Source organism: Hibiscus syriacus, unplaced genomic scaffold, assembly GCF_006381635.1.
Source record: "Hibiscus syriacus cultivar Baekdansim isolate YM2019G1 unplaced genomic scaffold, ASM638163v2 tig00110511_pilon, whole genome shotgun sequence".
In the NCBI taxonomy this organism is placed as follows: Eukaryota; Viridiplantae; Streptophyta; class Magnoliopsida; order Malvales; family Malvaceae; genus Hibiscus; species Hibiscus syriacus.
The window spans coordinates 1,420,943-1,493,031 of NW_024062767.1; the positions used below are offsets into that span (position 1 = coordinate 1,420,943).

General features: G+C 33.5%; 1 protein-coding gene and 3 pseudogenes across 1 annotated transcript; all 4 read left to right on the plus strand.

Annotated features, from left to right (window-relative positions):
• The first annotated feature begins 5,841 nt into the window (after positions 1–5,841).
• On the plus strand, positions 5,842–8,041 carry LOC120130099 (annotated as a pseudogene).
• A 31,423-nt stretch (positions 8,042–39,464) lies between these two features.
• Positions 39,465–42,520, plus strand: LOC120130107 (annotated as a pseudogene).
• Positions 42,521–43,066: 546 nt separating this feature from the next.
• Positions 43,067–45,370, plus strand: LOC120130108. Its single transcript, XM_039147440.1, has 7 exons — positions 43,067–43,111; positions 43,230–43,303; positions 43,626–43,874; positions 44,197–44,282; positions 44,385–44,455; positions 45,089–45,161; positions 45,237–45,370. The coding sequence occupies exons 1-7, from the start codon at positions 43,067–43,069 to the stop codon at positions 45,368–45,370; spliced, it is 732 nt and encodes a 243-aa protein (XP_039003371.1).
• A 550-nt stretch (positions 45,371–45,920) lies between these two features.
• On the plus strand, positions 45,921–50,553 carry LOC120130109 (annotated as a pseudogene).
• The last annotated feature ends 21,536 nt before the right edge of the window (positions 50,554–72,089 follow it).

Here is a 72,089-nt window from a genome sequence, read left to right on the forward strand (position 1 = left end):
GCAATCAACTAATAATTAATATATATACTGAATTATATTAATAAATATAAAAAAATTCAAACATAATAATAACAAAAAATAAAATATGTGAAGTAAATTTATAATAAAAGATACAAGAAGAGGAAATAAATGGGACAAAATAATACAAAGACCTATTATTAGCTTCTTTTCGACTTCAAAATTGGGAGATTTTACTTCTCTAAAAAAAACAATTTACTGCATGATAATTTAGGAATGGAACAATTAACTATAATATTAATATTCATATTCATATTTTTTTATTAAATTTGCATAATAATGTTAGCAATTGGGTTGTCTTCAACGACCCATTAAAAGATTAGGTGGCGTCGTATCCTAATTTTGTCTAGGTAATCGAAAATGAATTTCGGGACGATCAAAATTAATGGGTTGGATGAAAATGATTCACAGAGCTTTGCATTTGGTAGTAAGAGCGTTGAGAAATTTTGGTGGCATGGGCGGAAATAGTTCGAGTGCTTGCAAAAATACTTTTATTTGAGCTTGATATGTTAGAACCAAATAATAAATATATATGAAAATCAAATTAGGACCGAATCATGTCAAACCATCAATAACAAAATAAATACTAGATTTTCGGAAGCATGCCTGAATCCATTGTTAGAGGAGATCTTGAAGATTGTCATTTGGTTGTGATCTTCCAAGAAGATAGAATTTCCTTTAGTATTAACTCTCTCATGGAGATAAAAGAAAATACGAGATATCTATTTATTAGAGACCATAACCCTTTTATATAATTGATTGAATCAGTTATTGTCTGTACTTATAAATCTGCCCATCGTAAAATTATAAATACAACTTTAATAATATCTACACTTTTATTTCTATGATACTTCTAATACATGATGATTTTATAACATAATTGGTCACTTAATTTATTCATATTTTGTGATAACAATATACATTATAAATATGTGCCCATAATTATGAATTTTAATCCAACAATCTCCCACTTGGGCTACATATTTTTCCTAACAAATTTATAAACTTATGAGCTCAAAATTTGTTATCATGTAATAGGTATTCTATAACAATCTCATTCATCAATTATATTCATATATGATCAAAGCGGCATTTGTCGTGTCTATCATGACTAGACCCGTTAATGATAACATATACAAAAACAATCAAATGCAATAGATCAATCATGGAGTGTAGCATGGAAATTACATGCAATGTGAATAGCACATGTCTATTTCCAACTAGTGCTCTTTAAACATAAGTAAGGTCAATTTCTAAACAATAAACAAGAGTGAATAAATTGAATACTTTATTTCTGACCAGAAAATAACCAACTACATAAATGTCTAAAAAGTAACATAAGTAAACAAAACTCCCACTCAAACAATGATATCATCAAGTGATATAACACTCATATGAGCAGTATGCTCATGAAAGACCTTAGGTACTAAACCTTTTGTGAGCAGATATGCTATCATGGAGTTTGTTCCAATGTGTTCAATGGATATTTGTCCATTTTGCACTCTCTTTCACAACTAGGAACTTTATCTCAATATGTTTTAACTTAGATGAGCTCTTATTGTTGTTGGAATATAGAATTGTTGACTTATCGTCACAATATAGTTTTAGTGGTTTTTCAACATTCTCCAAAAATATGCAGCCTAGTGACAAAGTTCCACAATCATATTCCATTTTTTGATGCCTCATAGCATGCTACAGACTCTGATTCTGTAATAGAAGAAGCTACAAGTGTTTTTTATGGCACTTTTCCAGGATAAAGCTCCTCCAGCTAGCATGTAAATATAGCCTGAAGTGAATTTTATACTATCTTGGCATCCAGCGAAATCATAATTAGAATATCCGATGACCTCCAAATGATTTGACCTCCTATATGTGAGCATGTAACATTTTGTTCTCCGAATATACCTCATAACCCTCTTGGCTACTATCCAATGGCTCATACCAGGGTTGCTTGAGTATATGCCTAACATCCCAACAATGTACGCAATATCTAGACGTATATATACTTAAGTATATATCAGACTCCCAACAACTGAAGTGTAAGGAATCTTTTACATTTCCTGAATTTCAAGGTTGATTTTAAGACATTGAGCATGACTAAAATTTTCTTCTTTAGTGACAAGGGTGTCAGCTGGTTTACTATTTTGCATGCCAAATATTTTTAAGTACTTTAATCAATGTAATTCTTTTTTGAATTTCCAAGAATACCTTGAGATCGATCTCGATACACCTACAAGAGACATTTATTTGGATTTTGGTATCCAATTTGCTTTGGATACTTGAACATTAGTTTCAATGTCTTCAGTTCCCTTAGGAACGCATACTTGTCTAATCTTAAAAGATTTTCTTTTCTTTATAGGACAAGTATATACATTGTGATCATGATAATAACAATGTGCGCATTTTGTCATTATGAAATTAGATGAATTATTTAAAATGATTTCCTTTTATTTTTTAAGCATTTAAGCTTAACATTTAAATCAAAACTTTCTTTTTAAATTGTTCAATTTTCATTTTTGACATCTCTAAATCCTTTTTCAAAATTTCATTTTGTTTTTCAAAATCAACTTTTGCTTTCGAAAGAAAAACGTTTTCAACTTTAAGTTTTAAAATCATTTTCTTGTATTTGGATTTCATGGTCTCAAACTCCAAAAATAATTCATCGTATGCATCTTGTAACTCATTAAAAGAATATGAATTAGATTCACTAGAGTTAGAAGATACCTTGGGCTCTTCACAAGCCATTAAGCACACCACCTTTGTTAGTTCTTCCTTTCTTGTTTCCATGGATCTCCTTGAGCTTATTCCAAAGCTCCTTAGTATTTGAACAATAAGAAACTCCTTCATAAATATCAGGACCAAATGTATAAAACAACATGTGCATGGCCTTAGCATTCAATTGAGCTTTCTTCCGTTCTTGGGCACTCCACTCCTTAATATTCTTCTTTGGAGAAGAGTAGTCATTCTCGGTCATCTCCCATACATCAAGATCATTGGATTGGATGAATAGCTTCATTAATTTCTTCCAATGAGGTACTTGACTCCATTGAAGTATAGAGGCTTATAGATCGATTGAGAGTTTTCCATGTGGAACGAGCCGGAGGTGGAAGCCATCTTCTCGGTTGCTTTGAAAATTAATAAAGCTTCTTCAAGGATCGTCTCAAGGTTGTTAGACCTTCTAATGAGTCAAGCTCTTATACCAATTGTTAGGATATTCAATGAAGCTCAATTTGACAAACGAATGATTTGCCAAGAGGGGTTGAAGTGGATTTGAGAAAAATTTAGGGATTAAGAAGAATTAAAAATAATTTGATACACAAGGATTTATAATGGTTCGACTTCTCAATCAAGTCTACATCTACAACCTAAGCTCCTCACTTATGATTTTCTAATAAATTCACTAATTTGTTCTTTCTTTTTATAGGATAAAGAGATAACCTTTACAAATCCCTATCTTTTCACTTGGCTAAGATAGAACTACTCCCCTTTTACAAATGTATAAGAAATGTAAACAAGAGAACCTCACAAGGTAGGTATTTACAAGAAAAAGAAAAATTAGAATAAGAAACTCTTCTCTTCTGTTTGATTGCTTGGATAGGTGTTCTAACCCTTCTTTAAGTGTTCTCAACTTGTTTTTATATGTTGGAATGAGTTTGTGGTCATTTCTAGCCGTTGGGAATGTTTTGGAGCCATTGGGGATTAATTTTCTACAAAATAAAACTGCCCAGGACAAGGAGTATCGGTACTCCTTTAATGAGTGCCGGTACTTCCTTTATAATATTTAAATAAACTAGTCGTTAATAACCGTTGGGCTTGACCAGTATCGATACAATGCTTCATACTATCGATACTACTTTGAGTATCGATACCTATTTTTGCATTATGGAATTTGAGCTATTTAAAAAATGGTAGTATCGATACTTCTCTTACCTTTGGTATCGATACCACACCAACAGTATATGTACTGTTCATGTAGTATTGATATTGTAAGAACAGTATCAGTACCATGTATCCAGAAAAGCAGTTTTGTGCAAAAATTCTATTTTAATGGACTTTGAATTATTTTTGAAAACTTTGAACAAATTCAATTAAGTCCAAAAACATTTTACCTTAATTTGTTATATAAAAATATTATAAAGCATAATTCAACATAATTAATTAATGAATTTTCAACTCATCACTAGAATATGTATAAACCTATATTACTATAAAAATTTTATGCTTTATCACATATCTACATGTCTTTTAGCATCATTCGGTAGTTATGTATTACTAAGCTTTCCCAAAGCACCTTCTATTACTTGCAATTTCAAGTTAAAGAATTTGATCCTATTCTATTATCGAAATCAATGATAGGAGTTCTTTCGGCGTCACTTGCATATTATGGTATAGACATAATTAGAGACATGTTGGTCATATTTGTTTTTATATTGAGTCAGAAACTTGTATAATTGAATTCTATTTTCAATATATAAAGGATTTCTGAACTTGTACAATTTATTTATAAATTACAGTTTAAATGAAAAAAAATAATTTTTTCATTTTACTATGGGTCGCTCCGGTGGTACTAATGTGACACATCGAATCAGTTTGGGTTACCTGTATCGATTTGTGGGTGTTCCAAATTTATTGTTTAATAATTTATTTATTTTAATTATTTAAAAAGTAAATAAAATATATTATTTATATAATAAAATATTAATAGTGAGTCATTATAAAATATATTTTTATTTTTATTTTTATTATAGTTTAAATTGATATATTTCATATATAATAATAATTTCTTTTAAATTTATTTATAATAAATATATTTCTATTTTTTTATTTTTGAATGGTTAAAAATAATAAATCATTTAAATTATTTTACTTAAATTTTAAAAGAGTGGTTGTGGTTAAATCAAAATAATTAAAATACTATTTTAAAATTTAAATGTTAAAAAATATTGATAATATATTTTTCTTTATAAAATATTTCATATATATAAAAATATTATTAATGAATTATCTTAAAGTATTTTTATATTTTTATTATAGTTTAAGTTGATATATTTTATATACCAAAGTATTAATAAGTGTAAACATAATTCAGATACTATATTTTTTATTTACAACATAATCTAAAATGAATATTTTATATTTTCAAAATCACTTTTTTACAATAATCTCAAACAATTAAATTTTAAAATGCACTTTTAAAAAGACACTTTTAAAAGTCATTTTTCCAAAACAATATCAATATGGCCTTAACGATTAACATTAGTTGATTAATCTATTCGACTATTCGGACCATTTTTAATTAATTTAATCTTGAATATTTAATATTATGTCAATTTGATCGTACTTCTAAAAAAATTAACACATTTAACCTTCAACATCTTGCAAAATATGTAAATTATATATTTAATTTTTTAAAACTAATATCAAACTAATTTAATGTGTAAAAGTTAAAACTAAATTGATTATTATATTAGTTAAAGTTATATAAAATAAAAATTTATTTATTTTTAATTATTCACTTTTAAAATTAACAAAAACTCCATTGATTTTTAGAGTAACCAATTTAGGCAACTTCAAAATTTGAGAGGATGTATGAGTTTTTTTCTTTTTACGTACAAAAATGAAAATGGGGAACTCATTTAAATTTTGTTGGATAATAGTTATCTGATCCATGAAACGGTAATGCTGGGCTTTCACGCCGACAAGTTTCGTACCAAAAACCAAGCGCGCTCTTCTTTTGTTTTTTTTTATTATTTAATTTGCCCACTGGAACGCACCAAGGGCCAGATAAAACTTGCCCAACTCGGCATCCAAATCAGCCCTTATCAGGATCGACTCAGTTCAATGGTCAATCACGCTAGAAGAGCAAGCGATTAAAGAAGGATCAATCATCGCCGTTATCATCTTCTATAAGCATCGCCAAAGTCAAGCGAAGCGCTCAAAAATCATGCCTGGAAACTTAGGATGCGTCGTCGTATCCGTCGATGGCAGCGAAGGGAGCATGGACGCCTTACGATGGGCGCTCGATAATATCAAGCTTCGATCATCTACTCCCGGTTCTACCCAACTGCCCGGTCACTTCCTTATTCTCCACGTTCAATCTCCGCCGTCCATTGCTACTGGCCTCAATCCCGGCGCCATCCCCTTCGGCGGACCCAGTTGAGGCTCTTTTTTTAATCCCTTTTAGATTCAATTAACTGATATCTGAGAGGCACCAATTGATTTTCTTTTTGAAATTCAGCCAATCTAGAAGTTCCTGCTTTCACGGCGGCTATCGAGGCGCACCAGAAGAGAATCACTGAAGCGATTCTGAACCATGCTCTGCAGATTTGCTCTGAAAAAAATGTTAGTTATTTATTTAGTCGTTCATTTTCTTTAAATTATTGGTAATCTATGTATGTATGCAAAAGATTCTTTTAAGATTAGACCTTAAGTTATTATTTAATTTGATTATATTTTAGTTTTTAAACATACTGATGAAAAAGATTACGAGTTCAGAATATTTCTAACTCAGGCAAACGTGAAAACTCAAGTTGTGGGTCGGAGATCCAAAGGAAAAAATCTGTGAAGTAATTGAAACGTGCATGCTGATTTACTTGTGATGGGCTCCCGAGCTTTTGGCCCCATTAAAAGGTATTTCCTCTTACAACGTACTTTTTCTTCATACTGAATTGATCGAATTTGTTGAATGGACGTTTATATTATAGTTTTATACATGTTGATCGATTTGTGTTTATGGACATTGGTTATTGTCCAGTTCACGAATGCGTACCTATATCATTTAGAATTTCACATTTTCATTAAGTTGTTTACCTTTTGAATGATGATCATTGATCATGCATGAGAATAATGGACTAAATGAAGCCTTGGCGATCAAGCTAGCATATAGGCTAAAATTGTAAAGGCTTATCAATTGTAATAACTTCTAACTTGTTTGTGAATTGAAATTTATATTACCGTATTGCGTAATTTGTTGGATATAGTTAAGCACTCTAATATAAGTCTTTTGAATCATTGTTGCATGCGTTCTGAGAAGTTTTTAACCTGAGTAAATATTCATTGCCATCCCCTATGAGTTTCATCTATCTCCTAGCTATGAATTTTTTTAAAAAAAAATTCACGTTTATGATGATGACCCATAAAGTAATATTAATGTGGCTTGAAAGAAAAGTCTTTCCCCTGAGATATCTCTAATATGCTGCAAGGAGCAGCAAAATACTAAAATACGAGGATCATAGCTGAATAGTGTGCCATCCTATTTGTGTTCAAGAGATGTTTCTTTTGTAATCACTATTATTTGATGATGCCATTTCCATAAAGCAATGTTGTTGGCGTGGCTAGAAGGAAAAGCAAGTTTCTCCCCTAAGATGTCTCTAATCTACTAGGAGCAGTAAAATACTAATATATTTAATTCATGGTGGCACCAAATGTCTTACTATAATGTTCATGAGACGTTTCTATTATATATATATATATATATATATATATATATATATATATATATATATATATATATATCTAAAATCTCGTCTTTCTGTTATTTACTATCATGGGAATCAAAGTTATCGCACTATCATGATGCTAATCGGGATGAACCCATTATGTTGTATGTTAACAGAATGTTTTTGGGAAGTGTAAGCACCTATTGTGCCAACCACGCACAATGCGTGTTATGATTGTAAAGAACAAGGACTTGTCCACCAAAGCTTAATTAGGTATATTTTAAACCACTGTTTATCATAAGTGTCTTTTAGCCAAAGTCTACCAGTTGTGCTATTGCAAAACGATGGTTTCATTCTTATGGAATTTGGGATATACCGATATTGCTGTTTTGTTTTCACTACAGGGGTTTGTTATAGACTTGTCACCGAGTCAACTTTGTTAGGAGCTATGTTCTGCTGTGCAGTCAATAAATCAATCCCCTGCGGGGAGGATTTCGCCAGAAAGTTTCACAATACCATTCATGTATGTGACATTACTTATTTCATTGGTTTGCTTATATCTGTATTATTGTGTACCTTAAAAAGCCATAATAAACTTTTGGTTTTTAAAAGTTGTAGGGTGCTTCTGGTTTAAGTTTGCCTTTCCCTATGTTTAATAGAGAAGATGATCGTGTATAATCTAAATTGTATAGAATTTTAAGATCCTTTGAAATTAATTCAAATCTAATATTATGGTGAGTGGATTATTATATAGTATATGGTCAGTGAAAAAAAAAATTCTATACGGTGAAAACATACTAAGCTAAAATGCACCGAAAGTTTATACTTCATTTAGAGAAACATAATTATTTGTTGCTATCAGTAATAATAATTAATTGTGGGGATTATTTCACCAAACATCCCTAAAACTATAGATTAAATTTTAAATTGGTTCACGAACCAGCGATCTTGGTGGTAAAAGAGCTATATTCCTTGACGTTTGGGTTCTAGCATTTGGAATGTCAGGAGTATGAGTGTTCAATGTCATACGGTTAAGAGTCATCTTTAAATAGATACTATTTTGTGCTTTCCTCGGATTAATTATTATTATTTTTAATTAGTGCATGAACTAAGCAACTTATGTAGGTCTATAAACGAACCAAAAGTTTAGTGACCCGTTTATGAACCATTCAATGAGAATTTTGTTTATTTATTAAACAAGCGAAATGAACAAGATTTATGTTCGTTGAATTAAATGAATGAACACGAACAAAATGTTTAGTTGTTCATTTATGTTCGTGAACGTTCAATATTTCGTTCTTTTATATTTGTTTTTTATGTCCGATTATGTTTGTTAATTTATATTTGTCTATGTTCGTTCTTTCACATACAGTTAACCCTCAAACCCGTTTAAAGTATGAACTAATAAATTTTAACCTTAAACATATTAATATTTTAAAATCTAATTAATTTTAAACACAAATAAAAATACTCAAATCAATTAAAGAAAATGCAAACCTTACAATTATTGAAAAGTAAAATCTCTTCTCAAATATAAATTAATTAATGTTACTTTCGTTTGTGTTTGTTTATTTTATTCATTTACCATTTTAATGAAAGAACATGAACAAATACTAGCAAGCTACATTCCTTAGTGAACGAACACGAGCAAGAAATTTTGTTCGTTTGTTCGGTTAAAGTTAAACGAACATGAACACTCATTTGTGTTTGTTTGGTTCGTTTGGTTCATTTATAGGCCGAAATTTATGTGGTTAAAGGATTATTGTTATCCCTTGTTGTGGGTTTGAGCAAGACATTTAGGGATGTATGAGCATTCATTGATAAATGATTGAGAGCATTCCGAACATACATTACTTTATATTAATCTAGATTAATAAAAAAATTAATTGGTCTTTAAATTTCAAAACTCGTGGACTAAATTGTAAGTAATTTGTACAGATTGAATTTGACGTGACGTTTAGTATCTAAGTTAGTGGATCAATGACAGAATATATATCAATGGAGAGAAGTGAAATGAAGGGTTAATTTGTTTGTATTAAAAATAAATTTTGGAAAATGATTTTCCAGATAAATTATAACTTTTTTGGAAATTATTTACAATATTTGAATGATGTTGTGTGAATAACTTCTAATGATTGCAAAATATTTTATAAATTATTTATTATAAAAAATATTTTTAAAATATTAAAATAATTTATTTAATATTAATTAAATCATTATTATTATTAAAATATTATTTTATAATTATATATATAAAAATATTAGGACTCAATATTTATTAAAATAAAAATATAAACTCTATTAATTATTTATTAAAAATTATATTATATTATTATAATAATAATTATTATTATAAAAATAAAGTAAAATATTATATAATATTTTGAAAATTATTAATAAATATATTTCAAATATTTAATAAATTAATAAAATCATTTTTATGAAATCAATGAATATAAATAATTTTATTAATAATTTATTATATATTATTATAATATAACCAAATATATTATTATATTATTAAAATTAATAAATATACTTTAATAATTAATATTTTTGTTAAAATCATTCGAAAATATTATATTAATATTAAATATATAAAATAATATTATTTTGAGTATTTATGATTTGAAGTAAAATGTTTGAAATATAACTTACAAAAAATCATACTATAAATACATGACATATATCATTTAGCATTATATCATTTTTAATAGACTAAGATAATTATAAAATAATATATGTTCAAAAAATTTCTATTATAAAATAATATCTGTTCAAAAAATTTCTAAAGAATTAATAACGCACACATCCTGCAGATGCAATTGTTCAAACCGAGGACCTCTAGGGAGAGCAACACTCTCTTTAACCATTGAGACCACTTGATGGATTCACATAGTATCACATTTTAGACATACTAAATACACATTAAATTCTATTATGAATAAAAACACATACAGGGGTAGATATGGTGGATAGATTGCCAGCTCAATTCAATTCGAACATAAAATATTATATTAATTATGCACAAATGGCCATAATGTACGCTCCAAATCTGTCCTAAATTAAAAACGTCAGAATTTGGGAATTTAGACTTAATCCCTAAAATTGATTCAGTGATATTTTTGTAAAGAAGTAAAGTTTTGGGTTTTTTTTTAAAACCTAGAAAAATGGGGACTTATCATGTGATTTCCCTTTTGTTTTTATAAAACAAACCCTATGCCTTTTATTTTCTTTCAACCACACGAGTGTCCCTTTTTCTTGTTCATCGTGCGTCGTTTTTCTCTCTCTCCATCCCTGCCGTCATTTTTTTACAAACAAGGTCGTTGGATAAAACACCTTACCTTGCGTTCTCCTTGTTTTTGTGCCGTTATTAGCCATTTGGTAAGGAAAAAATTGAGACCTTTCACCGTCGTTGTTAACTTTAATTGTTCTATGGATTTCCAGTCGTTAAGGTACCGTTTGAGTATGAGAATGTGGTCGGATTGGACCCCTGACCTCATTAGCTCTTTAACAGCCGTTGGGTAGCACATTTGGCAGTAGTGAGGGCTGGGCAGCCCCAATATGCCTTTATCTCCCGTGGGGTGCCCCTTAGCCCACTGTTGTGCCCTTGTCGCCCCTCTAGTACCGACTAGACTGTCATCGTTTTAAAATCAAAACTCATTACCCATTTAATTTCGAACAGGAAAATTATTTCAAGTCATTATACCAAAAAAATATTCAAAATTAATGAATTGAGGATATTAATTAGATGTATTTTTGTAAAGGACATCGAATCAATTCCGAATATTTTTCTGATGAATTGTGGAATTATTGCTTCCTCTGTCGTTACCAGCTCACTTTGAACCTAATTGGATTGCGAGAACCGACTGTGAGTATTAGATTATATTTTAGATTCAGTCTGACCCATTGTTCGAGATGACCGTGGGAATCATCACATTTCGCCGTTAAAGTTTTGGCTGAGGTTTGTCTCTATCGGGTGCTATATTTGTGTGTAAATTTTCTGATTGTCTGACATATTCTTTGTTGATTTTGAACATGATTGTGATGTGACTTTTATTGTCTAGCATGCACTTCAGATACTGTTTTGTGAAATCTGTTATTATGCAAATTTTAAAAAAATGTTATGTGATGCATATTGAAATGTCATATAAGAATTTATGTGATGCAATCAGATTATTATATGTTGTAACACCCTGATTTCTAGGTTAGTAGTTTCGAGTTAATTCGAGCAATCATAGGTACGCCCAAGTGTCCACTAAGAAGCTTTGGGTCTTTGTTGAGAATGATTGAGCTTAATTGAGCCCAAAAGAGTATAAAAAGTGTTTCTTTCAATGAAGTTTAATTGAGGAAGGATTAAAGTTCTAATCACCCCCTAATAAAAGCTAAAACCATTAAGAATGAGTGATGTAAACGGTCAGAGTATATTTTTTTCTTCACCATTTCTCTGTCTTCTTACTCATCTTTCTTTCCTTTTTCTTTCATCTCTTCTTCCTCTGTAAAGATATTCAAGGAGAAATCTTTATTATCCAACAACCTTAGTCCGAGTTGTGAAGGTGAGTAAAGAATCTCTATTCTTAGCATCTTTTTAAGCTCCCATCTTAGATTTGGCCATGATGGTCATAATGGGTTTTAGAATGGTTTTGTGTTTCTAGTGCTTGGATGGCTCTAAATCGTTTCTAAACCTTAGAAATTATGTCGTTGCCTCTTTAAGCCTTTAGATAAGTTGACAACTCATTTCTTTGATTGTTGTTAGTGATAGAAGTGGGAGAAAGCTCTAGGTCAAGGACAAGGAAAAATTAGTGCTTGGGTGATCTTTGGGAACGTTTTCCAGCAATTAGTAGTAAGGTAACACACTCCTAACACTTATATAATGCCTATAGATTAGTATGTGTAGCGTGGTTGCTTGTATGCATTCATGGAGCATTTTTGTACATTTGGATTCATGGTATGAAAAGGCGTAATTGATGTTTTTCATGTATAAAAATGACTTTTTATGATTCTTTGAACTTACATAAGCTTTAAACAAAGTTTGGGGACTAAGGGAAGATCTTAGGAGTGATTTGGAGAGTTTCACTCATGAAAATAGGGCATTATGAGTTGGGGTATCAATATTGTTCATAAGGTATCGATACTCGGGGATTAGTATTAATACTAGAAATATTTACAAATTCTAGTAAGCTAAATTGGTATCGTACTAATTGGTACTGATACTAAGGCATTATCGATACAAGAGGATATTATCATACTCTAGGTAAAGGTATCGTTATCAGGGTATTTTATAAACATTGAATACAATTGTATCGATACCCTAAGTAAGAGTATCGATACTAAAAGTGGTCTCAACATTCAAGTGTGCCAAAATGTTCCGATACTTAGAGTAGTATCAACCATACGAGGAAATAGTACGATGCTATATGACTTAGTATTGGTACCATCATGAAAGCAAAGGCTATAAACCTTTCTTTAACCAGGGACTCGAGATAGAGCTTGGATCAATCGAAAACTTTTAATAAAAGCTTACAAGTGACAACATCATAATTGTGTGATAACATAGATCATTACGATGTAAGATTTCATAAGACTTATGCAATATTTGATACTCGAGAAATAATGAGGACACCCGAGTCACTTATGTACGATGATCATCATGTAAAGTAAAGGATTATCCAAATATATCTAATCTAGTGCCCCCTTGCAGCCCTAGTTGAACGTTGTACTAATGCTTTATGACCCAAACAAGTTTTGAGTACTCTAGAGGAGTAGACTAACCGAACAAGTTGACGATAATATGCGACCCAGACCTCGCCCAAGGTACTAGGCGATGATGACTTTAGAGTAAGATGATGATGCTATGTGACCCAGGCCTTACCTAAGGTACCTTTAGTAAGCAAATAAGGGTGTGATTTTGATGATTCTATTGTGACCTTGATCTATACCATGATGTTTGCTATGCTGTGTGGTTAATATCATTGTACTTATGACTAACTTGTAGCATGCTCATTTATTGAATACATGTAGTATAGTAGCATTATTTTATGGAACTGAGCTTGTGAGCTCAACGTTCAATGTGCTACCATGTGTAGGTTCTTATGTGCTTGTCGAGGAGCTCATCGCCAGCTTGCAGATTATAGACTAGGTAAAGTACCAGAGTACGTCTCGAGTATTTTTAGCATGCATATACTATTATGACCTTGTGTCTTTTGATTTGTAAAGTTATATATTTTTTGATTATTATGCTTTAAATTAGGGTTTAAATTTATGAACGAGGTGAACGTTTTCAAAAAATGGTAAGCCACTTTTAGGGTTTAAATTTATGAACGAGGTGAACGTTTTCAGAAAAAATGGTAAGCCACTTTGGTGGTTTCATGTGACATTCTAATCATTCAATTTTAGGTTGGATCGGATTATAGTGTTATTTAGTAGTATCAAAGTATCAGGTTCAGTCTTTATTAGAACTCGTGGTTAAAGTTGATAAGTGTAAATCATGTACATGCTTTTAGAGTGCAAATCATATTTAAATATCTGAAAATGACGATATCGACTCTTTTTTCTTTTTCAAAATCCATAGGTTATGGATGATGATTCCACCCATAGTTAGGAGGGTCATGAAGAGATTCATGCCTCTTTAGTAGAGGACACCGGGGATGAGTTTCTCTCGGACTCTGAGGATGGGTGTCTTGGAGGATGCGAATATAGATGAGGTGATGTTCTTTAGAGACCTTTTACTGACACTGAGGCATATTATTAGGGTCATTCCTAGGGCACCCACTGCACCTTCCTCACTAGTTCCACCCCTAATCGCCCTTTAGGACTCATTAGTCGAGACACTCTGTAGTTATAAGACTATTGACTTTTTTGATTTAGGAGACAACGACCCCGTGGCTACCGACTAGTGGCTTTGTAAGACCCTTTACACCCTCAATCCCTAAGGGGAAGTTAATGTGCATTATTGCTGCTAAAGGGTGATGCAATAGATTGGTGGGAGATCGTTGAGATGACATTGGAGCCAAAGCGACCAACTTACAAGCGGTTCTTATTAGAATTTAGGTAGAAGTATATCAGTGAAGCTCACACTAATGATCTGAGGGATTAGTTCTTACATTTAGTTCAAGGTGATTGCTTTGTATATGGGTATGAACGAGAGTTTCTTTGCTTGATCCAGTATGTAACAGAGTTAGTGGAAACCAAGTACCCTTTGTAGAAGGTTCAAATAGAGCTTTCATCTAGATATCATCATCGATTTGGCGATCTACCCACCTAGGGTCTCTTCTAAGCTGATCTGCCAGGCCAAGACGATTGAGAGGGTTCAAAATATGAGGATAGAACTATCAAATAGCTCTATAGGACAAAGTCAAGCTTTAGATATCGTTGGACCTTCTTAGACTTCGGCCAAAAGGGTCATAGACACCCGAGGATGTGAGGGTCTTCACCATTATAGTTCTAGAGATTATGACAAGGTTCACACCGATAGGGATACGAGAGTGGTAAGAGGTTGTTAGCTTCAGCCTCTATGGTGAGCACCAGTGGATCGGTCAAGACTATACAACCCTCGATATGTAGCATTGTGGTAGGAGACACTCAGGGAGTGTTATCAGATTTCTCAAGCATGTTAAGGTTGTGGGTCACTCGAGAACCTTTTAGAGACTATCATAAAGTAGGGAGTATGCACCATCGAATACATAGAGGTCAACTCATTCTACTCAGAAGAGTCAGGGATTCTTCTAGATGGGTAATGGTACGACTTTCGAATAGTAAAGTAAGGTACTGTCATATCTGTGGTTGGACTTGAGACTAAGGTTGAATAGAGGTAGCACACAGTTAGAGCCTATAAGATTGTTAGGCAACTGACGTCTTCTCAATTATATTTATAATATTTGATACTTATATTACTTCTTTGATAGATCTGGGGTCTACTCATTCTTATATGTTGTGAACTGATCCAAGAGAGAGATATCGTAACCAAGAACTTAGAGGTTAAGGTCCAAGTCTCAAGTCTCTTAGGACTATACATGATGGTAGATAAGGTCCATCATAGGTGCTCGATAGAGATCCGAGGGTAAACCTCTTTGACCAACTTGATAAAGTTACCATTTCGAGAGTTCGATATGATTTTAGGGATATATTGGCTATTCAAATGATGTGAGTCTGAGATGTAGGATTAAACAATCAAGCTTTGTAAAGTAGATGAAACCAAGATTGTAATGGCTAACAAAGAAATCCCTTGTATCATAAGAATAGTCTCGGCCTTGGAGGCCCATAAGTTGATAAGTTAGGGTTGTGAGGTGTTCTTAATTCATATGATAGACACTTGTGCTCCAAGTCCTCTTCTAGTAGATATCCTTACAATCAATATTATCCCAATGTATTTTAGAGGAATTATTAAGGTTGTCACCCAATACAGAACTAGAGTTTGGTATCGAGGTCATGCTAAGATCAACTACGGTGTCTATCGCTCCCTATCACATGGCATTGACAGAGCTAAAGAAATTGAAAGCTCAAATTCAAAAACAGTTAGAGTGAGGATTTATTCGATTGAGCATCTCATTGTGATGAGTGTTGATATTATTTGTAAAGAATGATGAATCAATGTGTTTGTGCATTGACTACCATCAGTTGAATAACTTGACTGTGAAAAACTATTTACTTCCAAGGATTGATGACATGTTTGACCAACTCAAAAGAGCTAAAGTATTTTCTAAGAATGACTTAAGGTTAGCGTACTATCAACAAAAGGTTAAACAGGCCAATATAACAAAAACAACATTTAGGACTCAATATGGTCATTACAAGTTCTTAGTAATGTCATTCAGTCTTACAAATACGCCAACCACATTCATAGAATTAATTAATAGTATCTTTCATCAGTACTTAGACTCATGTGTAGTGGTCTTCATCAAAGATATCTTAGTGTACTCGTAGTTTGAGGAGGATCACGATTCACTTTTGCATCGTACTCTATACCTTGAGGGAGTGCCAATTGTTTGCTAAATTTAGTAAGTGTGAGTTTGGCTTTCACATGTATCATTCTTAAGTCATGTGGTAGTTTTTTAGGATATTCGAGTTGACCTTCGAAAGAATCAAACTATGGTGAGTGGGAACCGCTGCGAAATGTATCTAAGTTATACATTTTTCTAGGACTTGTCAGATATTATCATCGTTTTGTAAAAGGGTTTTCTATGATTGCCGCTCTAAAGACTAAGTTTCTTTAGAAATGAGTTTTTTTTTGTTTGGGAAGAGAAAGACAACAGAGTTTTGAGAAACTATAGGAAATTTTAATACAAGCCCTTGTGTCGAGTTAGCCGGAGTTGGTAAAGATTATACCTTTTTCAGTGACACTTAGCTAAATGGTTTGGGTTATGTATTAATGTAAGAGCTCGAGTGGTTGCGTATGCATCCACACAACTTAAATCACATGAACATAACTGTTGAAAACATTTTGATGTTTCGATATAACAAATTAAATGTTATTGAATTTTAAGATTTTATAATCATTTTTAAAGTATATTCGATTAAATTATCGATCAAAATATTACTCAAGTTTTTTAAAGATCAATTTCAATCCTTACTAAAGTGTAAAATTGTGTTTTAAACTTAAAATATTTTGAAATAATTTTGAAAAGTATTTTGAACTAAAATGAGCCAAAATCAATTTTATATAGGGATGTACTGATGCACTCTTTGATGTATCGATGCACACCCTAATCCGAATGCATTTTGTGTACCGATGCACAACCATACATCGATGTACTCCTGATTTTCTTGAAACATCGAATGCATTTTATGTAACGATGCAAAGACCATGCATCGCTGTACTCTTGGATTTTTTGAAACATCGAATGTAATTAGTGTAACGATGCACCCCAAGTGTACCAATGCACTAGGTCTTATAACGGTCAAAATATTTAAATTTTACATATAGTGTACCGATGCACCCACGCTCCCACCAGAGTTTTTAATGATAATTACACACTAACGGCTCTATTGACTTCACCAATGATCTCCAACATTCAGAAGTGATCCAAGGTATATTTAAACAAGCTTAGGAGTCATTGATCAATAACAATGTGAGAGAAACAAAGAGAAATCCTTAAACATCAAGTTTGAGCAAATTCAAGCCTATTTTCCATTCAATATTCATTTTGCTTTCAAGAACACCCTTTGTACTCAATTGTATATTTTTAGTGTTCTTTATTTTTCTAGAATTGTGCAAACATATTTCCTTGTGAGATTTTTTGATAAGTTTGCAAAATTTGTAATCTTCTTTTTGGGAGAGTATTCTCAAGAAATTGGTGTATAATTCTTAAGGGAGTTGTAAGGTTACTCTTTGTCCTCCAAAGAAAGAACAAATTAGTGAATTTATTGAAAATCCTTAGTGTGGATAGCTAAGGTAGTGGACGTAGACTTTGGTTGAGAAAGTCAAACCACTCTAAATCGTTGTGCAAATTTTCAATTTTCTGCAAAGGCTTCCACCAAAATTTTTATTGCCAATTCACCCCCTCTAGGCCGATTCGTCGATCAATTAACTCAACAATTGGTATCAGAGTCTCACTCATTTGAATGTTTAATTACCTCTTGAGTTGATTTGGAAGAGTTATATCGATATTCAAGTCATAAATGGCCTCCACTTCGAACATCTACTTTGGTCTTGATTCAATGTCTGTCAACAACCTCATTTCTTCAATAGAGCTAATTATGCTTATTGGAAGAATAGAATGAGGTACTTCATTCAAGCAAGTGACATGAGAGCATGAAATATCATAGAAGACGATACATCATACTTCCACGCATTCAAGATTGTGGAGTGAAGGAGAGACAAGAATGTTTCAGCTCAACTCAAAGACTCCATATATTTTTTGTGCTCTTGGACCAGATGAATACGGGAGATTCATCTTGTACAACCGCCAAGGAGATATGAGATAAACTACAAGTCACTCATGAAGGCACAAACGAGGTAAAAGAATCTAAAATTAGTCTTCTAACTCATAGCTATGAAAATTTCAGGATGAAACCGAATGAAGATATCAAAGCTACGACAGATAGATTTTCCACGATTGTCAATGGTCTCAAATCATATGGAGAGATCATTCCAAATGAGAAGCTTGTGAGGAAGTTAGTTTACTCTCTTCCGAAATCTTGGCAATCAAAGAAGACGGTGATCATCGAGGTTAAAAACTTAAAATCTTTGACCCTCGATGAGCTAATTGGCTCTCTCCTCACGCATGAAATGATGCTTCAAGATGAGGTAGACCTCGAAAAGATGGACGAGACAAAGAAGGAGACTGAAAAGAGGAAGAACGTTGAAGTTTCTCTCAAATCTACAAAAGATTAGAGTGATTCGGATGAAGATGACGATGACGAGGAAATGACATTATTTGCCAAGCGGTTCAAAAAATTAATGAAGCCGAACAGAGGAAGAAAATTCAAATGAAATGAAGGCTTCAAAAATGAACCAAAGGAAAAAGACCCTATCATTTTCTACGAATACAAAAAGCCAGATCATGTCAAGTATGATTGCCCACAATTGAAGAAAAAGGGTCAATCGAAGAAAATGACAAGGCACACGTGGCTACATGGAGCGATGAAGAAGCTTCCGATGAAGGAACAAGAAGTAACAAACTTGTGCTTGATGGCTTTCGGGGAGATTCTCAGGTAACCTCTAGCTCATTTAATTTCGAAGATTTTTCTTTTGATGAGTTGTTAGACGAATATACTGGGTTGGCTTCAGATTATGAGAAATTATTTTTAAAATACAAAAATGATATTTCAAAATTAAAAAACGAAAACAATCTCATATCAATACCAACGTTGATCTTGAAAGTAAAATTAAAGATTTGCAATCAAACTAGATGAGTTTGAAATGAAAAATACTGATTTCAATAATTTACTTTCAAGAGTAAATGATGATCATCAAAAGAAAATTGATGATCTTAAAGCTTCTTTTGATAAAGTTGGAATAAAACGTTTTGAAAATGGAGAAAAAGTTTTAAAAACTACAATCATAGAGGTCCCCAAGAACCTCTAATGGAAAAAACGTTAGAAGTATATGGGTTCCTAAAGAATCATTACTACTAAAGATAAGGATATCTTACACAATGGATACCCAGGGACTAGAATTTTAGACACTAATGAATATGGACCCAAAGAAATTGGGTACCAAATAAAAATTAATCTATGTGTTTAGGAAATGAGCATTGCTACAAGACGCAACATACAAGTTCAAACTCATGGTACCTTAATAGTGGATGCTCAAGACACATGACGAAGACAAGAGTAGAGATTAACGACAAAAATGGAGGAGATGTGACTTTTGGTGATAATTTAAAAGGTCACATTGAAAGTATAGGTACTATAAGTAATACCTCTTCCATACAAATTAAAATGTTTTATATGTGAATGGATTAAAGCATAATCTATGAGTATTAGTCAATTATGTGATAAGGGATACAATGTCATGTTAAAACTAATGGTTGTAAGTCATTGACATTGCATCTAATCGGATTATGCTTGTTGTTCATAGAATAGGAATATTTATATGGTGCATTTAGATTCAATAAATAGACTAATTTATGCATAGTTGCTAAGGATGAGCATGATAGTTGGTTATGACACAGGAGACTAGGATATACTAGCATGAGTGTTTTACAACGACTAATTCAAGGAGATTTAGTAAGAGGATTGTCAAAGCTAAAATTTGATAATGATAAAATCTATGATGCATGTGCTAAAGGAAAACATAGAAGAGCTTCTTTAAGTCCATAATGATGTATCAACTAGTAGAGTATTACAATTGATCCATATAGATCTTTTTAGGCCAATTAGGACTGTTAGCTTGGGTGGAAAACAATATTGCTTTGTATTAGTATGACTATTATATATATACTGGGTTCTATTCTTAAGTACTAAAGATAAAGTATTAGAAAAATTCTTCACGTTTTCAAAAGTAATCCAAAATGAAAAATGTTACTCCATAACTAGTGTTAGGAGTGATCATGGTACTAAATTGAAAAATCTTGGATTTACTGAGTTTTGTAATTCTAATGGTATTAGCCATAATTTTTCAGCACCTATAACCCCTCAACAAAATGAAGTTGTTGAGAGGAAAATCGAATTTTAGAAGAATGGTTAGAACCATGCTTTGTGAAAACAATTTGCCAAAATATTTTTGGGCGGAAGCCACAAATACTGCTTGTTATGTTATTAATCGAGTAATGATTAGGCCTATTTTAAAGAAAAACTCCATATGAACTTTTCAAAAATAAAAAGTCTAACATTAGTTATTTTATCCTTTTGGATGTAAATGTTTGTTTTAAACTACGGTAAAGAAAATCTTGGCAAATTGATGCTAAAAGCGATGAAGGAATTTTTCTGGGTTATTCATTAATTCTAAAGCTTATCGAGTATTTAATAAAAGAACTTTAATAGTAGAAGAGTCTATACATTGTTTTCGATGATAATCCCCTTCCGAGGAAGGATTCTTGTGTTGATGATGATGTAGGTATTGTAAAAACAAATGATGTTAGACATGACGTTGGAGAACCATAATCAAAGAAGAACGAAATGAGGAAACTCACGATGTTCTCGAGAATCCACCATGAAGAAAGGAAAGTCTCTTACCCAATAAATACACTATGTCAAGGATGGTAAGATAATAGTGTCCATCCAAAGGGGTAACAACTCGATCTTCTCTTAGAAATATATGTAATTATGTTGCATAGAGCCTAAGAATATTAAATAAGCATTAATGATGAACATTGGATTATAGCTATACAAGAAGAGCTAAATCAATTTGAGAAAGTAAAGTATGGACATTAGTTGAAAAGCCTAGTAATAAAACTGTAGGTACTAGGTACTAGGGTATTTAGGAATAAGCTTGATGAAAATGGTAATAGTGAGGAACAAGGCTAGACTTGTTGCTTAAAGCTATACTCAAGAAGAAGGCATAGATTATGATGAAACATACGCTTTCGTAGCTAGGATGGAAGCAATAAGAATGCTATTAGCATTTGCATGTTTCAATGAATTTAAATATATCAAATGGATATTAAAAGTGCATTTTTAAATGGTTTTAAAAAGAAGTGTATGTGGAACAACCTCTGGTTTTGAAGATTCAAAAATTTCCAGATCATGTTTTTTAAATTGACAAAAGCGCTTTATGGTTTAAAACAAGCTCCTAGAGCTTGGTATGAAGATTACCAAATTTTTTAATTGAAAACGTTTTCAAAAGGAAGGTTGACACTACATTTTTTTAAAGCATAAAGGTAAAGATTTATTAGTAGTTCAAATTTATGTTGATATAATATTTAGTTCTACTAATGATGTTCTTTGCCAAGAATTTTCTAAGCTAATGCAGAGTGAATTCGAGATGAGCATGATGGGGAGCTCTCATTTTTTTGGGACTCCAAATCAAGCAAAGAGAAATGACATCTTCATCAATCAAGCAAAACGTCAATGATAAGCTCAAGAAATTTGGATTGGAAAATGGGAAACCCCATGATACTCCAATGAGCTCATCTACAAAGCTTGACAAAGATGAAGGAGGTAAATATGGAATGTTGCATCAATTAGCATATATTTTTACAAAACCTTTAGACAAGGAAAGATTTTGGACACTTAGGAGAGAATTATGTTTGACCAACCTACCTTGACTTAGTGTTAGAATAATTTTAGCACTTTTAAATTAGAATTGAAAAATGCTTATAAAATAATATTTTTGATTGCATTCTTTGCTAATAGTTAGGGGGAGTTTATGATTCTTAGTGAAAATTAATTTTATGTTCAAATAAAATTTAAGGATAGATTTGATTGATTGAACATTGTTAATTTTCGATCCATGAGTTGTCAATACCACTAGAGCTGATTAATTTAGCATTTAAGTGCTTAAAACAGATTTTAACATTTTTGTGCATTGTGCATCGATACACTATGAAGTGTACCGATGCATCCTTTGAATATGCATCGATACACTATGAAGATGCACTGATGCAATCCTTGAATGTGCATCGATACCTATGCAGTGCATCGATACACTCGTCGTGTTTTTGGGTTTAAATGTCTAATTTCTTCATTCTTTCAAAACACTCTCGCTGTATACCCTAAAATTTGCCCAAATCTCCAATCTGCTCAAATCAACGATTACAAGTCGAAATCCAACTGTTTTGCAATGTAGAATCCTGCTAACTTCACTAAAATCGTGCAAACAACATCACATTCCTCTCAAATCCAAAATATTCAAGGTATTTTTCTAAAAAATACTATTTTATTAATTTTGAACTTAGGACTAGTTTTAATTAATTCTAGGATTAATTAGATATCAAGTATTTGTTAGATTGTAGTTTAGAACTATAATCTACAACTAATTTCATCAAAAACACTCAATTTTTCAATTTTTTTAAATTCGAAATAAAAAAAATTGTTTTGTTTTTAAATTTGATGTTTTGATTTAATTATGTTGTTTTTGAAAACTATATATTGATTTTCAAACATTTTTTCAAAATAGTTTTCAAATTTTTCCCTCTAGGACATTATTTAGAGAACCTTGAAATATTGAAGACTCATTTGAGTTTGGGATTGATATTGTTGCATACATATGTTTTAAAATTGCAGGTATCTATCCTATTCCGATTTCTTGAACATGTCTATCCTAAACGCCCTAGGCCGTCATCGAATCGTTCAACTCAAAAACGACCTCATATTCCTCCACTCAATCCAAATCCAAACCCGAATGATCCAAATAGACCATTCTCAATTCATATTTTAACCAACCCAGTCGTAGAGAAAACCTCTACCATAGATACATGAATTCTTCCAATTTTATAAAATCCAGAAGAGCATCACTTCAAGCTGGTTGATATGAATTTGCAATATCTTCCTATCCTTAAATCATGTAAATTTGATAAACTTTTCACCTTAAACTGATGGTCTATCATCAAACTAGTCCGCATTTTCTACTCCAATGTGGTATGTGTCCAAAAGAGTGTTAAACTGAAACTATAGGGATTCTAATACTTGACCCTTTTCCATTCTGAACATAGAGAAAGGAAAATCAAGTTTTCATAATTGATGTGAAAAAAGGAGCTAAATAGGCGATTGTAGGAAAACCATAACAAGCAATGTCTGGTAGTGCACGTCAATGAAAATCATGCATTGTACATTACTAGGAAATTTAAGGTAGTTTTTCAGGGAAATTCAGGGCATGCATGCCTAAATGCATCAACGGAACAATTTCATGATTTGTTGTGCAATATGCCAATTTTGGCATTTAAAATCTAGTCCACTGATATAATGGGTTTTATAATAGATTATAAAATTACAAGCTAATTATTTTTTTATTTGGACAAATACTTCCATGGAAGACAAAAAAAATGTGTTTGTAATCGTAACTAAATCTTCATTTTATAGGATAGATTGAAGCAAAATCTCCATGATCCACCCCCTTTGATTGCATGTCCCATAAATTTATATGTATTTGTTTTCTATTTCTTTTTCTTGATTTGAGTCATAGCCATGTCATTTATGCTTGGTTTGCCTTTCCAAAATAAATATGTTTTAGAATTGAAAAAATTAGAATCGATCTTTCTTTTAGGTCAATTCGTTATATTGACTCCGACACAATCACTTCCAACTTTGGGTTAGATAACGCGGGTCTAGATAATGAAAGAGAGATTGTGGCTACACCTATAAAGCTAAGGATAGTGTAAGTACCTTAAGAATCATCACGAGCGATTCCTTCACTTGATGATCTCTTGGTGGTTTAGACCATCCGGAGGTAGGCACTCCTCTCTTAGAGTCTTAGATTTATGGTGGATACTTGTATCCAACATAACAAGAAAATAAATTTGCACATATCATTTCGGTGAATTAGTAGATAAATTAAGTGTTATTGAATTTTAGATTTTATAATCATTTTTAAAGTTATTCGATTAAATATTCGAATATCAAAATATTAATCCAAGTTTTTCAAAGATTAAGTTAATCCTTACTAAAGTGTAAAATTGTGTTTTAAACTTAAATATTTTTGAAACAATTTTGAAAAAGTATTTCGAACCAAAATCAAGCCAAAAAATCAATTTTATATAGGATGTACCGATGCATTCTTTGATGTATCAATGCCACCCTAATTCGAATGCATTTTGGGTACCGATGCAAAACCATGCATCGATGCACTCCTGATTTTATTTAAAAATTGAATGTATTTATGTACCAATGCACATACTATGCATCGATGCACTCCTGGCTCTTTTGAAACATCGAATGTAATTAGTGTACCGATGCACCCCAAGTGTACCGATGCACTAGGTCTAATAACGGTCGAAATATTGAATTTTACACATAGTGTACCGATGGACCATTGAGAGTGTACCGATGCACCCACGCTCCCACCAGATTTTTAAATGATAATTACACAATAAAGGCTTTATTGACTTCACCAATGATCTCCAACGTTCAGAAGTGATCCAAGGTATTTCAATTCATTCAATATTCATCAACTTTGAACAAGCCCTTCAATGCCTTTGCACTCAATTGTATTATTTTTTAGTGTTCTTTCTTTGTTCTAGAATTGTGTAAACATATTGCCTTGTTAGCTTTTTCTATAAGTTTGCGAAATTTGTAATCTTCTCTTTGGGAGAGAGTGTTCTCAAGAATTAGGGTATAATTCTTGAGGGAGTTGTAAGGTTACTCTTTGTCCTCAAAAGAAGAACAAAATAGTGAATTTGTTGGAAAATTTTTAGTGTGAAAGCTAAGGTAGTGACGTAGACTTTGGTTGAGAAGTTGAACCACTCTAAATCGCTATGCAAATATTTTCAATTTTCTGCAAAACTTCCACCAAAATTTTTATTGCCAATTCAGCCCCCTCTTGGCCGATTCGTCGATCGATTACCTCAACAATAACTATCTCGCCTATGACTTGAATCTTGTCGTTGTGGTCTTTGCCTTAAAGATTTGGAGGCATTACCTCTTCGGATAGAAGTATTTCATATTCACTGACCATAAGAGCTTGAAGTACTTGTTTACTCAAAAGAAGTTGAACTTGAGACAATGACGCTGGGCAAAATTGTTAAAGGATTACGAGTGTTTCATATATTACCACCCAGGTAAAACAACCTAGTCGCAAATGCCTTGAGTCGTAATTTGATGTATAACCTTAGAGCATTTCTTGCATGTTTGAGTTTGACCAATGACGGTGGGTTGTTAGTTGAGCTATGGGTCGAGCCTAAGTTGGTTAGGGAAGTGAAAGAGCTACAAAAGAGTGATGATTATTTTTTGAATAGAGTAGAACGAACTTACTAAGGTGAGGAATTTAGTTTTGAGCTAAATAAGGGTAACATATTATACTTCCAATGTCGATTGTGTGTCCTATTGAATGAATAGTTAAGGATAAAACTCCTTTGTGAGGTACATCCTGGAGGTAATAAGATGTACCAAAATCTTCATCAGTTGTACTGGTCGTAGGGTATAAAAAATAAGATATATGAGTTTGTGTATATATGTTTAGCCTGCCAACAAGTCAAAGTAGAGCATCAGGTTTCCTCTGGATTGCTTCAACCTATTCATATTCCACAATGGAAATGAGATAGAGTGACCATGGATTTTTTGACATGGTTGCCAATGACATTACAAAGACACGATGTAATTTGGGTAGTGATCGATCATTTAACCAAATCTGCTCATTTTTTACCCGTGCATATGGATTTCACCTTAGAGAGGTTGGCTATACTATACATTCAAGAAATAGTGAGGTTTCATGGTTTACCAACTTTGATCATTTCTAAACGAGACTTGCGTTTCAGTTCTAGATTCTAAAAAGCGCTACATGAAGCCTTAGGGGCCCTACAACATTTCAGTATTATTTTCCACCAGTAGACGGATGATCAGGCTAAATGCGTGATATAGATTTTGGAAGACATGATTAATTGTTACGTTATACACCTCGAGGGTAGTTTAGAAGAGAATATTCCGTTGGTAGAGTTCGTCTTCAACAATAGTTACCAGTTGAGTATTCAGATGGCTCCCTAAGAGGCTTTGTATGGGAGAAAGTGAACAACTCTATTGTGTTAGATAAAGCTTAGCGAAAGGAAATTGGTCGGTCTTGAGTTGATCGGAGAGGCAGAAGAGAAGGCTTGATAAATTCAGAGTTGTTTAAATGAATCTTTTGATCAACGAATGTCGTATGTAAACTTGAAACGTAAGGACATTGAGTTTAAATGGGCAAAAAAGTATTCATCATGGTGTCACCTTGGAAGAGAGTGCTTGGCTTTGGGAGTAAAGGAAAGCTAACTTCGCACTTCATTGGACCTTATGAGATAATTGAGAGAGTGAGACCAATGGTTTATCGTTTAACCTTGTCGCCCGAGTTGGAGCGCATCCACAATATGTTCCATGTATTGATGCTTATGAGATATTGTTTTGATCCTTCACATCATTCCATTAGAGAAATTGAGAAAATACAAGACATGTCCTACAAAGAGAAACCAATAAAATTATGGACCAAGAAGTCAATGAGATGAGAATAAGCGAATTCTGTTGGTAAAGGTCCTATGGAGGAACCATGGTATCGAGGAGGCAACTTGGGAGATTGCGGAAGATATGCACTCATTATCTGTGGTTGTTTCATTCAGGTAAATTTTGATGATAAATTTCTTTTAGGATGGGAGAGTGGTAACACCTCAATTTATGGGTTAGTATTTTCTGGTTAATCTGAGTGAGTTATAGGTAAGCCCAAGTGTCAACCAAGACGTTTTAGGTCTTTATTGAGAATGATTGGGTTTAGATGAGACAAAAGAGTATAATAAGGTTTCTTTGAGTGGAGTTAATTGAGAAAGGACTAAAGCTAAATTATACCCTAAGGTATTTTAAAAGTTGAAAAATATTAAGAATGGGTGATGTAAATGGCAAAGTATCTCTTTTTCTTCAATATTTCCTTGTCTTCTTCCTTATCTTTCTCTTCCTCTTCTTTCATCTCTTCCTCCTGTAAATCTAGCCAAGGTGAAAGTTTTTTGTCTAGCAACCTTAGTCTGGGATTGTGAAAATAATTGAAGAATCTTTATTAATAGAGCTTCATTTACGCTCTCAATCTTAGAGTTTGGTCAAGGTGGCAATAATGAGTTTTAGAAGGTTTTTTGTTCTAGAACTTGGAAGTGGCTCTAAATCGTTTTTAAACCTTAAAAATTATGTTCTTGCATCTCCTAAGCCTTTACATGGGTTGATAACTAATTTCATTGATTGTTGTTAGTGAGAGAAGTGGGAGAAAGCTTTAAGCTCAATGACAAGGAAAAGTTGGTGCTTGGGCGATCTTGGGGGACGTTTCCCAACAATTAGTAGTAAGGTAACACACCTAACACTTTTATAATGCCTATAGATAAGTATGTGTAGTATGGTTTCTTGTATACATTCATAGAGCATTTTTGGTGCATTTGGATTCATTGTATGAAAAGGGGCAATTGATTTTGTTCATACATAATGAAATTACCTTTTATGATCTTATGAACTTACATGAGCTTTAAACAACGTTTGTGCACCAAAGAAGGGTCTTAGGAGTAATTTGGAGAGTTTCACTAATGAAAAACAAGACATTCTAGGTTTAGAGTATCGTTATTGTAATATCGATACCAGAAGACATTTACAAATTCCAATAACCTAATTTTGTATTGGTACTAAGGAATTATTGATACTCAAGTGGGTGGTGTTGATACTCTAGGTAAGGGTATCGATACTAGAGTATTTTATAAATATCTAATACAATTAAGTATTGATACCCTAAATAAAGGTATAGATATAGAGAGTGATCTCAAGAATTACAGTGTGCCCAAATGGTATATATACTCGGTGCAATATCAATATCATAGGAGGAATAGTATCGATGTCATATGGATGAGTACCATCATGAAAGCAAGGGCTATAAGTCCTACGTTGACCAAGGGACCCAAGATAGAGTCAGGATCGATGTGAATCTCTTAATAAAAGCTTGGAAATGAGAACATTAATTATTGTGTGATAACATAAGATCATTATGAGGTAAGATTCCATAAGACTTATGCCTTGTATGATGCTCGGGAAATAATAAGGACATCCAAGTCATTTATGTATGACGATCATCTAGTATAGTAAAGGATCATCCAGATATATTCAGTCTAGTGCAAGGGAACTTAAAGCGTTAGCTAAACTTTATACTAATGCTTAGTGACCTAGACACATTCTGAGTACTCTAAAAGAGTAGACTAGTTGGGCATGATCTCGATGTTGCGTGACTCAGACCTCACCCAAGTTACTAAGTGAGGAATGCCTTTATAGTAAGATGCTGATGCTACGTAACTCAAGTCTTACCCAAGGTACATTTAGTAAGTAAATATGGGTGTGAGTTCTGTATTACTATTGTGACCCCAAACTACATCATAATGTTTGCTTATGTTATGTGGTTAAGATATCTTCATGTTCATGGTTATACTTATAGTGTGCTCATTTGCTAAAAGCATGTAGTATAATAGTGTTATTTTTGTGGCACTGAGCTTGTGAGCTTAGCGTTCAAATGTATTTATGTATGTAGGTTCTTTGGTGCCAGTTCGAGGAGCTCATCGCCAGCTTACATGTTCCAAACTAGGTTGAGTACAAGAGTTTTTAGTGTCCATGTACTATTATAGAACCTTGTGTAAATTCTATTTTATAGCTTATACATTTTGGGCATATTATTGGGAGCTCCCTACTTATACAAACATATATATTTTGGATTATACAATGCTTTAAATTATGGTTTAAATTTATGAACGAGATGAATGCTTTAAAAAAAGAGGTTATTTGGAGGTTCTGTATGATATTTTAATCATTCGGATTTCGGGTTGGATCAAATTAGGGTGTTACATATGTAATATTTTTACATTCGGATCAGATTTAAATTCGGATAAACTATGTCATCATGTCATACTGGGTTGGGATTGATAGGAGAAGTTTAGTGTATTCACCTGATGGGGTGATTTTCAGTTCATATTATCAGTGGCTCCTCCGTTTGGGGCGGACTTCCACTTCAAATGGTGTGTAGTAGAGAGTGGATCTGTGGAACCTACTCTTCAGGCAATGTAAGGTGTATGACTGCATTTATATTTGCATATTTATTTGTACCATGAAAATAATGACTCGAAATATGATTATTTTGTGATTTGAACTTGTTTGTCTGATTTCACTTTAGAAACACAATAAACTTAATAACTTATACCCTTTTAGTACTTTTTCAAATAGTTAGATTTAGGCGACCCGATACTTGAAGAGTTACATCACTTTTCAGATTAAATTATTACATACAATATTAAGTTTTATTCATATTTTCTATTTTAGATTTTATTCTTATTTATATTTAGGAATTATTATTTTTATTATTTATGTAATTTTTGGACTTTGGGTTTTACAATTATTTTGGATTGTTTTACATGGCTTTGTGAACACTTGTTATTTATGACGGATTATCTTCAAATGATTATTTTCAATAAGATATTTGAATTTTGAACTAGTGGAATGTTCTCTAAATTTTAAAGCAAATTTTTTAGTTTTAAATCAAACACGGATTTCTTGAGGGATAATTTACGAGGTAAACTCTCTAGATCCGACTTATTCCTTCTAGGTCAGGTAAATAGGGTTACATTTAGTGGTATCAAAGCTCAATTCAACCCTCAAACTATGGAGCTCATCATAAATGTTTTTAACCAAAAATGATTTTTGCATGTATACAAATATTTTTGGGTAAAATTTAGATTTACAAAATAAATTTATTTCTTTTTCTTTTATTATTGTTAATAAGTAAATAAATGTTTTAATCCGGAACTCCAAGTACCAATTTTGACCTTAAGATTCTATTATTTATAGATAGTTCATTATGTTACCCCGTAAGTGTTTTCGATTATTGATCAACCAAGGTTAGTTTAGACATCGGTCAGAGGTAAAGAACAATATAGACCTATTGGATTTGGTTCAGCTAGTAAAGGTAGACCAGCCTAGAGTAAAGTTTAAGCTAGATAAGTAGTGAGACATCCAAATTTGGTATATTCTACTAAGATACATGATGATTGAGATGGGTCAACAATTATTAAGGGTAAATTATTAATTCATTTTATTTTCAATTCGATAAATTTTAATGTCAAAATTTTCTTTAAGGAAGGGAGAATTGTAACACCCCAAATTTTTCTAAATTATAAACCCTAGAATTTGAGAAATTAACCTTATATCCCTAAACTTGATTTAGTGACCTTTTTGTAAAGAAGCAAAGTTTTGGTCTAGTTTTAGAAAATCTAGGAAAAGTGGGGACTTATGTTGCAATTTTCCTTTTTGTTCTATGCCGTTTTATTTTCCTTCAACGCACAAATCTCCCTTTTCTCTTTCCTTTTTTGCTTGTACATCGTGTCATTTTTTCTCATATCCTTCACCTTGTTGCCGTCAGTTTTTCGACGAACAAGATCGCCGGAATACAACCACCTTGCCTCGCATTCTCCCTGTTGTTGTGCCATTGTCGTTAGCCATTTGGTAAGGAAAATAAATTGATACCTTTCGTCGCCTTTGTTAACCTCGACTGTTTTAGGGCGTTCTCATCGTCGGGATATCGTTTGGGAGTGGTCATGATACCGGACTGGACCCCTGACCTAATTAACGCTCTTCGACAATTGTTGGGCAGCCCCTGGTATGCCTCTGCCGCCCGTGAGGTGCCATATACGGCCTCTGGTGTGCCTCTTCCCCCATGGTGTGACCTCTGCCTCCCCTCTGGTGCCTGACCGGCCTGTCATCATTCGAATCAAAACTCTGTTGTTCGATTATTATTTCGAACTAGAAAATTATTTCAACGTCGTTTACCGCAAAATATTCAGGATTGATGAATTGGGGATATTAATTGGATGTCGTATTTTTATAGAGGACATCGAATCGGAAATGGATTTACTTCCTCCATCGTTATCGACTCATTTTAAAACGATTTGGATTGCGAGAACCAATCGTGAGTATTATATTATATTTATATTTAGATTTGGTTTGGTTGATAAAATAGGTTAACAAATTAGTATTAAATTATTCTATATGAGTTGATTCGATTCGACTCACTGTTCGAGTTAATCGTGAGAATTGTCACATTCTTTGTTAGAGTTATTTTGCCGAGGTGTCTCCATCGGATACTATATTTTGTTTGTACTTTTTTTTCTATTGTGTAACATTCTCTGTTGGTTGTGATGTGACTTTTGTTGTTTAGCATGCGTTTCGGATATTGTTTTGTGAAATTTGTTATTAAGCTAAATTTTAGAAAATGTTATGCGATGCATGTTGAACTATCAGACTCATTTATGCGATGCATTCGGATTATTTATATATGTAATATTTTTACACTCAAATCATATTTAAATTTAGATAAACTATGTCATCATGTCATATTAGATTGAGATTGATTGGGGAAATTTTCTGTATTTAAGTGACATGATGAATTTCACTTCTAATTATCAGTGGCTCCTTTTATCTGGGGAGGACTTCCACTTCAATGGTATGTAGTAGTGAGTGATTTTGAGGAACATAGTAGAGAGTGGTTTTGAGGAACATACTATCCAGATTGTGTAAGGTGCATGAGTTCATTTACATTTGCTTATTTATATGTATCATAAAAATTATGACTCAGACTGTGATTATGTTTGTGATTTGAAATTGTTTGTCTAATTGTACTTTATAGAAACACTATATTTAATAGCTTGCACCCTAGTCCTCTAGTTATCTTTCAAATACACAATTTTAGGCGACTTGGTATTTGGAGAGTTACATCATTTTTCAGATTAAATTATTACATATAGTATGAAGTTTTATTCGAATTTTGTATTTTAGATTTTATTCATATTTTTATTTGGGAATTATTATTTTTTATTTATGCAATTTTGGGAATTTGGACGTTACAATTATTTTTGGACTGTTTTTGCATGACTTTGTGAACACTTGTTATATGTGTCCGATTATCTTCGAATGATTAATTTTAATAAAATATTTGAAGTTTTAATTTATGGAATGTTTTTCAAAATATTTAAAGCAAATTTCTAAGTTTTAAATCAAACACAGATTTTTTGAAGGACAAATTGCAACGTAAATTCTCTGGATACGATCTATTCCTTCTAGGTTAAGTAAAGGGTTACACATAAATACCTACATATGCACATTCACAACAAAGCAATATATCGACGCACAATTACACGCCTAAATCTGGATACTTTTAGATTAAGTTTCGATGACCAATTTCTCTTTCCCTTTCTTTGAAGTTCTAACACAATCGGGAAGTTCACAATCAGTATAATCACAGTCAAAACAATAAAAACCATAATTAATCAATTTCAATTAATCAAAATCATGCATACACAAGGTAAAGGGGCTGCAAATTCTAGTGAAACCCAACCCAATTAATAGGCATAACCTTGTTGCAATCGCCCCATTGATAAGGAAGACCATATCACAAATAATGCACTTGTGTAATGAAATAGTAGATTTTACTCTTTATCCTTCCAATGGCAAACAATCAAAAGGTGGAAGTTTAGTTATTATTTCTAACTCCACAGCATTGGTGAAGTTATTTAGTTGGACAAAAAGAAGGATCTTAAAATTCATGCTCTCAAGCATATAATTGATCGGCGTTGCATTCCCCAAGAAAAACCTTTAAGTTGTGCGGTGAACCTCCGCAATTACTGTTCGCTTATTGGCAGCCTTGTGCTCAAGTATTTTTCAACTCTTAATTTTATTATGCATACAGACATCTTCTGGAGCATGGCAACGGTTGGCCACTTCTTCCAGTGTCTATTATGATTCAACAGGCTCTTTACAGCTGCTCAGAATGAATCAAAAACCCTAATCAGCAGCAAAAAAACCAAAATCATCTGAACTAAAGATGACAATAAGCTTGGCAAACTGTTTTAAGTATGAGGCCTCAACCCTGAAGCTAAAATATCTAAGGTAAACTACGTATTTAGTCACCTAAGTATCAGTTTAGTTCCGTTTTCTTCATCTAACTATTTTTGTTTTTCAAAATCACTTAAATTTATGTTTTGATCACCTGCCGTTAAAATATTAATGTAATCATGGAGTGTCATTATAAGGTAATATCACATTATCATTGAAAAGAAAAAATATCATGTCAACAGTTATGTTTAATTTTTAACGGCATATGACAAACGAAACAAAATCAGAACCAAAGTGATAATTGGGTCATTAAATACGTAGTTAACCCTAATATCTAACGTATATAATGGCACCAGGTACCCTACCAAGTAAGTTGCGTCGTGCCTGGCCTCATTCTGTACTGCTAAAACCCGCTTTTGTAGAGCTAATACTTCACTTGCAGCTTTTTTCCCGGCTTCCACACCTAAGATGAAAATAAAGAAAAAATATACCATTTGAATAAATAAATTTGGCACACAATATTTAAATCAAAAAGCTAGAAAATATTCTCTCTTTTTATTTTCAGGAGCTAAATTTCTTAAATGGAAGATCGGGTATGCACTTACCATTGATGGTAAGCATTAATGTTGACAAGGGAGGCATAAATTCCATCTGCTCGCTCATAAAGTGCAATGAGTGCCCCAACAGATCTAGGTATTACCTCTTGGACAGTGACAGTGATGGACTCTCGGTCGTTTGCATACAGAGCTGATCTTGTTCCCTGCACAAGCAACGTTATAAAATGCAAATATTACCGACCAGCAGTCATCATATTCCGAAAATCCTTCGTTTCAGAAAACGGCCACTAACTGAACCTGTAGCATTCCGAAGAGGTAGTCACCAGTCACCACATGTAACGCCTGGTTGAAACTCCCAATCATGACCAGGGGGTCTATCACGTAGCACTTCAATAAAGGTCACAAAGAAATTATGCACACCCTCCCTTTGTTGTTGAATATAGCTATAATACGTGAAATATTGCTTAGGTCTGACCATTAATCGTATCAATTGAGATCAGGTCTAAGGAATACTTACGCATGCTGATCTGTGCTTCCTTCATTCCCATATACAGAAATTCCTTGATTTACCTGATGAATTACATAGTGTTGTTACCAAATCCGTAATGTAAGAAAGCAACTCATACTTGTTTATCAATGAGTAAATGTTCTACAGAAAACATGAAAAACAGATAAAAATTCTCCCGCATAACTAGTTGCCACTCACTTAATTACTGATATTTAGCCTCACTATAACCACCACGTACAAAATCTAAGGTACACTACATGCTCAATATCCAACTATCACTTTTGTTCCGTTTTGGTCACCTCAACTATCACTACTATTAACATAGCATTACCTTATGGTGACACGTCAACATCACTGTAAATTTTTTAATCGTTGGTGACCAAAATGAAACCAAAACGTAACATAAGATATGCTTTTGAAACAAAAAAACTTGGGTGACTGAAATAGAACAAAAGTGATAGAGTACTAAACGTGTAGTTTACCCTAAAATCTATGATTATGTCAAAAGCTTAAATGGCAAGATGTCACAAAAATTAAACAATTAAAATGGTTCCGGGTAAATAAGACAGAATATGATACCAAATGAATACCCAACCTAAGAATCAATCACACAAAACCATTGCTCATTCTTCCTCAACACATCATATCAGCTCATGTGATATATCCAGTAATATGACAACCATGGGGAGTGTTGAGAGAGACCAACCGGAAAGTGGTACAAGTAATCATAAAGTGTCACATACCCGGTTTCCATCCAAATCAAACTCCTTGCCAAGAGATTCCATAACTAACTGTTGTAGATACCTCGTAAATAGTAATAAACTGTCCTTGTAAGGAATGACAACCATATCCTGAAGAAATTAAACAAGAGAAGATATTATTATGGGTTCCCCACATTTCGACAACATAATATCTGCAATATAATTAAGAATTATTGAATACCTTAGATCCGATCCCATCAGTTGCTCAATACCAACGTAAAGCAAGCAATGCTGCAGGATTTTTCCTATGCTAAATGAAAGGAGGAAAAATATGTATGTCAATATGGATATCTTTAGTTGCAATTACAGGTTGAATAGAGGCAAGATAAAAGTCCAAAGCAAACTAAAATATGGTACAAGATGAGGATCAAATTTTTCCACGATCGGAATTAAACTCTTAGTTTCTACTAAGGCCATAAATGAGATATGACAGATCGCGAGCTACTCGAGCTCGACTCGGTGAATACTCAATTCGAATGGACTCGACTCAAGCTCCAACTTAAATTTTTAACGAGCCGGAACGAGCTATTTGATACTCGACTCGAAAAGCTCTCAAGCTACTCAAAAATTAGTATATTAAAATTTTATATTTTTTAAAATTAAATTTGGGTAAACTATGCATTTAATACCTAAACAATCAATCTTAGTCCGTTTTAATACCTAAACTTTCAATTTTTTTCAAAATCATTCCTGACATTTACTTTTTGTTTCATTTAGTACCCCACTATTAAAAACTTAATGGACAAGTTGATGTGGCATAACTATAATAGACGAACAATCAATTTGATTGGTGGTCCACAAGAGAATGATGAGTCGACCAACATAGTCCAATTTCAAGTCCATCAAACAATGGACCATGGAGATCGAATGATGAAGAAATCGAAGAGTCCATCATCGATTTGTGGAAATTGAGGCATTTCTCAATGAAAACAAAAGTCAAAATCGCGTTCAGAGGGTCGAAAAGCTGTGGGTTGAAAAGTTTGGGCTTCATTGGCCGACAAATGCGACGACCGATGACTGTAGACACAAAAACTAACGAGCCTTCCATTAAGTTTTTAACGGTGGGGTACTAAAATGAAACAAAAATTAAACATTATGTAACATCCCAAACATCGGATTAGTGACCTAATTGTAAAATTTTAAGATTTAGTGACCAAATTAGATCAATTGAAAAGTTCAAGGACTTATCTAGAAAATTATTTATGTAGAATGGAATAGCAAAGAAAGGAAAGATGGAAGGGCAAAAAGGCCTTTTAACAAGGTAAATGAATTAAAAATTCATGTTGGTGTTTTTATAACACGTGGAAAAGGATTTTTAAGGGAAACATATCGAGAGACTTCTCTTATTTTTCATCATTCTCTCCTTCTTCGTCACATGTTATAAATTTACCCTTGAATTTTAAATTAATTTAATTTAATTCCCATTTATATTTCTTATATTTTGCAAATTGACCCCCTAACTTTTATTTTTTCCTTGCAGCTTTCAATTAACATCAATTTGACCCCCAATTTTAAATTCATTCCAATTTAATCCTTCTTTAATATTGGTTTTCTTTTAATTTAATACCTTTTATTTTGTTTTGTTTTGTTTTATTTTTATTTAACATCAATTTGACTTTTTAGGGCAATTTCAATTTGATCAAAGGTAAATAATTCAGATTAAAGCTTTAAATTTTAACTTTAACTTTTAATTTTCGCACTTAAGACAATCGGGAAATCAAATTGGTACCAAAAGGGCAATATAGGGGTGCTAATCATTCCCTGATTGTAATTGACTCACAGATCTAACAAATTTCTGGTAAGTTGTAGATCAGATAACAATAAGTTATGGTATACTCGTCCAAATTAAAATGATCGGTGACGACTCTAAAATATCAAAATTAAGTCAGAAACCGATTTCGGGCCCACCAGAAGGACGGTTACGACAGAATCAAATGTAAAACATTTTCTGGTTGATAGCTTAAAGCAATGTGGCTCTCTACTATTTAGGAATGATGTTAGTGTAGATCGCTGTTTATTTGCTATCGATGAAGATTGTAGATCAACAGTTTGGACGTACCAAAATGGAGTGGATGGGATGCTAGATCCATTCACAACTCGAGAAGAAGAAGAAATTTTCGTATGTTAAAAGACATAGAGATGCATATAAGGCTCTTGGACCTAGAAGAGAAGCTGAATCAGCCACTTTTCTAGCATTCAGAAGCCTTTTCACTTCTCCATATAAAGGTTCCGAAAAGGAACTAGGAGATCCGAGAGATTTAATGAATTTTAAGCTATATTCTCTAGAATAATATCTTTTGGGGAAGAATATGTCACAGAAACTAGTACTAGTCAAATGTGCTCTTAGATTTGAGTATGTTCCTAGCAGTTTGGATGCGATGGCGCTAAGGTCAAGCATTTCTCTCTTGATATATTACCTGATGTACTCCTGTAATAGAGGAAATAGATTGCAGTTGTGCTTCACTTGGTTTTGTGTCTTCACCAATTTGTTACTTTTGAAACTTTAATAGAAAGGAAACAAAAACTTACTCAAATATAAATGATCATTTGTGTATTTTACCCCTTTTAATTTTATATATCCATTGTGCCACATCAATACTCCGTCAAAAGCCTAACGACAATTAATCCTTAATAACCACGTCTTAATTAAATAAAAACAAAAGTGACCAAATATTATGTTTTTATTTAATTCAGTGAGAAAGTGTACAAAACTTAAATGAAAGTGTCAATCATGTAATTTACCTTAAAGGAATTTAAAGGAATTAGAATACATGAGGTATGATATACTTGTATCCTATATAGTTTCTACGTTTATAGTAGACTATTATTATTCTTATCCATAGAGATAGAAGAGACCGAACCACATCAAATCTCTCGCACTATAATCAAGATATTTGCTTACTTGATTACCACGCAAGGCAAAGACTTATTATGTGAAACGCACCTTTAAGAAGGCGTAAATGACAATAAACACTATTATCTTAAGTAGGTTGGTAAATGAACTAAACGTTCAACAAACTGTTAGTGAACCGTTCGACGGGAAGTTCATTTATGTTTGTTTATTTATTAAATGAACGAACATGAATAAAATCTTAAGTTCGTTTAATTAAATGAAGACGGAAAAAAGACTCATTCATTTATTTACTTTCGTGAACATTCAATAATCTGTTTGTTTATGTTCATTCATTTATATTTGTTTATGTTCGTTCACTTATATTCAACCTAATCTCTAGACCCATTTGAAATATTGAGACAAAATTAATTTTAACCTTAAACTCATTAATATTTTAAAACCCAATTAATTTTAAACCGAAATAAAAAATACTCAAATCAATTAAAGAAATTATAAATCCTAAAATTATTTGGAAAGAAAAAAAAACTTCTCAAATATAAACCCAATTAATTTTATGTTCATTTATTTATGTTTATTTACGTTGGTTTATATATGTTCGTTCGTTTGTATTCGTTTATCATTTTAACGAACGAACATGAACAACCTAAATTTCTTAATGAACGAACATGAACAAGAAATTTTGTTTGTTTAGTTGTTCGTGTTCGTTTGTTTGTTTGTTTGGTTAAAGTTAAACGACCTAACATGAACATACTCTCGTTTATATTCGTTCGGATCATTTATAGGCCTAATCTTAAGTAACAAAATTGAGTGTCATTTTCGCTAAATTTATTTTGAATGATGTTATATTTAAAAATATTTATAAAAATGGTAATTTCTAATAATAAAGCATTAAAATAGAAACTACATCACTCGGTACTAAGCAGTTTGCAACATGAAATTGTTAAAATAAAAAGGAAAACATATTTTTTTGGATCAAAGAGGCATGAGGCCAATACAACGAACTAGTTTCTAAAGTAGGGAGGACCACATCGGTCCCTGTGCAAGAAATTAGAAATGTTCAACTGGGGGAATGGAGCATGTGTATAGAGTCATTGAGACTAGAGGTTCTTTTGGCTAAGACGTCGACAACGAAGTTGGCTTCGCGACGGATAAGGACAAAGTCAACCATTCAAGCTTTAGAAATCATGCAGGAAATCTCTCGAACAAGATCCAACGGACTGTTGTGGGAGTCGGGAGAGAGATGAGTTTTTGAGCCTCTGAGCAGTTTGTTTGACATTAGAGCTTTTCATAACCAACGTTCCAAGAAATGTGAAGGCCTTCGAGAATGCTCCAAAGCTTGGCATGGAGGGGTTGGGTTACTCCTAGGTATTTGTGAAAGCCTAAAATCCAATCTCCATCAGCATCTCGGAGGAGCCCACTAATCGTGTCAATGGAGTTATGAGGGTTGACTACTCCATCAGTGTTGATCGTAAGCCAATCATCTGGAACAGGCTTCCAACGAACTTCCATGGTGTAATCCAGCATCACCTATCTCATCGGAATGGCGGAGGAGTTGAGGTAGTGAATGGCCGACGTTTCATTAGGGCGAAAGAGCACAGTGTTGGGAAGGGCAGTGTTAGAAAAGATGGTTGAATTGCATCGTTTCCAAACCTGCCAAAGAAGAAAAGAGAACATGAGTTTCCAGGGAATTGGAATTCTTGTAAAGAGGACGTTGGTGTCGAGATTTGTGAGAATCCAATCTTGAAAGAGGCGTTGAAGAAGATCGGGGAGTTGTTACAGCGGGGAAAGGAGCGCAAGAGGTCATTGGTTATCTTATGTTGAATGATGAAGTTGTTAGCTGATGTGTATAGTCAGTTGTGTAGTTAGGGAAGCTGTTAGGGACGGTTGTTAAATGTTAGTTGTTAGCTGTTGAGTAGATACACTACAAGAAACTATACCTTTAATGACACACGAACGATGACACACGTTAATTTATGACTTACAAAAAATGTGTGTCATAAAAAAAATGTCATATTTCTTAAAATCTGAACGATTTATGACACACGCTAATTTATGACATATTTAATAGTCATAATCTAAAAAATTTAGCAAAAACACCGAGTACACTTTTCATTGTGTGTCATCTATAAAAGTCATCTTTTAATTTCCCCCATAATTTAACTTACGCATGCTTTCCCGCTTTCTCAACGCCCCCTCCCCTCTTCCCCAAAAACACCTTAATCCCCAAAACAAGCAACAGGGGATAAACAATGGGAATCAAAGGTCTGCTTAAATTCATGAAACCTTTCATTGAACCAATTCACATCAAGAAATATGCTGGCAAGCGGGTATTTCCTCGAATCCTTTTTTCTTCTCTTTTATTTCCATTTTTTCCTGCCCAACATATATGCTATTCTGCAAGTTTTGCAGGTGGGTATTGATGCTTATTCATGGTTACATAAAGAAGGTATTTTTGTTTCAGTTGTATGTGTATCTTCTCTCCTGAAGGTCGACTTTTCCAAGTCGGTATGTATATTTTAACTTTATTATTTTGGAATCTGGAAGAACTTTATTATTGTTATTATTTGTTTTTAAATTTTGATTTTGGAATAAACTGAGCAGAGTATGCGTTTAAGGCAGTGAAAGCATCTGGGATGGCATCCATTGGTGTTCGAGGAAAAGATTTCGTCTATGTTGTTACCCAGAAGAAAGTTCTCGTCTGTACTCTCCCTTTTACATTTCCTTTACTTCTTTATTTTTAGGATTAAAGTGATTTTAAGGTTTTCTTCAATTTGGGTATTTAATTTTGAATAATGCTATGCAGGACAAGTTAATGGATCAGACTAGTGTCACTCATCTTTTCCCTATTACCAAGTTCCTTGGATTATTGGCTACTGGCATGACAGGTTTATTTTTTTTTGCTAAATACCATTTTTTTATTTTGGTAAATATTTTTCTTAGATATTATTTGTTCGAATTGCCAAGATCTTTGTTTTTGTTGACTAGTGAATCAGGGTTTTGGGAATGTAAGGGATTCTGGGCTATAATGTTATATCTCTTTTCACACTGATGATAATTGGTATTTCCACTCTTCAGCTGATGCAAGGACCTTGGTCCAACAAGCAAGGAATGAAGCAGCTGAGTTTCAGTTTAGATATGGATATGAGATGCCTGTGGATGTATTGTCCAAATGGTATAGTTACTTGTATTATATTCTCTTGAACTTGACAATATTTAGTTATTTTGGAAAATTTGGATTTTGTATTTTCTGTATATCTCATATGGATAATGTTTGATCAAGCTTAATGACTTGAAGAGATCAATCATTTGGATACACACTGGATATAAATTTATGCGCTTTTACTTCTGTTAGTAGATATTTGAAAAATATTAAGATCTTGATCGTTTTAACATGAAAGTTGAAGCAGCTTTATCATCCTTATTTACTAGTTCATGGGTATAGTCTTGGTTCCAAAATTAATACGCACGACCAACCACATTTTAAATGTTATTTTGAATTCCTTATTGAAAATTGATCTATCTTTGATGTTTATGGTTCTCGTCCATTTTGATGTTCATACATTTAATTTAGCCTCTCATGCTTTATTGGTATATGATTGCAGACAAATCATAGGTTTATACTCAACATGTTTATATGAGGCCTCTTGGAGTTGGTAAACCTATGATTTCTTCAACATCCTACAATTTTGTTTTAAAAGTTTTTCTATCTTTATTTTTTCCATGGGAGATTTGCAACTTTTGAGTTGTTAATACACATGTAAGCAGATATATGCTTATGTGTAATTGTGTATTCTAGATAACTTACTCTGCTATTTTCTGTTTCCTTTTATGTGAAGTTGCCATGGTTTTGGGTATTGACGAAGAAAAGGGACCCCAACTCTACAAGTGTAATCCAACAGGCCATTTTTTATAGTCACGAGGTAGTTTGAAAGTTGATTTTATCGCTCATTATGTTTGGATTCTTGATTTTAGTTCTAAATGCCTGGTTCCAGAAGCCATATATTATTACTATAGTTATGATTCATAACTGTTTCTCTCAACTAGGTCTCTTTGACTATATTCTATATGGAAGTTTTGTTTTTGTTGAGAGTGTAGTACAAGATGCGACCACAATAATTTGGTTAAATTTTAGTTGGTTTAGGGTTTGCATTATGCATCTAGATTGAATTTTGGACTGATGTTCTGCAGGCAACCAGTGATGGATCGAAAGAACAAGAGGCAATTAATTTATTGGTAAAGAATATGAAGAATGACTCTGCTTTTACTTATGAGGAAACAATGCAGGTATATATATATATATATATATATATATATATATATATATATATCCTTTATGTATGTTAAAGGAAGTTATTAAATGTCACAAGTTTAACATTTGCTAACACTGTCGCATTTGTCTAATGTTTTATTTTCCTACTATTGTACAGACTGCTATTTCGGCTCTGCAATCTGTTCTTCAAGAGGATTTCAAGGCTACCAAGATAGAGGTATAACACGTCTGCCTATCATCTTTGTTTGTAGTGATTTTATTGCTATGTTGAGTCTGCAACCATATAAATGTATGAATGGATTATATCTTTCGTGTATTCTCACTCTAATCCAAATGTTGTTGTTTCTCTAATATAATTACATACGTAATTACGTATAACCACAGTCATTGTGCAAACTGAAATTATTCTTGTTTACCCTCTTTTTGAACTGTGGCTGATAAACATCTCAAGTATCAAATCCGATGTTCTTTTCTTGAGGTAGAGTTAATTGAATTATTTTGATTCTTATTTTTGACATAATTGGACTGCTTAGCGTTGTACTATTCTTGTTCCTTATCACTTCATTTTCAATTTTCTTTTGCAGATATACAATGAGCAAATAACAGATTTATTGGATCCAAATCAAAGAAACCTGTAGGTAGAAAGGATTATTATTTAATTTTTCAGTTTCCATTTTTTACTGGATGAAAAAATTGGGTTTTCTTATACTGTTCTATCATTTTTCATCTAGATAAGAAAAGATGTAAAAATAACTTTTCAGGTGAGAAGATGTCTTCTGAAACTACTAATTCCAATGCTGCAAGCAGCCAGGAGGTACCAGTTATAGCCCTAAAATGCTTTCTGTATAATTAAGTTGTCAGCCTTTCCATTGTTACTTGATGCTTTGGTTAAGCTTGTACTTCAGATTTGCATCCCCTTTTACTTGTTTCAGGATGGGGTTAATGATCTTCATGATTTGGATAGTTCACTTGCTTCATTTCCTATTAAGCCACTTCAGGCAGTCAAGTATGGCTTTTTTATGCTTGCATGATCTTACTATTTAAACAATTCACTATTATAACATAATTAAGATGACATTTTTATTAGCATTTGTCTCATTCAAAGGACCTCCAAGTCGTAATTATCTCCAATAGAAAGCAGTTTCTTGTCACAAGTGTCATTTAATTTTAAAATTATATGCTTTTTGCCATATCCTTCTCATATAGTTTAAGAACATATGTGTTATCTATTAGACAAAAAACTATTTTTTTCTGAAAAAGGGAAGGTTGTCAGTGTAATTGTTTTTGGGTAATTAGTTTCTTTTTTTGCAACTTTTTAATTGGTGCAGAGGCTCTTTTGACATTGGTGAAGGTGAGGGCGCCAATGGTCCAAATTGGAAAGGTGTTATGCCATTGGAAAGTAATACAAAGTCATCAAGACCCATGTACCAAGATACTGGAAGACATGAAGGTGAGAATTTTGGGCAAAGTGGCTCTTTCACATGTCAGATTATTCTAGAGCTTAAAAGGTACTTGAGCAGTACACTAATACCTGATAGTGCCTTTTCTACTAACAAGGTTACTGGAGATGGGGACATGTAAGCTTTCTTCTAAGTGAAGTTACCCTAAACCCTAAACTATTATCACCAAACATACATTGCTTAAAATAACTTTTTATGAAATATAGGATGTTCTTTCCCCATTATCATGCTCTAGATATGATGAGTTTCTGGATTATGTGGATTGCAAGTCTAGAGGAATCCTAGATGTATAATGTGGTACGCTGGGACTTTTCTACTTGGTTATTGTTCCTATATTTTGTAGTTAAAAGGAACAATTGTCTCCCACCATTACCACTAATTTTAATGGAAAAGGTTTGTATGCCAATTTATATTCAATTTTATCAACTTTGTTTTGCAGGGACTTCCCACAGCCTAAATTTCCATCTGAATGCAACTACAGTGGTCCATTGTACCACCAGAGGAGAGAAGCAAATAACACATCTGGTATAGCCTGGTTTTATTACCTTTCATTTCTGCTTAGAAGGGATGCTACTTATTTGTACGCAAATGAACTCTGTTTTGTTATCTTTGCTTCTTGCATATCAGAGGATGCTTCAGAAGGAGCAGTTGTTCAGCGAGGACGATTTAAGGTGACTTCAGCCGATCTTAGTCCCAAGGTACATTTGCTATGTATTGAAACTTTTACCTCTTTTATGTAAAGAAATTTGCAGCAGATTGGTTACAATCTTCTACTATTATTATGCTAATAGCCAATAACATGCAAATTTGTACTAATAAACTATTTGTACTTGAAATATACTTCACTTTAAATAAGTATAAATTATATTCTTATTTCATATTTTTTACTTAGGTTGGCGATGGGAAAGAAGAATACACGGATGGTGACATTGATGATATTTGCAAAGAATGGGTATCTTATGTGGAAAACTTTATATGCCGTGATATTTTGTCTCGATATATGATTACAATATTTTTGATAACTTAATGTTAATATATTATATGCAAATGGATTGCTTATATATAATATGATATATATATTTAGTATTATGAGGCATTAAATGTGATTTAGTTTGATTATTTGTCAATCTACAATATATATATATATATATATATATATATATTTATTGACGTGTGCTTCAATGACACGCAATGTAAGTCATAAATGCGTGTCATAAATTTATGATACACAAATGTTTGTCGTCTTCATTTATGACGGGCGCTTTAATGACGCGCAATGTGCGCCATAGATTTATGACACACAATTGCGTGTCATCTGATATTTATGTCAGTGGCTTCAACGACGCGTATTTGTGTTATCTGCACCCATAGGGGTTTTTTCTAGTAGTGATATAAGGGCTGCCTGTAAACACTTGTATATAAGTAGTGTTATAGTTCAATAAACAATATGTATTCTGTTTTTACACTTTGATGTTGTAGTTACTTCCTCACATGGTATCAATTGCCATAAGTTCCTGGAGCCTCGTGTTTCTTGCTGCGTAACTCAGAGCGTTCTTGTTAAGCGTGGAAGGTGGTTGTTCAATAAGTTAGGTATGGTGTTCTTGGTTGATTAACGGATCTCTATGTGTTTCTTGCTTCTTTTTCTACTGAATGTTGTGATTCGATGTTCACTAACAAGAAAATCAATGTGTTATTAAATGAAATAAATTTCTTGTTGTGCACTACAAGAAAATATACCTTTAATGACACACGAACGATGACACACGCTGATTTATGACTTGCAAAAAATGTGTGTCATAAAAAAATGTCATGTTTCTTAAAATCTGAACGATTTATGACTTACAATAATGTGTGTCATATTTAATAGTCATAATCCAAAAATTTTAGCAAACACACGGAGTACACTTTTCATTGTGTGTCATCTCTAAAAGTTGTCTTTTAATTCCCCCCCATAATTTTCATCACGTACGCATGCTTTCCCGGTTCTAGTCCATTTTGTCGTTTCAAAAAGAAAATTTTCATTCAGGGATATTGGGACAAAATGGAAAACAACTTCGTTCTCCCATGTCCCATTATCTTATTCACTATCCTCTCCTATCCCAGTATCTTACTAACTATCCTCTCCTATCTCAGTATCTTCAACTCCATTTTTTCGTTTCAAAAATGGTGGCACTCGTTGCAGGGACGCCATGGATGAGAATCAGAGTAATCCCTGAATTCGCTCATCCGCTTATTTTTTAACGCCATTTTCGTAGAAATTTCTCCGTTCGCGCTTTAGTTAATAGCAATACACCGGGAGTCCAGTTTGCTCCTTCTCCGACCGACAATATCCACGTCGGCGGTGCTCGAACTGCTCTCTTCAACTACTTATTCGCTAGGTTTTTTTCCTCTCTTTTTTTTACATCTTGTGCGTTGTTATTTTGTTTCTAACTTCGTAGAATTTTGATGATTTTCTCTTTTCTGTTCTTTATTTTTTTCTCTTAAGATCTAAGGGAGGAAAATTTATGCTGAGAATCGAGGATACTGATTTGGAGAGGTCGTCGTGAGAATCGGAGGAGGCTGTTCTTCGAGATTTAGCTTGGCTTGGACTTGACTAGGATGAAAGTACTATTTATATGTTGTTTCCATTGTCTTTCCGCTTTAATTAAATTGGTTTGAAATTTATTGCTTCAAATCTTCAATTTTACATGTATGGTTCGATTGTGTTTGTCACTTTTAGCATTAAGTTTATATTGATTCTATCACTTTCCATGTAGGCCCTGGCATTGGTGGGGATTATGGTCCTTATCGAAAATCTGAAAGAAATTCTATGTATAAACAATATGCTGAGAAGCTCTTAGAATCTGCTCAGGTTTATCGTTGCTTTTGTTCCAATGAGGTAATTGATTTTAAGACATTGCAAATGTGGGATATTTGTACCTTGAATTACAATTTTTGTCCTTCATTTCATCGGAATGCCTCTAGGAATTAGAATAACACTATTCCTTTGGAGACAAAAGTTTGAATTTTGTGTCTCACATAACATAACCTTTAATTCAAATGAACTATGATTATGTGTTTCGAAGCATGCTCAAATTTTAACATTTGACTAATAAGATTTTTTGTCTCTTGATTTGAGGAATTTTGGCTTTAAGCATCATTATCTATAAGTTTCAGTGGTCCATCAACAACAGAATGTAGATATATCCGTAATTTACTTTTACAGGCACTAATTTGTTTGATAGTATTATGAAGGTTAGCTGGAAATTGGACACACTTGGGGATTTTGTTATAATGAGGAGCAATGGTCAACTTGTTTACAACTTTTGTGTTACTGTTGATGATGCTACCATGTTTATTTCATATGTTAAATGGTAATTGAGAGAATAATTGATTATCTTTTTGCTACATCTAATATATGTTCTGTTAGAACATTTTTAGTCCTTTATTCTAACACTCTCTATACTAGCATTTCAGAGTAGAAGAGCATTTACCTAAGACTCTAAGACAATCCTTAATATACAAGGTAATGTTAAAGGGCTTCATTTATTTATTTATTTTTGTTAATATTTAGTGGCTTTCGGAGTTTTTGGTTTCATTTCACCAATTTAAGGAAGCTAATCTTTAATCTGGAAAAAAAATTACTACAGGCTCTGGGATTCCCCATGCCTTCCTTTGCCCATGTTTCTTTGATTCTTGCACCTGATAGGAGCAAATTGTCAAAACGTCATGGTGCAACTTCAGTTGGTCAAGTAGTTATATTCATTCTAATTTGTTTCATGGAAAATGTTGTAAAATAATTGTATCATCTCCTTGGTTTCCATAGGGTCTACAATATCTTTTTCAATTGAGGATTAAAAGTTTCCACGTTTAACAATTATGTTGTTCCAGTTCAGAGATATGGGGTATCTGCCTCAGGCAATGATGAATTACTTGGCACTTCTAAGTTGGGGTGATGGAACTGAAAATGAATTTTTCACCATTGATCAATTTGGTTAGTTTTCCCTTTCACTTGTATTGATCCGTGTGCCTCTCTATTTCTAAGTCCTAACGAGCTTACTATTCCTCGTCTCCTCTCTGTGAAAAAGAGTGTAAGAAATAGAACGAGGAAAGTGAAATTATGATCCAACTTTGACAGAATATTTGGATGATTTCAATTTTACTAATTGTCAATTCAATCTTGTTTTCATGCAATTCAAAGTTGAAAATTTCTCAATTGGTTGTGTAAACAAAAGTGGTGTTGTTTTTTACTCTACCAACTTCTCTATGCTTTTATACTATAGCCATTATGGTTATATTTTTCATGTACCACTGATATGCCTTGGTCTTGTTATTTGAGGAACGGGCGTTGGCACTTATTATTAGGTTTGTTGGTTTTTAGTAGGGGCGAGCAAAGAAACTAAGCAAACCAAAAACCGACCTAGTGCCATATAATCCCGGGTTTATTTTTTCATTTGATTATCAATATATTTTAGTAACTTAATTTGGTTTTTGGTTTTTATAGAAGACATTGGGTGTTGGCGGTGATAGATATGAAAGCAACAAGTTGTTATTATATTGATTCCTTGGGGCCCAACAATGTCCATCAACAATTGAAGCAGATTATTGATGCGTAAGTAACATAAATTATCGAAACATTATAGTAAATTCTTTGATATATTTCATCAATTTTTATAGGGAAATGATATTGTACACTACTCAAAGTGGATCTAACAAAAGGGTTAGCCTCAATTGGATCAATGTTTTGGTGAGGACTTCGATCATTCCTTATTTAAATTGCAGCTTTCATTTTGACTAATCGTTTATTGTAAACTGTTTGTAGTGTCCCCGTCAGTCGGGAGGTACCGAGTGTGGATATTATATTTGTAAGTTCATGAAATAGATAGTCGAGAACGGACTTGAAGTAATGGTCAATAAGAATGTAAGCAAACTTTTCTGATACACATTTGTCATATCATACATACACATTAGTCATACAACTATCATATGGCCTTGAAGTAGGATGCTATTCTAAACAAATTAATGCAACTACTTGTTAGCAAGACTGAAAACTGTGAATTAGTTCCGTGATAATGTATATAATTTATATGGGAAGTTTTACTAATTAAATGTGTACAATTTATTTTTACATATGCTTCAAAGAATGCATATGTAAAATTGGTCATTTTAGTACTCTTTTATAGTTATATACTTCACTTTAAATAAGTATAAATTATCTACTTATTTCATATTTTTTTACTTAGGTTGGCAATAGGAAGGAAGAATACACGGATGATGACATTGATGATATTCGCAAAGAATGGGTATCTTATGTGGCAAACTTTATCATGGCGAGATATTTTGTATCGACATATGATTACAATATTTTTGATAACTTAATGTTAATATATTGTATGCAAAAGGATTGCTTATATATAATTTGATATATATATTTAGTATTATGAGGCATTAAATGTGATTTAGTTTGATTATTTGTCAATTTACAATATATATATATATATATATATATATAAAATTTACGACATACAATCACGACACATGAATGTGTTATCTTTTTTAATGATGTGTGCTTCAATGACACACAATGTAAGTAAAAAATGCGTGTCATAAATTTATGACACACAAATGTGTCTCATCTTCATTTATGATGGGGGCTTCAATGACGCGCAATGCGCGTCATAGATTTATGACACACAATTGTGTGTCATCTGAGATTTATGACGGTGGCTTCAATGACGCACATTTGTGTGTCATCTGTACCCATAGATGATGTGCAATGCGTGTCATGAAAGGGGTTTTCTTAGTAATGGTGGAAACAAGAAGTTTTTCTTACTGTTCCTAGTCATAGACTTGAGTGACTTCTCACCGGTGTTATGTAATCTCCACCAGAGATGGTTGTTTATGAAGATGGCCGCTTGGTTCCCAATGAAGCTTATGATGATTTTGTAGCCCAATACAGTGCGTTAGCATCATGGTTACTGTCTACCATCAATCCACATCTTCTATCTCAGTTTGTGGGAGCTGAGACAGTTGCATCGATATGGGCTACTGTGTTGCAATACTTTGCAACTAGGTTTTCAACCTCAGTGATGAGTTTACATTGTAAACTTCAGTCTCTCAATAAAGGAGAAGAAAATATGCGAGTTTACATTACTAAAGTCAAAGAAATTTTTGATGCTTTGGCTTCATGTGGAAGCCTGATTCCTCTTGTAGGACATATGCCAACATTTTGAAAGGCCTATCATGTGAATATCATCCGTTTATGGCTGTTATTACGTCGAGTGGTGACATGTTTCCCTTAGATAAGGTTTGTACCATGATGATAGATGCAGAGATGCAGATCGCTGGTTTTGCAGCTCAAGAAGAAACGGTGATGGTTGCGCCTCATATTGCTCGTGGGGTTGGTTTAGGTGATTACTCTAAACGGTCTTATTCAAGCTATGATAGAGATCATATGACTATTGCTTGGTCAGGTGGTAGGTCAGGTGGTCGACCAGGTCGAGGATGAGGTAGGCCTCGTATTCAGTGTCAACTTTGTGGTAAATTTGGGCACTTAGTTGATCGTTGTTGGCATTGTTATGATGAATCATTTCAGATTGTTAGTAACAATCAACCCGGATATGATGAAGAACCTGCTAAGGCTCACAATGTTGCATATGATAAGTGTTCATGTATGTTTTCTTCGAAGGGGTATCGACTTCATGCTTCAACCAGTGATGATGCATCAATGGCTGAGCAGGATCAGTGGGTTATTGACTCTGGAGCTACCCACCATGTCACTACAGATGCAGATGTTATAATTCACAAAACTAGTTAGAGTGGTCCAGGTAAGCTAGTTGTGGGTGATGGTTCTTCATTACTTGTCGATTTGGTTGGCAGTACAGTTATGAAGTCTGCTTCTAGAGTATTGCTAGTTAATGATTTAGTTCATGTACCTGGCATAACAAAAAACTTGTTATCTGTGTCCAATTTTGTTAGGGACAATAATGTGGTGTTTGAATTCTATGCACAAGGTTGTTGTTTTCGTGATGCAGTTAATGGAGAGGTGATTTTTCAAGGAAGAATGCAAGAGGGACTTTATGTGTTTCCTAGTACTACTATGTCGACTGTTTGTAAAAATGCTTGTGTAAATGTTGCTACAGCTGGTGATGTTTACAGTCTTTGGCATAGAAGGTTTGGGCATGCATTATATGATACAGTTACTAGTGTATGCAAAGCTATTGATGTACAAGTTAATAAATATGTGAATAAAATTTTTGAAACATGCTGCATTGGTAAAAGCCATAAGTTGCTATTCTGTCATTTCAAGACTGTCTATACTGAACCCTTTCAACTTGTGTACACTGATATATGGGGACCAGCTCATGTAGCTTCAAATGGTTATTACTATTATTTGTCGTTTGTTGATGCTTATTCAAGACACCCTTGGGTCTATTTTTTGAAAGAACGATCGCAAGCAGTAAACACGTTCAAGGTGTTTCAGCAAATGGTTGCAACTCAGTTTGGGCTGTCTGTAAAGGTTGTGCAAAGTAAATGGGGTGGAGAGTATCGTAATCTATCATCTGTGTTGTTAAAAAAAGGGATTCTATATTATGTTGCTTGCCCGATACATCTTAGCAGAATGGTGTGGTCGAAAGGAAGCATCGACACATCATTGAGCTTGCCTTGGTTTTGCTAGCAGAAGCTGCTATGCCCTTGTGTTATTGGTATTATGCAACCATTACTACAACATTTCTTATCAATCGACTTCCTGCTAAGGTTTTGGATAGGTTGTCACCTTCTGAAAGATTGTTGGGAAAGAAGCCAGATTATGATTTCATGAGAGTCTTTGGGTGTAAATTCTTTCTTCACTTGAGGCTGTTTCAGCAGCACAAACTTGAATTTCGTTCTCATCCATGTACATTCCTTAGTCACAGCCCTAATTACAAAGGCTACATGTGTTTAGCAACTGGTGGCAGGATATATGTTTCCAGACATGTCATTTTTTATGAGTGTACCTTTCATTTTGCAGGGGTTGAGGGATCGAGTAATACATCCGTATCTAATAAACAAAAGTCTATAGGACTTGAGGTTGTTACTAATATGAGGCAATTTCGAGTCAACACAGCTGGTGCATGTCAAGGAAAAACTTCTAATGATATGAATATGGCTGCCTTGACTGAAGCTAATCCACAGGAAGTACTTAATGCAGGTGAAGACAGTATGGATTGAAACTCTGGTCATATGGGTCAGGTCATAGTTGATATGGGTGAAACTTCCCTAGAAGCTACAACTCAACAAAATGTAGATGAAGAAGGTGGTGAAGTTGGTACAGCTGAAGCTCTTGAATCAGCAAGTCAAAGGCAGTTTGTGGCAGTACCTTATTCATTTGACAATGTTGCCTCTTTAAGAGATGACAATGATGCTAGTTCGTTGAATCAACATTCGATGCTGACAAGGAGTAAGTGTGGGATATTTAAGCCTAAGTTGTATGTGGCTGGCTATGATGACATAGAACCTCTTAATATTCATGTAGCAATTTAGTCACCTCACTGGAGAGCAATAATGCATACAGAGGTAGAAGCTTTAAGGAGGAATTATACGTGGACCCTACCTGAAGGACGGTCAGTGGTGGGGTGAAAATGGATGTTCAAATTAAAAAAGAACCCTGATGGTTCTATTAGTAGGTATAAAGCTATATTAGTAGCTAAAGGCTTTTCTCAAGTGCCAGGACATGATTTTGGTGAAACATTCAGTCCAGTTGTCAGATTTGCAACGTTGAATGTAGTTCTTTCATTAACTGTTACGAATGGTTGGTAATTACACCAAGTGGATGTGAACAATGCGTTTTTTCATGATGATTTGCATGAAGAGGTGTTCATACAGCAACCACCTAGGTTCGAGCAAGTAGTTGATGATGGTAGTCCCTTGGTGTGCAGGTTAAAGAAGGCATTGTATGGTTTGCGCCAAGCCCCTTGAAACTGGCTTGACAAACTAAAGAACTGCCTAGTTAAGATTGGGTTTAAAGAGTCTTCAGTAGATACATCGTTGTTTGTTCGTTGGTCAGATGGTCAATGTGTTTACATACTCGTGTGTGTTGATGATATAGTGTTGACTGGAAGTTCCAACAAGCAGATTGAAGAAGTAGTGAAATTGCTTGGAAGTGAATTTTCCTTGAAGGACCTTGGTGATCTACATTATTTTCCAGGCATAGAAGTTAAGCGTTGTGGTAGCTCGTTAATTCTTAGCCAAAGCAAGTTTATCCTTGAGCTCTTGATGTAGACAAAAATGAGCACTACCAATCCTGCATCTATACCCATGCATGTGTCTGCTAAGTTGAGTCATAATGCGGGGGTGTTGCTTCAGGATGCCTATGAGTATCGAAGCATTATAGGTGCATTGTTATATGCTTGTCACACTTGTCCAGACATTACCTTCAGTGTCAATAAGGTAGCATAGTACATGCATGCTCCAAGACAAGAACATCTTGATGCAGTTAAGAGGATTTTGAGGTATTTGGTGGGAATAATTAATCATGGATTGGTCATAGCACCTGCAGTGGTAGGATTCAATATTGCAGCCTTTGCTGATGCTGATTGGACTGCAAACACTAATGATCGCAAGTCTGTCTCTGGATATTGTGTGTTTGTAGGTGATAATCTTGTAATGTAGAACTCAAGGAAACAAAAGTCAGTTTCTAGGTCAACTATGGAGGCTGAGTATAGAACTATAACAGATGTTACTACTGAAACAACATGGGTGGATGCTGTTCTAAGTGATTTGGGTGTTGCAAAACATAAAATTCCAATAGTTTGGTGCGATAACAACAATGTTGTAGCCATGACAGCCAATCCTATCTATCATGCAAAGAGTAAACATATTGAGCTTGATGTTCACTTTGTTCGTGAAAAGGTGGCATTGAAGCAAGTGTTGGTGAACTATGTGCCAGAAACTCAGGTTGCTGATGGATTCATAAAGCCATTGGTTGCTGCTCGATTTGAAGTGGTTAAAGCCAGGGTAAATGTACAATATTTTCTTTGAGAGAAAGAAGAAGTAGTAGGGAGAATGTTGAATGATGAAGTTGTTAGTTGATGTGTATAGTTAGTTGTGTAGTTAGGGAAGCTGTTAGGGACGGTTATTAAATGTTAGTTGTTATTTGTTGAGCAGTTATAAGGGTTGACTGTAAAAACTTGTATATAAGTAGTGTTATAGTTCAATCAATAGTATGCATTATGGTTTTACACTTTGATGTTGTAGCTATTTCCTCGAATCTTACAATCATGAAGAATGTGCAAGGCAGTTTCAACATATGAGTCGCAAATATGACAAGAAGGGTCATCGGTGAGGCAGTGCTTCCATCTGCTGTGATTTGAGAGGAGCCTATCGCTGAAAGAAATCCAGAGAAAGAATTTGATGCGCTCAAGAATATTGGAGAAGATTTGAGAGGAGCCTATCGCTGTGATTTGAGAGGAGCCTTAGTATTCCAATCAGCGGCCAATAAGGAGTGATAAGTTGACTAGATGGAGAAGGTTTCATTTGTCTCAGAAATATAGAAATAACAGTCCCGACCAGCATGCTCGATAGGAGGATGAATATTGGGGATATGGTCGATAACCTGAGGGATAATGAGGTGAGGTTAGAGGGGTGAATTTTAGGAACCACTAGGGGTTATGGTTCATAGACGAGCAGGTCGTCTTTAATAACGATAGAGGTCGTTTGCCAATTGATAAGGGGGCCAAGTTGGGGTATCCAGGAGTCATGCCAGAATCAGACAAGCTGGCCATCAGCTACAGACCATGATAAAAGGCCACAAAAGGTAGGCCAAATAATGGCCACAACATGCTAGAGGAATAAATAGTTCGAACAAGTGATTTAGTTAGGGAAATGTCCAAAATTTTGTATTTTTTATTGAGGAGGGAAATCCAATAACTATTAGGACGCAACAATAAGGTGTAGCATATTTTTATGTAAAAGGTTGTGTTTTGATTTCGGAGGTTATGGAGACAAGGCCACCATTATTGCGAGGTTGGGTCAAAAGGCTCCAAGGGATGAGGGGAATGCCTTTGTTGTTATCATTTGATCCCTAAATAAACTTCCTTATAAAAGTTTTGATGTCGTCATAAACACGAGAATGGAACCTACAAGTCTCCATAAAGTAGGTCGGAATGGTGGAGAAGACATCTTTGGCAAGGGTAACTCTATAAATAAAGGTGAGATTTTTTTGTTGCCTAACCTTCGACCCTTTTACGAATTTTCTCAAGAATAAAGCTAAAGAAATCACACATAACTCGTTTTTGAATGACATTAGTACCGAGGTAAGTGCCAAGATTAAAGACTTGATTGATGTCGTGGGTGGAGCACATAGCGTGAGCCTCGGTAGGGTGGGTGTTAACGTAGAAGAAAACTTGAGATTGGGCCAGAGAATTGAACAAATTCATCAAGGATATTTGAAATAAGGTTAGCCTAGTCCATGGTAGCTTTAGAGAAGAGGATGAGGTCATTAGCGAAGAAGAGATGAGAAATCGAAAGTCCTCTAACAAGTTTGAAAGGGGACCAGTTACCGCCCAAAATGGCCTTAGAGATGCAATGACAAGTCTCTCCATGGTGAGGATGAAAATGTAAGAGGAGACGGGATCATCTTAGCGAATACCTCTCTCATGGGTGAAAGAGTTGCGAAGGGACCCGTTGATCTGGACTTACATGGTGGAGGGGGAGATACAGTGTATAATCAGAAGGGAGATAGAGGGAGGAAAACCGACCTCAGGCTTTTTTCGAGGTCAATCTTCACACCTATCCAATCGAAGCTACCTTTTTGGATTTCATAGAGTGCATACTTTCTGATTAATGATCACGTTCTCAGAGATGTTACAGCCAGAGATGAAGTTGGTTTGGTTGGGAGCGATAAGACGGGGAAGAATATTTTTGAGTCTACGAACAAGAAGTTTGGTTATGAGCTTGTAGAGGATTGAGAAAAGACTTATAAGACGAAACTCTTTGAAGCTAGAGGGTCTGTAAGATTTAGGGATAAGAATGAGAATGATCCTATTAAGAATAGGGTTAATGGGTTAACCAGAGAATGCAAATTGGATCATGTTGCAAATGGAGAGACCAACAATACTCCAGTACTTCTGGAAGAAGTGGGCATGAAGGTCGTCAGCTCCGGGGAACTTGAGTAGGACTATGGAGAAGAGAGTTTCCTTGATTCAAAAAGGTCAAGAATATTATCCAAAGGCTTTATAAAATCAATGAGAAGACGATGAAAGAAACCCGAGAGAGGGAATTTACTAAAAACCTCACCATCAGAGGAGTAAAGGTTCTTAAAGAAGCGGGTAGCTTCCTCATGGATGAGATCATAATCATTGCACCATTCACTAGAAGGGAGGAGAATAGAAGCAATACGATTGGAGTGTCTTTTCATTATAGCTTTTTTTATGGATGTAAGAGGTGTTTCTGTCTCCAAAAGTAATCTATTCAGAACCAAATTTTTACTTCCAAAAAAGCTCTTCATGATCAATAATTTGCTCCAGCTCGAGCTGAAGACGAGACTCAAGGTGAAAGAGGTAAAGGTTACTTCGCTGGTCGAGGCTTTTTTGGATACCAAAAAGTTTGGCCATGATAGAATATTTCTAGTGAGAGATCAAGCCAAAACCATTAGCGTTACCCAGAGGTGACGGCTTCAGTGAATTTGGAAATCACCTTAGAGTGGGGGAGGGATGAATCCCAATTGTCCGAAATGAGAATGGGAAATCTTCATGTTGGAGCCAACTTAAGAAGAAAACGAAAAGGGCATTTTTCGAGTGGAGGAAGAGTGGCCAATGCAAATGAGAAGAGGACAATGATCGAATTTCATACGAAGAAGTTGATGAGCAAGGGTATTCGGGTAGGATTCGGTCTAGGAATCATTGTAGAGACAAATATCGAAGCAAGTTCCTTCATATTAGGTAAAGTCAGGACCTTGGTAGACAAGGTCATGGAGAATAGAGTGAAAGAGAGAAGAGATGAAGTTATTGTTAGGTTTGGAAGAGATATATCATTTGCAATCGTCAGGAGAGATGGTAGCATTGAAATCACCAAGGATAATCGAAGGATTCGAGGTGTATATTGCCAACATCCTAATATAATCGCATAAAGATTTCCTTTTATGATGTTGGGGGTTGGCGTAAGTGAAGGTAGCGAGAAAGAAGCAATTACTAAGCTTGTGGACATGACAATGAACAAATTGAAAGTGACTGAATAATACCTCGATATGGATGTGATCGAACCCGCAAATCCAAATGCCACTAGAGAACCCTACTGCTTCAACTATGAAGGACTTATAGACACCTGTTTTTTTCTGGGCCTATCAAAAATATTATAATATATTATTATTATTATTATTATTATTATTATTATTATTATTATTATTATTATTATTATTATTATTATTACTACTACTACTACTACTATTATAACATTTTTGTGCAGGCCTTGAAGACCAAGATTACAACAGAAGCCCATCAACCAAGCATGCCCAATACACCCAAGACCCATTTACAAGTCCAAACCCACTAGAACCCCATGACCCGAAGCCTGAACTGGCTCAGCAACTCGTATCCAACCCATCCCCTAGGGTTTTTAAAACCCTAACCCTAGGGGTATTATGCTACTGTCGCTGCCGCCGCTCTCTGATGTTGCTACAAACTGTCCCACCTACATCCATCCATCCTACAGTAACCGAAAGTCAGAGCAATCATATCAAAAACCCAAGTAAAAAAATGGAAAACAAATCTCAGCAAATCCAAATCTATCATCAGTCACATACAGAGGCAGAGGTAACATAAAAGAAAGCAGATAAGAGAGAAAGGGGATTCCATTCGAGACTTGAGAGAGAGAAAAAATCAGGGAAAAGGGGATAGAGAGAGAGATTCAAAAAACATAAACCATAAAGCAAAATAAGAGAAAAAAAGAGAAGAAAGGATAAGAGTTTACCTCGGTTGAACGTCGTTGAAAGCCAATGGTCGCTGGAGTCAAAGAAACTGAAGGGTTTCTTCTTAGATCGACGACATCTAGGCCTTTTTTAGGCCAAACGGGGCCCATATCCGTGATAAGGGTGAAAGGACGCTTCGAATGGTGCTCTTTTTCTCTCGTCTCTGACGCCGGCGTACGACTCAGCTGGCACGATGGAGTTCAACTGGTTTTTGGGAACCATTGACGCTTCAGTGAGAGCTTTCTGAAGTTCTCTCTCTTTCTCTCTCCTAGGCAAAATGGGGAAATGAGGAATGGATGAGAAATGGGCTTATTTGGGGCTTTCTTTCTCTTTCTCTCTCCCAGGCAAAATGAGGAAACGAGGTTTTTTTCGCATAAATATGTATTTTATATTCGATAATTTTCCTTATTCCATGTTTATTTATTTCGAGTATTTTTCATCGTTTTAACTTTTATTTTGTTTTATTTTATGTTATTTTACAAAAATTGCGATATAATGTCTTTTGTGAGGGGAATCTATGGAAAAGTATCCTAACTAAAAATGAAAGGCTTTTACAGAAGATTGGTCACACAAAAAGGCGTTAGTTATCCGAAAATTGACATTTTTTATTAATTCAAATGAATATAATTTGAATATATTTTTGAGTTTTTAATTTCTAACATTTAAACAACATATAATCGTTTAGGTACCAAAATTTGGGCGTTGTGAGGGTGCTAATCCTTCCTCACACGTAACCGACATTCGAACCCTTAAAAAATAAATCTTTGGTAAAATGCAAACCCCTTTTTTCATTTAAGGTTTCCAACCTACCTAACTTAATGGTTGGTGGCGACTCTCAAATCAAACCGTTTTCTAAATTACATTTCATCGCCTTTCCCTTAAACTAAATTTTTTAAGTCTAACGGCTCCCCCGTGGAAATGTTACGACAACTTGGCGACTCCGCTGGGGACTTAGAGAGTCAGGCCATGAACGATTATACATTGTTTTGTATTTGGGAATTACAAACTTAATTTGTATTTAATTTACGATCCTTTTATTTATTTTTGAGTTTCAATATATCATGCATTATTTTATTTTTAATTAATTGAATTTTTTATTTTAGTGATTTTTCAGATTTGAACAGATCTTTGGAAATTGTGAGAGTTTTATTTTTTTTATTTTATTTTTAAAGGTTTGTGAGTTTATCCTTACACACAACACGTATATTTACATACCATAAGCTTAATTACGAGCTTTGTCCATTTTAAGTTGCTTAGGCTACATGAGGTAATTTGTTTCTCTGTACGGGTTTTAGCAAGTAACCTTTGGGGTTAATATACCTTATGTCTACGTGAGATAATTGTTTCTCTGCATGGACATAAGGGAATGTATCCTCTCGAATTGAACTCAATCCGCACGAGCCTGTAATGGGCCATGATTAAGGGTTTGGCAACCTAAGGAGGCACCAACATGGACAATTCGAATACCTATTTTCTTAGATCCCAACACAACATATAGTGAGCCCTAGTAACCTACCCCAATAAAATTTGTGTCGAACCTCTGTCCATCAGTAGGTACCCAAAATAAGTGTACACAAAGGAGAAACGATACTAAACCTCTTCTCTTTACCCGTATTATTTTATTTTCTGAATAATGCATGCGAACTAGATACCATGTGATAAGGATCATTTCATTGAAAATAATTATTTTGGGTAGAAAGCATGTTTGGGTAGGATCGTTATATAATAAAAGCATACTAGGGTAGATATCATGATTGGGTAGGTGTTATATTTATATGTAGATAGCATCTTTTAACTCTATTATTATCTAGTTGGTACTAATTCATTTTTCTCTTTTGTTTGTGTTACTAACTTATTTCTTTTATTTTTTTTGTGTCATTTTTCATCCTTATTTGCTTTGCATTTCAGAAGATCATCACTTTTGCATCTACATTTGCATCTTCGCATTCTGCATGATCATCATAAATAAAAGAAAGGTGTTGATTAACCAAGTAATCATCAGAGTAGAAGAGCGATCATTAATATGAAAAATAGTTTTTGTAACAAGGAAGAACCCAATCTGGCGGTTCGAGCTTGGTTTGAAGAAATGTAAAGAGAAAAAGAAGAGTTTTTATGGGGATTATGTATCACAGATGACCACAGACGTCAATGTCAATTTCCAACATAATGATCTACAAGAGCTGATAGACATTTGGGAGAGTTGGAGAGTAGTTACAAAGGAGAAACTTTGCTTAAAACTTTGGTCTGACTCTAGAATCCTGCACCGGCTATCTTGACAGAGACCTTTAAATCCTTAAATCATTGTTGTAGATTGGAGGGAAGTTGATTCAGAGGCTGTGCTCAGCTACTCACCGTTTGGATTCAAAGTCATTTATGGAAAAAGAGAAAGTTGTTTGGATCATGACTGAGATCATGGAGCTAAATAAAAGGTCCAAACCGCATTCATAGATTGATCTCTCTTATAAAGATGAAAACTCTTTTGGAAAAATGGAACTCTTTCAAAAAATGGTTATTTTTGGAAATTTATACCTTTTGCATTTGCATTTGCATTCTGCATGGTATTCATTTAAGCATTTTCACATGCATAATTCATGAAAAAATTATATTAATATTTGGAGGATTCGATGAAGTGATCCTAATCACCTCACATCACATTGAGAATAAAAGCAAAACTTGAACAATTAAAAGAAGAAGCTGAAATCTGTACAGTGGAAGCTTGTTGAGTTGGTTGTAGGGTTGAGTTTTTCAGGATGATCTGAGAAAAGTGTCCCCATATCCTGAGGGCTACGATGTTGATCTCGTGTACAGTTACCACATAGAAAGCTCCAAACATTCCACTGAGAACTGTAAAGAACTGAAGAGAAAAATCCAGAACCTGACGGATTCAAAGGCATGGACAATCAAAGAATGATAGGGGAATTGCATCTACCATTTGCATCCATAGATATTGTTTTGTTTGAACTCATTTTTGTTCTGTCTTTAATATGTGCTTAAATATTTTTAATCTTAATTATTGAACTTATGTTGCCTTCTAAGGTGGATAATTCAACAAGTTTTAATCTTGCAGTTCTTTGAATATCGAATGAATTACAGATTCTTTTAATTCTTCAAGAATTATATATTTTTGACATATGGCAAGATTAGACCTTTCTAATCCTATGTAAAACCCCAAAATAAAATCTCCTAATTTTTTACCCAGAATAATTCCTGATCACTACCAAAGAACTAAATTTTGACATTCCCTCTCTTTAAGACCTCAAAACATTCATTTCAACCTTGAAACACTGCATTTATCCTTTCTATACACAAAAGTCATACATTTCTTTTAACCAATAAAGTCACACCATCGTCTTCTTAGACGCAAAACGAATATTTTTTCTACCAATAAAACCTGAAAGCATCGAGTACAAGATGTTCACTTGAACATGAACCTCCTACAATAAAACACGACTTGGGGCATCTCGCATCAACTTCCTGAAGATGATCTTGAACATAGAGACATGCTGGGAGAAAGAAGTAGAAAAAGGAAAATTAATTCAAAATAATTCTATCATGCATTAATTACATTGTTTTCAAGTAAATAACAATTAATCTTGAAAATCTATCCCCCTGGGATACCAATTCTGTAAGGACTTCTGTGTATGAAATGATGAATGGCATTCTTTCATTATCCCTTCACAAAAAAGCGAAAATATATCCCTTGTGTCCCTATTTGAGCCTGAATGATATTTTCTTATGATTCAACCCTAACCAAGGATCACCCTCCACATTGGGGGGCAAGGTGGAGGAAATCTGCTCGTATGAGTGAAGATCATCAATCCAGATGAGATATCTAAAGGTAAACCAAATGCTAAGTGTGAAGATCAAATCAAAGCAAAGAGAAAAAGAACAAAGAGAAAAAGAACCAAAGAAAAATAAAGAGCAAAGAAAAAAAAGTAAAGAGAAAAAAAATAAAAACAAAGAGAAAAAAATAAAAGAAAAAGCAAAGAGCGAAAAGAAAATAAGAAGCACATGTAAAGAGTTACTCGACTCAAATGAATCCTCAAGCTTCAGACTATGAGATTGACCAAGCACAATCATTCCAGAATCACTTCACTCAAAGATTATAGAACATCATGAGAAAGACATACACGAGCATATTCAAATTCAGCAAGACTAAATTTAAGGCATCATAGTAAATTGATCCTTGTTTCAATCACTTTTAAACACTTATTTGGCTCTTTTATCATTTTCTTTCATAACCGTGAACCATAGCCTACATTACGTGCCTTAAATGTCCTTTTTAATCATACAAAGATTTCTAAACAGAAGGGATTATCTTCAGTTTTCATCCCACCCATCAGAATTAATCTTTTAATTGCCAAAGCTTTTCTAAAATCTTTAACGAATGATAGGAAAAAATAACAAAAGGGGGTTCAAGATGTAAATTTTGAATAACGTCTTTAAACCAAATGAGGATTTGAGTTGAAAACCTAAAAAGACGACTCGAATATGAAGATGGTGCAGCTATTGCATAGGAGGCGATTGCATACATCCCTGGATGAGGCATCGCACAACACGAATAAGATCATGAGAGTTGGGAGTCAGAGAAAACTTCCAAGAAATGAGTAAAGAAGCTACTCTATCATATCAGTGAATAACAAATAAATGATAACCTACCTTTGACCAAAAATAAAAACCTGAGACATTTTTTATCATTTCCTTACTTAACCATTTCTCAAATATAGCATTGATCTTGACACTTTTCAAATATCTATAAATTATTGAAGGATTAATAGTATAATTAATTCTTTGATATCCAATGAACTCTTGTTTTATGATTTGTTAATTGTGAAACCTTGAAAGGGCAATATTTTTAAATCTTTGATTAAACATTTTGCAAACTATTTTAATTGATATTTTCAGACTTTTTTGAAAATAAAAGAATAAGAAAAATGCTTTTCAAACAAGACAATCTCTCTGGAGTGGATCTTGGTAGTTGACATGTGGCTCTCAAACACAAAGCTCATGCTTAGAATCAGTGTTGAAGCAATCAACATCGAATATTACGGCATCTTTGAAGCAATCAACATCGAATGTTAGGGTATCTTTGGGGATTCAACATCCTGATGTGAACGATCAGATCTTCTGAAGCTATTTCCTCCATCAGCAGGAACAAGTAGATTATTAGTTATCTTTGAGTTTGTTTCCTTTGAAACAAAATTTTCTCTCTCAAGACAGATTCTTTTGAAACACTTATCTTTGAGTCTGTTTCACTTTAAACAAAGAAAAGAAATATTTGAGTTTGTTTCACTTGAAACAAAACAAAAATCATCTTTGAGTTTGTTTCCCTTTAAACAAAACAAATATCTATGAGATCGTTTACCTTGAAACAAAGTTTGTCTCTCTTGAGACAGCTTCTCTTTAAGCATCATCTTTGAGTTGGTTTCTCTTGGAACCATAATCCCTAAAGATGACTAGTCATCCTCATCATGTAGGAACCGTGTCATCCTGACCAGACCTCCTCATCACATAAGAGCTGCGTCAACCTTAGAAAACATGCCGTCCTCATCGCGTAGGAACCGTGTCATCCCCTGACCAGACCTCCTCATCACGTTGGAGCCGAGTTGTAACACCCATCTCCCGTATACCTTTACATATACGAGTTACAGATGTCACATCACTTTTAAAATAATTTCCCATTTGAAAATCCGTACAATTTTGTTTCATTTTATAAACCATTAGAATTTATTTATAATTAAAACATGCATTAACTTACATACACAACTAAAAAGAGATGTTCCAAATTTAACCATTTTACAGTAGTTTAATTCAAAAGTTTTACAGAGCATTTTTTTACTAAACCTATTACATGCCAACTAAAATATATCAAAAGCAGACATGTATGTCATATTGTTACTGATTAGGCGACTCTGACTTGATGTCTGATGATCTCCTTACTCAGTTGGTATTCAACCTATGCGTGAAATGAACACACATTAAGTATTACTTAGAGAGCCATGCTCAATCATAAGCAACTTATAATCATAAATATAGGGTAACCATTCTAATATCGAGCGACTCTTTACAATTTATTGTAAACCTTGAAACTTTGCAACCTTGGTGCTATTATGGTCATTTACCCACTTTCTATTCGTGTTCATTTATTACAAATTCAAAAGTAGTGTCTATACGGAAATTCATCAACTCATTATGAATTTCGTGGGTTTGCACACAAAGTGTCTGTACGGTGATTCATCAACCCATGATGAATTCCGTGGATTTGCACACAAAGTGCATGTATGGTGATTCATCAACCTATGATTAATTCTGTGGATTTGCACACAAAGTGCTTGTACGGCCCATGATGAATCCCTTCGATATGCACACAAAGTTCTTGTAGTACACATAGTACTGGCATATCAATGCAATATATATATATATATATATATATATATAACAACATATCTTTATAACTCTTAATATACAAAATAAATGCACTCATCTTACTTTACTTGCTATGTATCCAAAATGTAAGGCTGATTACTCCGGTACTTTGCCTTTTCCCTTAATTTTGCTTGATTCGAAAGCTTGGTTCTGATCTACTCAAGCATCAATAAAAACATGTACCATACCCAATGTTAGAATATTTCCTAACCATTATACTTAAACAATACTCAAAAGAACATATCATTAACTTTATATACAAATATTATCCATTTTTAACATTTCTGGAATCATAGTATCGATATTACTACCCTAGTACCGATACTTCTATATTATGGTACCAATACCCCCTTCTGGTATCGATACCAAAAATAGGTTCGATGTTGCCGGGTATCGATACCAAAATTAGATTCGATGTTGCTTGGTATCGATACCCTTATCATGGTATCGATACTACTTTGTCGGTATCGATATTGATTGAATCAGTATATATACTACTCAGCCAAATTATCCCATTTTAGCCTATAGTATCGGTACTACCAATACCCTTTCCCAGAATTTTCAGTTTTCAACCTGATTTTCACCCAAATGGGGTAAATTTTTGTTATATTTACCCCCTACAATACTATTAAACTCTTACTTCATTTAGCCTCTTAGAACATCAAAAATCTTTCAAGAACATTCAATTCTAAGAATCAAACCACTTTTTTTAATATGTTTTAAATCCCATCTAATACTTCTAATCTCTCATTTACCTCTTTGGAAAGTCAAATCTACCAGTAAACCTCAACAAACACCAATATACTAACATATCATTTCAAAACCCATTTTCTAAAATCTCTAATATTTTCTCAATTTCATGGTTTTAATCTCAATTAATTCTTCCTTAAGCTTCTATATCACTTAAGGTTGTAAAACAATCCACAATCAAAAGGAAAACCGATTAAATTGAAACTTACCTTTGGAGCTATAAAGAAGAGCTTAACCACGTGAAAGAAGAAAAAGATAAAGATATATCTTTTTCCTCTCATTTTCTTCAATTAAATACCTTAATAAAATAATTATTAAATTTATTTCCCTTTTAAATGACTAAAATGTCCTCTCTATTCATCTATAGTTGCAATCTAGTCTAAAACACTATTCTAATTATTTACTCATCTTTTATCATTTAATCACTTAAATCCTCCATTTCTAAATGTTTTCAATAAAGTCCTTAAATAAATAATTGGGGCATTACAATTATCCCCCTTCAGTAAAATTCATCCTCGAATTTAAACAAGTACCTGAAGCAAAGAAATGTGGAAATTGCTTTATCATATCCTCCTCTCTTTCCCATGTAGCCTCTTCAACCTTATGATTCTTCCAAAGCACTTTAACCAACGGAATCCTTTTGTTACACAATTCCTTGGTTTCCTTAGCCAAAATCCATATTGGTTCTTCATCATAAGTCAAATCTGGTCGGATCTCTATTTTCTCAGGAGTGATAACTTGGGAGGGGTCTGATCTGTATCTTTTAAACATCGATACATGGAAAACATTGTGAATCTTATCCATGTTCGGAAGTAAAGCTAAATGATAAGCTACGAGTCCAACCCTTTTTAATATTTTGTATTGTCCAATGAACCTCGAACTCAGCTTTCCTTTTTGCTCAAAACGTAATACCTTCTTCCAATGCGATACTTTTGAAAATACTTCATCTCCCTCTTGGTATTCTATTTCTTTTCTTTTCAAATCTTCATAGGGCTTCTGTCGATCTGTGGCTATCTTTAGATCGTTCTAATTAATCTTCACTTTATCCTCCATATCTTTCATTAAATTTGGGCCAACCAAATCCTTATCTTTCAATTCAAACCAATTTAATGGTGTTATGCATTTTCTCCCATATAGAGCTTCATACGGGGCCATCATAATACTTGATTGATAACTATTGTTATACACAAATTCTGCTAAAGGTAAATACATTTCCCATGATCCCTTAAATTCAATCACACATCCCCTAAACATATCATTCAATATATGAATAGCTTGCTCTGACTGCCCATCTGTCTACGGATGAAAAGCTATACTAAAGTTCAATCGAGTACCCAATGCCTCATGCAAAGACTTCCAAAATCTCGAAATAAACCTTGGATCTCGATCGAACACTATCGATAATGGTACTCCGTGCAGTCTAATTATCTCTTTTATATACAGCTCTACATATTTATCCATTGAGTAGTTGTAATATCTCAAAATCGGGGTTAGTGACTAAAATGGAAGTTTTAAAAATTTAAAGTCTGATTTTGAAAGATTTAAAAGATTTATTTTATTGTTCAGTAAATAACTAATGGAATAAGGGGTATAATGGTCATTTGACAAAGAAAGATTTTTATTTTCCCTTATAAAAGAAGTATACACGTGGAGAGGAGAAGAAAAATTAGAAGACTCTGGAGATGTTTGGCTTTCTTCTTCCTTTCTTCTCGTGGCTCCATTGGTAAGGTAAGATTATGTCAAGTGATTGTTTTATTTCAATTTGAAGTTGGGTTTAATTCTTGAGATGATAATTAAGCTTAAGGAAAGCTTAATTTGTATTAAAACCATAAGATGAAGGAGTTAAGAATTTGAGTTGATAAGTAGAATTTGAGGTTAAATTTGACTTGTCAAAGGGTTAATTAAGAAGTTAGAGGTGATAGAATTGAATTAAGAAGACATGGAAAATTTGATGAAATTCTTTGATTCAAGAATTATGGTGAATTATGAGAGATGGTGAAGTGTTATAGTGTTATAAAAAGGTTTACATATGTATAGATAAGTTTTAAGGTATAAGGAGGGGTTAATAACTAGAATTTGAGGAAAAAGTATGACATTTTCGTGCTCAAAATGGAATTTATGGGTTGTGTTCATCGATGCATATTCAATGTGTATCGATACACTCTCAAATAAATAAACATCGAATGTAATTAGTGCATCGATGCATAAGGAGTGCATCGATGAACTCCCTTAAAATGAAAACATCGAATGTAATTTGTGTGACGATGCATGGATAGTGCATCGATGCACATGTTAAGGAATGCATCGATGTACTGTAGAATGTGTCGATGCACTTCAAGGGGAAATAAAATTAGACCTTTATTTTGGTCTAAGAAATGATAGATTAGAATACATCAATTGGATACTGATATGTATCAATGTATGTTTATGTAGATATCGAGCACGAACAAGTTCCAGGACGACTATCAGGTTAAAATTCGATCGAAAGAAAGGAATCATAAAATGGGATTGGAACGTAATGAGGCGAAGGTGACTGCACATTATTTAGTATATGATGTTCAATGGAAAATAAGACTTGTGATAAGTCTATTTTCAATAGTAAAATGCATGAATTCATACAAGTATGTGTTTGTTATGATTTATATGTGTGCATGAGTATATGTCTTATTGATATGAATATGGTAAATAAAAGGGATTAATGGTGATAATAAGAATAATAATAAGGATAATGAAATAATATTTTATGTGAATATATATGAGAAGACATAAGAGTAAGATATAAGCATTGTAACAAGAAGTGTGAAATGACATAAAAAGTTGATATAAGCTATACAAAAGTGATTTACGTGATTATATGTATATTTGATCCATGCTATGTGAATATATGAGAATAATATATAAGATTACGTGCTATGTGATGTATATATGAACATAGGTGAACAAGAAATGACATACGTATATGAACAAATGAGATAACATATGTACATGGGTGAACATAGGTTCTTCGGGACCTATGGATAGTTGTCGAGGTTCTTTATGACCTCTGGATAAGTTCTTTGGGACAATTATACGAGCTATGGTGACAGTATAATAGTGCACAACCTTAATGTACTCACATACCTTAAGTTTTCACATATGTACATGGGATAACAAAGAGATAACAATAAATATATATATATTACATGTAAAGTATATGCTTTTGTAATATGATTATATGATGATGTGTGTATTGCTTGGTTAAATAAATCATATGTGTCTTAAAAGAATAGACATACGAGTATATGATTATAAGACATAAATTATAAGAATATAGATAGTGGAATAAGGTTAGTAATGGAAATAGTGTAAGATATGTATTATATACATTGTATGTAATGTTATATTGTTTTGGTATGACATCATGAGATGATGTGTTCCTACATGTTTAAATAATTAGAGTTATTTTAAATGTAATGCCTCACTAAGTCATAGACTTAGCGTCTGATTGTTTCACACGTAGGTTACAGAAGCGAGAAGAGAAGCGAAGAAGAGCAAGACAGGTCAGGTTCTCCTGTACAAAGTTTCAGATCCGAAAATAGATGATTTAAATGTATTTGGTTATTTTAAATATAGTTGGTATGTACTAATTGATTGAGTTGAATATGCTCTGAATAGTTTGTAAAACAATTTGATAGTATTAATTACTCTAAAGTAATTATTTTCTCAAATGTGGAAATTAAGATTTTAGTGGATTTGTAAAGAGCATGGTTTTGAAAAGTCAATGTGACACCTCGAACTCGGATCCGGGTTGGATACGGGTTGGGGGTGTTACATTTAATGGTATCAGAGCTAAGGTTTAGCTGATTCTAGGCTTAAACCGAAGGTAAAAGAGTTTTTAAATTGTGTACATGCCAACTCAAAGTGAAAATTTCTGATATGATAGTGTAAGGAGTATGTTGTCTTGCTAATAGAATAAGATTTATATGATATAATATAAATGGATTATAGAAATTGTCGAAGTGAATTGATAGCTGACAAATCTGATGGTGATAGCAATTCACCTGCCCTGGCCAGGCAGGATGAAGAGTGAAAACCTCAAAAAGTGTCTTATAAGATTAAAGGTTGATTTCAGAAAGTTGAAATCATATCTAAATAATGATAGAAAGTTTTCATTGTTTTGAATCAGAAAGGTGATATGGATTCGGTTTGTTATTTCGTGGATAAGATAGAATATAGTGAACAAGTGTCACCATAAGAGCGTTAAAAGATCAAATGATGCAGTGAGAATTGGTAGAAGAGTTTAAGATAAGTGTATCAGTGACAAGCGTATAAGATGTATAAAGTCAGAGCTTATGAGTTTGAAACGAATGGATAGTATTGTGTATAAGTAAAAGTGTGTATATGATAAGGGTTTGCAATTAAGATGGAAAAAGTTAGCGTTGGCTAACCAGAGTATGTGATAAAATGTACCGAAATTATAAGATTATAAGATATTGTCCGGTTATGATAGCCAAATATGAAGTGGATTTGGATATGGTGGTGTATTCTGAGTATGGAAATGTAAGGTAGTAAAGGAGATAAGGATTCGTATGATTGAGGAAAATACAAGTATAAGAGATTGTAAAGAATGAGGTTTATATAAGTGAAATTGATTATCAAAGTTATGAAAAGGTGATAAAGATCGGTAATCAGCGATTAGTATAAGTGATAGGAAAAAAGTATGCGAACATGAAAGGAAAGATATGATTTATGTATAAGGAGATTTCAATTTTGAATGAATAAAGGAATAATGGAATAAAGAAATGAAAATGATTGACTTTAAAGGATCAGATACGATAAAGGTTATATGGGAGTGTAGATGATAATTTCGATATTGAAGTAAGAAAAGTGTGCAAGGTGATGTGAAAAGATTCTTTAAAGTGTATGTTAATCATATTTAAAGAAGATTTAAGGTTGTGTTCTTGGTCAAATGATGATGGAAAATGAGTTTGGTTATGGTTATAAGGTAATTAGAGATGGATTTATGAGATTGAGAGATGAAAATGGATGTTACTGTCTATGTGATGAGTGACATGATATGGAATTTTAGAATGGTCAAAGGAAAATGCATAATCGAATGAGAGAAAAGACAGAAATGGATTGAGGTTACTGGTTATACGATAAGCGACAGTAGATGAATGTATAAAAGAACGAATGTGGATAAAGAGTATTAGAAGATATATAGAGGTAGTGTACTTATCGATGTGTACAGTGAAAATTTGATGATGAATTTTCTTAAAGAAGTGGAGATTTGTAATATCCCAAAATCGAGGTTAGTGACTAAAATGGAAGTTTTGAAAATTTGAAGTCTGATTTTGAAAGATTTATTTTATTGTTCAGTAAATAACAAATGGAATAAGGGGTATAATGGTCATTTGACAAAGAAGATTTTTATTTTTCCCTTATAAAAGAAGTATACACGTGGAGAGAAAAAGAAGAAAAATTAGAAGACTCTGGAGATGCTTGGCTTTCTTCTTCCTTTCTTCTCGTGGCTCCATTGGTAAGGTAAGATTATGTCAAGTGATTGTTTCCTTTCAATTTGAAGGAGGGTTTAATTATTGAGATGATAATTAAGCTTAAGGAAAGCTTAATTTGTCTTAAAACCATAAGATGAAGAAGTTAAGAGAGATCAAAGATTTGAAGTTTTTAAATGAAATTTTGGAAAAGAGTTGATAAGTAGAATTTGAGGTTAAATTTGACTTGTCAAAGGGTTAATTAAGAAGTTAGAGGTGATAGAATTGAATTAAGAAGACATGGAAAATTTGATGAAATTCTTTGATTCAAGAATTATGGTGAATTATGAGAGATGGTGAAGTGTTATAGTGTTATAAAAAGGTTTACATGTGTATAGATAAGTTTTAAGGTATAAGGAGGGGTTAATAACTGGAATTTGAGGACAAAGTAGGACATTTTCGTGCTCAAAATAGAATTTATGGGTTGTGTGCATCGATGCATATTCAATGTGTATCGATGCACTCTCAAAAAAATAAGCATCGAATGTAATTAGTGCATCGATGCACTCCCTTAAAATGAAAACATCGAATGTAATTTGAGTACCGATGCATAGATAGTGCATCGATGCACATGTTAAAGAATACATCGATGCACTGTAGAATGTACCGATGCACTTCAAGGGGAAATAGAATCATACCTTTATTTTGGTCTAAGAAATGTAGATTAGAATACAACAATTGCATATTGATATGTATCAATGTATAATTATGTAAATATAGAGCACGAACAAGTTCCAGGACGACTATCAGGTTAAAATTCGATCGAAAGAAAGGAATCATAAAATGGGATTGAAACTTAGTGAGGCCAAGGTGAGTGCATATTATTTAGTATATGATGTTCAATGGAAAATAAGACTTGTGATAAGTCTATTTTCAATAGTAAAATGCATGAATTCATAGAAGTATGTGTTTGCTATGATTTATATGTGTGCATGAGTATATGTGTTATTGATATGAATATGGTAAATAAAAGGGATTAATGGTGATAATAAAAATAATAATAAGGATAATGAAATAATATGTATATGTGAATATATGTATATGAGAAGACATAAGAGTAAGATATAAGCAATGTAACAAGAAGTGTGAAATGACATAAAAATTTGATATAAGTTATGCAAAAGTGATTTACGTGACTATATGTATATTTGATCCAAGTTATCTGAATATATGAGAATACGTGCTATGTGATGTATATATGAACATAAGTGAACAAGAAATGACATACGTATATAAACAAATGAGAAATGAGATAAGTCATTAGATATTATATAATTTAAGCATGAAATGAACATAAGATATAGTCAGTTGAAATATTATATGACTATGTGATTTATATGACAATGAGCTATGTGAAAGAACTATGAGACTATGTGTATATGTGAATGTATGATAACATGAATATTAATTCCCATGTTGTGTGACATGAAAGCTAGAGGTATAGTTGGCATGCCAAGAGTCGAGGGTTTACCTATGTTCTACGGAACATATGGACAGAATTACCTATGTCTTTTGGGACATATGGATAGAATTACCTATGTCTTTCAGAACATATGGACATAATTACCTATGCCTTTTGAGACATATGGACAGTATACCTATGTTCTAAGGAACATGTGGACAGTTTACCTAGGTTCTTCGGGACCTATGGACAGTTGTCGAGGTTCTTTATGACCTCTGGATTGCTCCTTCGGGAAAATT

Bases quoted from the DNA above. Each gene is read 5' to 3' on its own strand.
- LOC120130108 (XM_039147440.1), top strand. From the start codon at position 43,067: ATGTCTTCTGAAACTACTAATTCCAATGCTGCAAGCAGCCAGGAG. The intron at 44,283-44,384 runs GTATAGCCTGGT...CTTGCATATCAG, and splicing joins AGAAGCAAATAACACATCTG to AGGATGCTTCAGAAGGAGCA. The intron at 45,162-45,236 runs GTAAACACTTGT...TTGATGTTGTAG, and splicing joins TAGTGATATAAGGGCTGCCT to TTACTTCCTCACATGGTATC.